This window comes from Pelophylax lessonae (assembly GCF_965119305.1).
Source record: "Pelophylax lessonae genome assembly, chromosome: 1".
Classification (NCBI taxonomy): domain Eukaryota; kingdom Metazoa; phylum Chordata; class Amphibia; order Anura; family Ranidae; genus Pelophylax; species Pelophylax lessonae.
The window spans coordinates 329,899,725-329,971,418 of NC_138768.1; the positions used below are offsets into that span (position 1 = coordinate 329,899,725).

Consider the following 71,694-nt stretch of genomic DNA (forward strand, 5'->3'; position numbering starts at 1 on the left):
TTCTACTCTGAGCTTTCTCCCCAAACTCTCCTCTGGCCATGCTATCAGACTTCTATAATGTTAGTTCCCCCTGTGACTGCTGGGACCTAAGGAGCCCTAAAGGAGTCCTCGCTACATGCACCCTGCCATTTGGAAGTACAATATTACATGCAGCTCAGCTGTGAACAGTGCTGCAGTGCAAGAGGAACCCAGCGTCAAAGCTACACCTCTCCTCTTCCTCCATAGTGGTGATTGACAGCGACATCAGAAGAAGCTCAGTGTGCCTGTATTCCACAGCCTGTTCAGCCTGAGACACAATACAGGCTGTGCTTGTGCAAGGGGCATGTTCAAGAGATGGGCTGTGATTGGAAGGGGGTGTATGCCAGAGGCAGGCTGTGATTGGTTGGGGAGTGTGGTGGCTGGACAAACTACCCAATACAAGCATGCTGTGTGTCTGCACAGTGTCCTATACCCCTTAATGGCCAGTCAAAGGATGAAAACTGACCATGCTAACACATATCAGTTTTTGTGCTTTATGTGGTCAGTTTAAAACAAAGAAGAAGGCAGCCTGCTCACCAACTCCAGCTGGCAATGAAAAAATCACATGCTAAAAATGTAGCAAATGATTAAGACCAGTGGACCTGCTGTGGCAGCAAATCACACAAGCTCACACATATGCACACGCATCAAAGGGCCCCATCCATCCACAGCCACTAACACCCAGTCCCTGTAAATGCAAAAACATATCCCAGTTTAAAACCGGATAATGAAGCTAATAGGGCATGAACTGGTGGTGCAATATGATACCTGTAACCGAATCCCTCAAATAATGCGGACCAAGGACAGTGCTGTAATGTATGCCTTGAATTGATGAGGATACTGTCCCTGGTCTGCATTATTTGAGGGATTCGTTTACAGGCATCAAATTGCACCACCAGTTCATGCCCTATTAGCTTCATTATCCGGTTTTAAACTGGGATATGTTTTTGCATTTACAGGGACTGGGTGTTAGTGGCTGTGGATGGATGGATGGATGGGGCCCTTTGATGTGTGTGCATATGTGTGAGCTTGTGTGATTTGCTGCCAAAGCAGGTCCACTGGTCTTCACCGTTTGCTACATTTTTAGCATGTGATTTTTTCATTGTCTTTGATTGCACTACCAATAAAGTTTCTTTTTGAAGTTGAATAACCAGAGTTGAGCCATTTTCTTGCAGCCAGTTCTCAGGTGATTGTCTTTAATCCCTATTTTCTCCATTGTGTGCACTGGTATTTAGGTTGCCTAGTCTCCCCGGCCCCAGGTGGCCGTTTGGTACGTTTACATTTAGGAAGTCAGATCCCCCAGTTTTTACACCTGGGGGTTCAGTATCCCTGGACAAGTTTTACATTTTTTAATTCCACCAACTCCAGCTGCCTGGGGAGATTTTCAAACTCAGAGAATAGGGAAGATCTAAAGCATTACCCCCGTATGACTCCCATGCTGACCGAATTGGAGCTCCAGTACATTTAGCTGAAATGACAGTGACATTAACTGCAGCTGGTCTAAAAAGCCTGGGACTGTTGGCAAGTATGAAGTAACATTATTTGAGGAAGCTCCATTGCCATACTAGGATAACAAGAGGAAAAGAAGAAATATTTAGAAAAGAGACAAGAGAACATTTGAATTTGTTTGTTGCAAATTCATGGGTGTAGATCAGTCAGCACTCAAGGGAGCATGTGGGTCAAGCAGCTTAAAGCACCAACAGAAGGTTCTTCCTCCATGGGGTCAAATGGATGAGTGCATAAAAGGAAGTGATTGATTTTGTAAATTGTGCCTTATTAGCTAGCTTGGCTAAGGCCATTCCCAGTGACATAGAAATGACGGTTGGTGAAGCTGGTGAAAACCGTTTAAGCAAATGAGGCAGACCAAGCTGATGTAGATATTGAGGACTGTCCTTGGGGTCTCTAAATGACTGCATGATTTCATGTTTTTGGACTATCTGTCTAAAAGGAAAGCCCCACATCTGTTGCAGACCTATTTCTATGAGTGCCACTGTACGTTGTAATGACAGGTGTTTTTTTTTGGGGGGGGGGGGGGTGCTCATTGTATATAAGTCTCTAAACATCTGCAGGCTGTTGATGGTCCATTACAGGGGCTGGAGACCAATATTATTTTCATCTCAGAACTTAAAAGTATGCTTTTTTCCCCCTGGGAGCACATTATTTGAAAAACAACACAGATCTGAAAATTCTGTCCATCAAAATGTCCCCATAGGCAGTAAGGCTAAACAAGGACAAACTTTATGTTCCCGATGACTTCTATAGCTGCTGGACTTCAGAGTGTCAGGGCCTGGCTGATACTTTCCTGTAGCTAATGTGAGACTAGAAGTGGATCACCTGACTGTGAAAGCGTCATGATTATCCATCCATACTTTTCTGTGCCACACATGTGCTCCCCTTGTTTAATTTGAAATTATGGTTGTAGTTTGATAGATAAACTATAATTGGATAAATAAAATAAATAATTTAATATATTAATGCACTTAAAAGAGGTAGTTGTGTCAGTATGATAGTATTTTCATATTCCAAGCTTTGTGTTTTTGCCTACCTTCTTTGGGAGGTTGACTAGATCTAAGTAGTTTCTTGTTCAGTCCTGAAAAGAAGCATGGTTGTTTATTAGCCACCCTGAAGAAAAAAAAAAAGGTTCATCATAAGAATGTACTTAAGGTGAACAAGATAGACTAAGTGAGATGTTGCTTGGGAAGTTGATGATGAGTATGAACACTGAGCCCAGAGCGATATGCTGTAGTTGCTTTGAGGTGCTTTAAGCCTCATTTTTTGAAGTAAGCGAGAGGACCAATGCGCTACCTGAGGGGTAGGACTAAAGGAAAGCCAATAAATAAAGTGAGAATAATGTAGAAACTGAAAATAATGACAGTGGAATAGAATATATTGGAAAAAGCAGCCAATTCTATTCGGTGTCCCCACCGTATAATATATAATAAAAATAAAGAAAAATCAACGCTAATTCATAAAGTGCAAAAGAATAATGTATCCGTAAAAATATACTGTGAAGCAGATCCTAAATAATGTATAAAAAATCAGAACAAACAAAAAGGTGCTCCAAGAACAAAATATGAAACGATCAATTACAATATAGTGAATAATGCTCCTCAAATCAGTGAATATGCTACTGAATAAAAACGTCCAAAACAATAAGGTGGATGTGAAAAGCCCAAAAAATGTCAATATAAGTGAAATAACATCACAGGATGCAAGTATCAATCCGTATAAAAAACAATCCAATAAAGTGACTTCTAAAGCAAAAACAAATCTTCAGTGATATAATTGATAAACATAAAGCGTGACTCCTATATCCAAAAAATGTGTGCAGTGGCCGCTCACCTTACTGCACATTCAAATGAGCGTGTTAGAGGATTTCCTCCGATCAGAGTACTCCAAGACTCCCTCAGATGCAACACCTTAACTTTGGGATAGATGGTAAATCTCCAACAAAGCGTCCTTGATCTCCTGGTGATGTTGGTCCTCAATTCTTACCGATAGAAAGGGATGCAATCTCATAGGGATGAAATGAAGACCATCATGGTGCAGTATGTCCAGAAAAATATCTTTAATATGTGGTAAAACACTTACATAAAAACGAGCAAAACAAATGCTGACCGCCAACAGCGGTAAAAGTACAACTTCCGGTCACGGCCGTCGATAAGAAGTGACGTCACCGGCTCCTCCCGACACATTGCGTCACTCACACGTGACTTTCTCAAGGGATAGCTACCCCTTGAGAAAGTCACGTGTGAGTGACGCAACGCGTTGGGAGGAGCCGGGTGATGTCACTTCCGTGACCGGAAGTTGTACTTTTACCGCTGTTGGCGGTCAGCGTTTGTTTTGCTCGTTTTTATGTAAGTGTTTTACCACATATTACAGATATTTTTTCTGGACATACTGCACCATGATGGTCTTCCTTTCATCCCTATGAGATCGCATCCCTGTCTATCGGTAAGACTTGAGGACCAACATCACCAGGAGATCAAGGATGCTTTGTTGGAGATTTACCATCTATCCCAAAGTTAAGGTGTTGCATCTGAGGGAGTCTTGGAGTACTCTGATCGGAGGAAATCCTCTAACACGCTCATTTGAGTGTGCAGTAAGGTGAGCGGCCCCTGAACACATTTTTTGGATATAGGAGTCACGCTTTATGTTTATCAATTATATCACTGAAGATTTGTATTTGCTTTAGAAGTCACTTTATTGGATTGTTTTTTATACGGATTGATACTTGCATCCTGTGATGTTATTTCACTTAGATTAACATTATTTGGGCTTTTCACATCCACCTTATTGTTTTGGACGTTTTTATTCAATAGCATATTCACTGATTTGAGGAGCATTATTCACTATATTGTAATTGATCGTTTCATATTTTGTTCTTGGAGCACCTTTTTGTTTGTTCTGATTATTTATACATTATTTAGGATCTGCTTCACAGTATATTTTTATGGATACATTATTCTTTTGCACTTTATGAATTAGCGCCAATTTTCTTTATTTTTATTTTATAAGCCTCATTTTTGACCTTTACTGTCATGCCCAGCACACTTTTTCAGTAAAATACCATGCACAAAAACATTGGCGTGGGCACCCACCAAACAATGTAAAAAGAAAAAAGTAAAAGTATAAAGAGAAAAACCCATATTCATTTATGTGTGTGGAAGAAATTAGCTGTTTACTTGATGGTATACTGAGTAAATGTAGTAGAAAAAAAATTGCCTAATATGTTCACTAAGACATAACACATCAGTGTGACTCATTAGCTGTCAATGTCAGAATGCAGCACTGACAAAACACATCACATTCCATGGTTTCACTACTAGAACATTTGACAAGGGACAGTTTGCAGGTAGGTGGTTGCCATCAGTGTAGGGGGAATTATATTTGCTTACAAATTTGAGAGGGAAATTGGGAGGGGTGATCATAGGTTTTTCTTCTGGTAGACGAACGTTGGGTATAGTCATTTGTCTGGGAGTGATATTGTAGTTCGTCTTCAGTCTGGAAAGGTTGTGGGTTGAAGGACTGTAATAGTTCTGGGGAAGTACTGTGTGTGGTCAGCAAATTGGGGAGGACTGGGAGGTGAAGGGTTATGATCATTCTGAGGGGTGTTGTGAGTAGTCAGTAGTTTGGAAGAGCTTCTGGATAAACATCATGCTGGAGTCAAAGGTGTTGGGACAGTTTGCAGGTAGGGGGCTGTCATCAGTTTAGGGGGAATCATCAGCGCTCATCAATTTAAGAGGGAATTTGGATTTTATGATCATAGGTTTTTCATCTGGTAGGTGTAAATTGTGAATAGTCATTTGTCTGGGGGTAATATCATGGGTGGTCTTCAGTTTGGAAGAGTTGTGAGTTGAAGGACTGTCGATATTCTGGGGGAGTACTGTATGTGGTCAGCAGTTTAAAGGGGGTTGAAGGGTTATGATCAGTCTGGGGGCTGTTGTGAGTGGTCAGCAATTTGGAGGAGATTGTGGATAATAAACATTAACCTTGAGTCACAGGGCCTGGGTAGGGGGTCTCAGGTTCCTTACTGCTTTGAAGAGTGGTGGCTGCTTACCCTGTACTTGGCAACCTATAAGGTTGAGAAAAATATAGAGCTGGAGAGAGAGGCAAATTTGTCAGACTGTCTTGTTAGAGAGTACCCTGATAAACTAAGAAATTGCAATGTGAGGGACCATCCTGCTAGAGAGATTGCTATGTTATAAGTTTCTTCATAAAAACGTACCCTTTTAGAAATGGGGAGAGACCTGTTGAAGAAAGCATGTCATGTGAGAGATTGCCCTAGGTGACATTATCAGTGCTATTATGGAGTGACAGTGTCATTATTGGTTGGTTTTGCTCTTGAAGTGATAACTTTTATAAGGAAACAGGGCCAGTTGATATATGGAAGCATTGGCAGAAGAGGATCTTTCCTGTGCACCTCTAAATGTTAAAGTCTGGGTTGTCATTAACTTGGAGAATTCACATGTACACATCAGTCCAGGAGAAAGGATATTGGATGTAGTGGGAAAAGGAAGGGTGTAGCAGGATGAGCAATGCCATATTGTAGGCACTTTTAGGGGTTTTGCTGGGCATGGAACGCTAACTGCATTTTATATTTCTAGAAAACATTTACAGTGCCTTGTGAAAGTATTCGGCCCCCTTGAACTTTTCAACCTTTTGCCACATTTCAGGCTTCAAACATAAAGATATAAAACTGTAATTTTTTGTGAAGAATCAACAACAAGTGGGACACAATCATAAAGTGGAACGAAATTTATTGGATATTTCAAACTTCTTTAACAAATAAAAAACTGAAAAATTGGGCGTGCAAAATTATTCAGCCCCCTTAAGTTAATACTTTGTAGCGCCACCGTTTGCTGCGATTACAGCTGTAAGTCGCTTGGGGTATGTCTCTATCAGTTTTGCACATCGAGAGACTGAAATTTTTGCCCATTCCTCCTTGCAACAGCTCGAGCTCAGTGTGGTTGGATGGAGAGTGTTTGTGAACAGCAGTTTTCAGTTCTTTCCACAGATTCTCGATTGGATCCAGGTCTGGACTTTGACTTGGCCATTCTAACACCTGGATATGTTTATTTGTGAACCATTCCATTGTAGATTTTGCTTTATGTTTTGGATCATTGTCTTGTTGGAAGACAAATCTCCGTCCCAGTCTCAGGTCTTTTGCAGACTCCATCAGGTTTTCTTCCAGAATGGTCCTGTATTTGGCTCCATCCATCTTCCCATACATTTTAACCATCTTCCCTGTCCCTGCTGAAGAAAAGCAGGCCCAAACCATGATGCTGCCAACACCATGTTTGACAGTGGGGATGGTGTGTTCAGGGTGATGAGCTGTGTTGCTTTTACGCCAAACATAACGTTTTGCATTGTTGCCAAAAAGTTTGATTTTGGTTTCATCTGACCAGAGCACCTTCTTCCCCAGGTGGCTTGTGGCAAACTTTAAACGACACTTTTTATGGATATCTTTAAGAAATGGCTTTCTTCTTGCCACTCTTCCATAAAGGCCAGATTTGTGCAATATGACTGATTGTTGTCCTATGGACAGAGTCTCCCACCTCAGCTGTAGATCTCTGCAGTTCATCCAGAGTGATCATGGGCCTCTGGGCTGCATCTCTGATCAGTCTTCTCCTTGTATGAGCTGAAAGTTTAGAGGGACGGCCAGGTCTTTGTAGATTTGCAGTGGTCTGATACTCCTTCCATTTCAATATTATCGCTTGCACAGTGATCCCTTGGAATGTTTAAAGCTTGGGAGATCTTTTTTTATCCAAATCTGGCTTTAAACTTCTCCACAACAGTATCTCGGACCTGCCTGGTGTGTTCCTTGTTCTTCATGATGCTCTCTGCGCTTTAAATGGACCTCTGAGACTATCACAGTGCAGGTGCATTTATACGGAGACTTGATTACACACAGGTGGATTCTATTTATCATCATTAGTCATTTAGGTCAACATTGGATCATTCAGAGATCCTCACTGAACTTCTGGAGAGAGTTTGCTGCACTGAAAGTAAAGGGGCTGAATAAGTTTGCACGCCCAATTTTTCAGTTTTTTATTTGTTAACAAAGTTTGAAATATCCAATAAATTTCGTTCCACTTTATGATTGTGTCCCACTTGTTGATTCTTCACAAAAATTACAGTTTTATATCTTTATGTTTTGAAGCCTGAATTGTGGCAAAAGGTCGAAAAGTTCAAGTGGGCCGAAATATCCAATAAATTTAGTTCCACTTTATGATTGTGTCCCACTTGTTGTTGATTCTTCACAAAAAATTACAGTTTTATATCTTTATTTTTGAAGCCTGAAATGTGGCAAAAGGTCGAAAAGTTCAAGGGGGCCGAATACTTTCGCAAGGCACTGTACCTGTTCATAGCTTAGGTCATACTTTAGTGAAAATTTAGTTTATTTTTGGAAAGGGAAAAAGTAAAACCCTGTGAGGTACAATTTGAAGGAATGTATTACATGTGTCTTTAGCAAGACTGATCAAATGGGAGAAAAGATGAATAGGTTTTGCTCCGGACATTTCCACAAGCATTCCCTATAAAGCCTCACAACAAGTGTGCACATTTTAAATGAAATAATTTTCTGATTTCAACCATTTTCATTTTTGAAAGGTTTTATTTTAGCTTTTTTAAAATCACTTTTTTTTGCATCTTTCAGGTTCATTCAAAGGCAAAATACTGCTACAAAATAGGAGTGAAGTGCATGCTTTGAAAAAAGGGGCATATAGCATGAGGCAACAGGGCACAAGGCAATTCAAGGATAAAATCAGGCAATAGATTAAAGCAAGGGTTCAGGCATCTTGACAGGAAGCAAAATGTGCAAAGTCATTAAGGGGCAGAGAACATGATAAGGCAGGGAAGCACTGGATAAGAGTTGGGAAAGGGGGTGATGCAGGAAAAGTTACAGCATATCCATGAGAGGGGCAGTTTTGAGGCTATAGGAAAGATGGATTTAGGTTGAAAATTATACTGCAATGGAAAATAAATCTTGCAAATATACTGAGCTGGATCATCACATTCTTTAAAAGCATACCCAATACTGAGAAGAAAAAGAGAGAAATATGATATGATTTAGACCATATGATAATGGAAAATGTTCAGTATAGGAATAAAAAATGGTAATGGATTTTCAACAGTCATTGTCCATTTATTTCTATATTTGGGATGATGAATCTGCTAATAATAAATCTGGCTACACAAGTAAAATTTTCAATGGCCAATTTGGCGATGTCAGTCAGAGCCCTTGCAACCTGTGCGGCCTTATCCTGCACAATGAAAATCTGCTAGAGAAGGATTGAACATTACATTGCATGATGAGCATTGGCATCTTGTGCATTCATCGGCCGATCATGCTGCATGAACTACACCACAGTCTGTTTATTTAGCCTGATCATCTAGCTCTGCACAATGTGCAACTTTATTTTAACGCCCAATTAAAAGATGGATCTAAAGGAGCAACAGAATTATGACAGACTGTAAAGTGTGCAGCCAGCAAAAAGAAGGAGATGGGGAGGGTGTGACTGTGCAAGACCAAGGGAGACAATGAGAGACAAGAGGAAGAAGGAGAGAGTAAAGCCCTTTTTATGTAAACATTAGGGGTAAAGAGGTAGAGAAGGAGAGACAGATAGAAGAGACAGTGTGAGAGAGTTAAAAAGGAACACTTTTTCATCTCATGTCAAAAAATACGAGATGAGGAATGCAAGCGAAACATCGAGAAACAGCACGGCAGCCACCACAAGAGGATCAGCATCCTGAAAGAGGAAGATAACGGATATCAAAATTAGGAATCTGGACAAAGAATCGACACAAAGGAGAAAAGATTAAACTGATTGCTTTCCAATTAAAGTCTTACCCTTTGCATACGTGATTTAAGGGGGGACTCTTGTGTCCCCCCTGCATCCACAGGTTCTTCCACGCACTCTATGCTGGGAGAAGAGTTATTTAGTCCTTTTTCCAGGGTGGATTCAATGGGCCTTTGTTCCTCTGAGTGGTCTGGCACATGTGTGGGGGTTTCCACAGAAGGAATATCCTCTTCCTGGATAGGGGGGCATGGAGTCCCATCTCGCAAATGGCAGCACGAAAGGGCTGGGGGGGTGTCAGGGTGGCTGGGAGGCAGGCTTGGGTCTGGGGTTTGGTCTAGAGGGGTCTCATCATGACACATTTCATTAGGGCACTGCCTAAGCCAGGGAATATCACTCTCAACAATTTGCTCCTCTTCTTCTTGCACACAGTTCGAGCCTGATGGGAAAAAGTAATAAAAAACTTGTTTATGAAGCAAAGAAAATGATGAGGTTATTTTCATGCTAACTGCACTGCAAAAGTAAAAGGATTTAATAATTAATTAGCAATTAAAGTGCCTCTTCTGTAACTTATATTTGTAACTAAAATTCCTTCTTTTTTAATGTGTATCTAAATCCAAGAACAAAAATGCTAGATTTTGCTTCTAGCAGTCCTTAGATGTGCTGGCTACAATAGGTTTCTTTCTTGAAGCTTTTCCTCCTTTACATTCATCTGGATATCCTGCAGGAACACACTTTCTGTCCTAGAGTGAGAACACCATACTGTATCTATGGAGTAGCAGCATTGTTACACTAGGACAGGACTACAGGGTACCTCTCCCTTTTCTCTTCTCTATACCATGGAGGGAGTTCTGTGATCCAGAGATAGCTGGAAGTAATCTTATTGGTAGTAATGCTGCAGGGACAGAAAACACAACAAGAAGTTATCAGCTCAAAAGATTTCTGGCAGGGTCAAAAGGTATTTTTTACACTTATCGAACTATAACAAAACACTTTCAATGGTATATTTACTAGACTGCAAGGATCAAATAAATGTAGTTAAATTCTATAGTGTTTATAGACAGGGCCGGCCTTTGAGGTGTGCGAGCTGTGCGGCCGCACAGGGTGCCATGGGCAACAGGGGCGCCGAGCGGCCATCACAGCTCGCAGAAGATCAGACACAGCTCAGCCTCCTATCCACGCTGACAGATCCCTCCTCCCTGCAGGGATGCCAGAGGAGAGATCATCAGCTCCTCCTCCTCCCGCCCCTTCTCTGATGTGAGACGGGGGGGTCTCTGATGTGAGACAGGCTTTGTGTGGGGGGGTATCTGATGTGAGGGGGGCTCTGTGTGGGGGGGGCTCTGTGTGGGGGGTCTCTGTGTGGGGGGGTCTCTGATGTGAGGGGGGCTCTGTGTGGGGGGTCTCTGATGTAAAGGGGGCTCTCTGATGTAAGGGGGCTCTCTGATGTAGGGGGGGCTCTAAATTAAGGGGGGTTTTGTGTGGGGGTCTCCGATGTAAGGTGGGCTCTGTGTGGGGGGTCTCTGATGTAAGGGGGGCTAAGTTAGTAGTGATCATAAAAAAGAAAAGTCAAACAAAGTGCAAAAAAGGTGCAAGAAAATGCGTGCGCGGGGTGGCGCCACAGGATTAGCTCGCACAGGGCGCCTGAACACCTAAGGCCGGCCCTGTTTATAGACCCTATAAATCATTGCTGCTTGACAAAAGTAAGTTGCTTTGCAAGGTTTGTGCTCTAATTCTTTGGATGTATTGCTATATTGGACATGAAAGGATCCCCATCGTATTATGCTGTTCGCTTGCAAAAGGCAAATACAATATGATTACTGTATATAAACACACCTAAAGCAGTAGTATAGTCAGCTTTTTAACTTTTACCTACAGGTAAGCCTATAATAAGGCTTACCTGTAGGTAAAATTAACATCTCCTAAACCTCCATGGTTTAGGAGATATTCGCCCTGCATGGTGGACCTTCAGAGCTTCTTGCCGGCTCCTTGCCTGGAAAGTGAACTCCAGCGCGCATGCCACTCACAGTGCCGAACCCGGAAGAGACGCTGAGGGAACATGACAGCTCCCTCAGCGGTGTCCGGGTGACCGTGTCGGGGCTTCGTTCTAAGGTAAGTATTTTATAATGAGCTAGTATGCGATGCATACTAGCTCATTATGCCTTTGTCCTGCAGGGGTTTTTTTTGTGAGTATCCAACCGCTTTAAAGTATTTTCAATCAGTTAATATCCCTGCAAACAAGTAAAGGTAAACTAAGAACATTTCTGTTGCGTTATACCTTTAAATCCAAATTAATTTATTTTATTTATTACAGGTACTTGTATAGCACCATCAATTTTATGCAGCACTTTACATTATACATTCAAATCAGTCCCTGCCCCCAAGGAGCATTCAATCTAAGGTCTCCAACTCACTATACTGTACATACAAATACTAGGGCCAATTTAAACAGGAGTCAATTAACCTACCAGCATGTCTTTGGAGGGTGAGAGAAAATCTAAGGACCCGGAGGAAACCCACGAAGGAACAGGGAGAATATGCAAACTCCAGGCAGGTAGTGTTGTGGCTGAGATTTGAACCAGCGACCCTATTGCTGCTAGGCAGAAGTGCTAACCACTTAGCCACTGTGGTGCCCACTTAGCCACTGTGCTGCCCATATGACAGCAATATATGGTGGGTATAGAAAAGAATTACCCCCTTTTAATATAATCTTGTTGCTTTGCAGCCTGATATGAAGACAGACAGTTTTTTTGGTTTTATCGAGCTGTATATACATCAAAGTGAAAGATACCAACATGTCAGAAAAAAATATAAAAAATTCAAAACAGAATCACTGAGTTGGAAAAAGGATCACCCCATTGTGTCAGTATTTTGTTTAACCACCTTTTGCTTTAATTACAGCCTTTATTCTGTTGGGTATTGTCTGTGCTAACTTCGCACAGACTTTGCAGTATTTGCCCACACTTCTTTGCAGAACTGCTCAAGTTCAGTTAAATTTGATGGTGACTGTTTGTGGACTGTAGTCTTCAAGTAATTATTTTTAGTTTTAAGTCTGGGCTCTGACTAGGCCATGCAAGGACATTCACCTATTTCTCCTTCAATCACTGTGTGGTCATTTTTGCCGTGTGCTTTGGGTCATTGTCATGTGGGAAAGTAAACCTTCTTCTCATCGACAACTTTCTGGCAGAGGGCAGAAGAGTTTCCTCAAGAATTTGATCCTATTTTTCCCCATCCATTTTTCTTTCTATCCTGACAAGTGCTCCAGTCCCTGCTGCAGAGAAACACATCCATAACAGGATATTACCACCTCCATGCTTTACTGTAGGAATGGTGTTATTTGGATGGTGAGCTGTATTGGATTTCAGTCAGACATAGCATTTGGTGTTGAGGCCAGATAATTCAATTTTAGCCTCATCTGACCACCTTTTTCCATGTGGTCTCAGAATCTTCAAGGTGCGTTTTGTCTAAGCCCAGTCGTGACTGCATGTGGCCTTTCTTGAGGAGTGGCTTTTTTCCTGCAACCCTCCCATACAAGCCACATTTGTGGAGAATTAGTGATATTGTTGTATCATGCACACAATGATCACTCTTTGTCATAAATTTCTGCAACTGCTTCAGAGTTGCTGTAGGCCTCTTGGTAGCCTCTCTGACCAGTGTTCTCCTATCTCATTCATGCAGTTTGGATTGACGTTCTGATCCAAGGAGGGTCTTTGTTGTACCAAATACCTTCCACTTCCTAATAATAGACTTCACTGTGCTTCTAGGTATTGGTAAAGCCTTTGAAATAGTTTTGTATCCATCTCCTGAATTGTTTCCTGTCCACAAATGTATCCCGGAGATCTTTTGACAGTGCCTTGACACCCATAGTTTAGAGTTTGCTTCAGTTGCACTACCAGGGATTGAATTGCTCCAGGATAGCTATTTTCATGCTGAGCTTATCAAAATGACCACACCTGATCACAGTTGAAAGTCAGATGGCCATACACTAGCCAAAAAATCATTCAAACTAGTTTTCGAATACCGAACACTCGGCCGTGAGAGCAAACAATTTTGCCATCATGTAGTTTTGATCGATAAATCGTTCAATGGCCATAAATTATTCAGTTTTTCGTTCGTTTTGTCACATATGCCTAGTGCAAACAGTTAGGGAGAGAAACACATTAACCTTTCAATTTATCGTTATTTCGGCAGAATTTTCCAAACTGTTCCTTTGATTTTTCAGCTCTGAAAAGTTAAAACTGGATTTCTATTTGTGCCCATTAACTGGTCGAAAAAAGAATGAACGGACCAAATGACAGATTTTCAAATCATTTTTCGGCTAGTGTATGGCCAGCATTTGTGTACCATTGAGAAGGTGATTAGCTACACCTGATTGAGTTTAAAAGTTATTTTGAGGGGTGGGGGGGTTGATCCTTTTTCCGACTCAGTGATTCTGTTTTTGCATTTTTTTTTTTAATTTCTGACATGTTGTTTTATCTTTCACTTGGATGTTATACGTTGCACTGAGTAAATACAGCTGGATAAAGCAAAAACTGTCTTCATTTCAGACTGCAAAGAAACAAAATTTGATTATTTTAAGAGGGGTGATTCTTTTCTATACCCACTGCAAGTGTGGATGAAAGCTACAGCTAGAAGTAGGTGAATAAATAAATTGGGGAATTGTTGTCAGCTATAGGGAATTCATGAGGGAAACAAGAAATATGTATAGGAAGGAGGGATATAGTTAGGGTAGTTAGTCAGGAGGAGTACAGACTGGAGTAGTATTCTTCAATCGCAAAGGGTTATGTGTGAGGTGATCATTATCTCTTTGGTAGCCTGCAGCTGGGCCTGGTAGTATTCAGTCAGGACAGGGAGGTTTAGAACAATTCTTTTTTGTGTGTCATGTTCAGACTAGAATGATAATTGGGCACGCTTCAGGGCCCATGGCATGGGGGTGTGGCTGCCCTAGAATTAATTAAAATCTTTATTTAGTTATAGTTAATGGGTAGGAAAAAAAAAAAAAAATATATATATATATATAATTTAGGTTAATGTAGCTTTAATTTTCACTGAGGAGCAGATCACGAGGATTCAGAGCGGGAAAAACGTGGACTGCTAGAAGATTAGTCACGTGTCGTGGGCTATATAAAACCCTGCGGAACTGAATTCTTCTCAGTGTTTTGGATCGGCTCGGCGAGCTCCCCTCCCCCCCAACCCTGTCGTGGCACCATTATGTGGTTTTGTCACCCTTATATCAAGGGGGAACGTTGATGAATGAATTCTTGGTTATCACTCGAGTTCTATGACTAAGTGAATTTTAATGTTTGGATTTTAAAGTTTATTATATATATTTATTCTTATTTATGTTTTTAATAAGGTTTTATGGATGAATTTATACCAATAAAGGTGCCGCGGCCATTTCAACACCATCTTGCTGTTTGTCTATTTATTTCTAATGGTTATGAATAGATAGTTTGAGCTAAGGTGCAGCCTACAATCCCATGCAGTGTTTCACTGCTTTCCAAAGCTGTGCGATATTATGCAACATGTTTGCATAATAATGCACTGCTCTGGATGGCCCTGCATATCAACACACAATAAGCGCAGCACACCTTGCTGCTGTGCAGTGAGATGAATGAAGAGTCCCTTTGTACAGCTCACATAAAATTTAGTCCAAAAAAAAAAAAGGGAGCTCTGTGATAAAATGCACATCATACCACGCCTTGACACATGGCTCTGCAGCTCAAAACACTGGTATCTCCACATGGGTTAGGTGAGCGGGCAGCAGCATTTTGGGTTGCGAGGCAGTATGAACAGACCCTAATGGTTAATTTGCATGTACACACTAATGGTTTAGATCAGTAGATCTAATAATAACCAGAGTTTCCTGAGACTTGAAAATAATTTGGAGGATTCCTCTGTGGTAAAAACCTTGAGAAAGGCTGTATTACAATCACTGTGGGAGTGGGGCTCCAGAGGCACGTGCGCCACAGAGCCGAAGAAAGGAATAACGTACAGGTACGTGATTTTGTGCTTAATGGTCGTCCTGCCGCAGTATATGTACGTGGGGCGGTCCTTAAGCGGTTAAACACGGAATTTAGGAAATGGAATGTATTAGCAATTGCAATAGCAGACAGCATAGCACTGGAGCTATAGTCTGTAGATCTTATCACAAGGCCTACAACCATAGGGGTCAATATACACTGATGCTTTTATCATTCATGTCCCCGAATGTCCACAGCTTAGTCATTGTGTTTTTTAGACATTAATAATCGGCTCAATGTGTGTTATCAAGCATCCTTTTAAGTGAGGCATGAAGAGTAAGCTGTGTACAGGCACTTGTGACCCCAGGGAAAAAAATAGTGAATGGCCAAGGTTTTCTCTCCATGCTCAATCACTTTGCTCCCTGTGAACTTTCATTAGGGGCTCATGAGGCCTCCCATAGACATTGCATTATGGATGTTGCCAAAACAGGACTAATGGAAAAGGCAGCCTTTGTCAATCCAGGGTTCTGTCAAACCCTAGGTTTCCTCCAGAGGTTGCTAGGGGTCCATTGAGCTGTTAACAATTTCTGACTCTCAGATAAGTAACTACTAATGCAAATGATCTACCTGTCAGGGGGGTATTCTCAGCGACTGACAATACGACCAAATGACCACTTATGTAACAATGCCCTTCTTTTACTTACCACCAATGTAAAAGGGTCTTTTCCTTCTGACCACCAATGTAACTGGGTACTTTTTCACTGACCGTGTGAGAGGACGCTACAGTTTTCACTGTCTCTGTTTGTTTTCTGGGCATTAATATTTTTTGTTCAATTGCAAAATGATTACTGAAAGTCATTTTCTCATATAGAACAGCTCTGTGTCTCAAATGTGTATATACATATATAGAGTATATATATATATATATATATATATAATTGCTAGTAGGGCTTTCTTAAGATCTGAAAGTTATTTTAGGCTGCATTCACACCTTACCGTAGCGTCTTTGAGTGTTTTTCTAGCGCTTTTTTTTGTGTGTTTTTATGTGTGATTTTGGTGCATTTTTATGCACGTTTTTGGGTGTTTTATACAGTGCTTTTGAGCTTTGGCGTTTTTTTAATTAACCAGTAGAGAAAACTATTATCTGTTGCATCATTTGTTGCTAGGTTTTTCAGCTTTCTTAGCTCTTCCATCAGCTTTTATTTATTTTTTTTATTATTATTCTTCACTTATCATTCTTTTTTTTTAATTGTTATCATTAAGGTAATCTGTTAGAGTTAAGGTTAGGTTAGGGTTAGGATTAGGGTTAATATTTTATTTATTGTCTTATTATTATTATTTTTTTTTTTGTTAAGGTTAGGGTGTTAACACTACTACTACTATCACTACTACTAATGCTAATTATAATTATAATAAAAATAATAATAATAATAATATTAATAAATAAAAATTATCATTAAAACATAATAAATAAATACAATAAATGAATACTATGTAAAAATAAATAAATATTTAACCCCTAACCTTAAAGCATAGCTCCACACAAAAGGGGAAGCTCCCCTTGTTTGCACCCTCCACTGCCAAATTTGGCACTTTTTTGGGGGAAGAGGGGGAGCGGATACCTGATTTTGACAGGTACCCACTCCCACTTCCTGATAAGATCGTCGCATGGCGATCTACATCAAGTCCGGCCCCTTCTCCTTCCCCCCCCCCCTGCCTTCTGGGACCTGTGTGTGTCCCAGAAGATGGCGGGATCTTTCAGAAAATGCAGCGTGACTCGCGCATGCACAGTAGAAAAAACTGCCTGTGAAGCCTGAAGGCTTCACTGCCAGTTTCCCTTACTTGCAATGCCGCTGCCTGCACCCAAAGTAGATAAACGTATCCACTTAGGGTGCGGACATCGCTGGATCCCTGGATAGGTAAGTGTCCTTATGTTAAAAGTTAGCAGCTACAGTATTTGTAGCTGCTGACTTTTATTAATTTTTTTTCCCCAGACTGGAAATCAGCTTTAGAGCCCATTCACACTGACGCGACTTGTCAGGCGACTTGTCAGCCTGACAAGTCGCGGTCCATTGAGTAGTACAGGACCCGTTCTAATAGGAGCGACACAAGTCGCTCTGACTTAAAAAAAGGGTCCTGTACTACTTTGGGGCGACCTCGGAGCGACTTGCATAGACTTCCATTATGTGAAGTCCCTGCAAGTCGCGCCGAAGTCGCGGTGCACAGCGGTGCACGCGACTTCACAGGTCGCCCCCAAAGTCGTGCCGCTTCAGTGTGAACCGGCACTTGACCTCCAACCTTTAAAAAATAATAATAATAAATAAACACACTAACCTTATCACAAAATAAAGAAATACATTATTTTTAATAATATTAATAATAACATTTATTATTATTATTATCATTATTATTTATATTATTATTTTTTTGTTTGGATTTAGGTGTTTATTATTATTATTATTATTTTTATTATTCATTTAATATTTTTTAAGGTTATGGGGTTATTATTTATTTATTTATTTATTAATAAAATATTGTATTTATTTATTATTTCTTTATGATGATTTTAGTTATTTGTGTTATTTGTTATGTTTATTTATTCATGTATTATTACTATTTATTTATTTATTTTTTTTCATTTTAGCATTTGAGCAGAAATCTCACAAAAACCCGCAAATCACTCGTTTTTATTCATTTCTATGGGAAGAAAAAGATGCAAAAAATGCACAAATCTGCCCAATTTCAGCTAGAAAAAAACTCCAGAACTTTTTTGAGCTGCAGGTGTTTGGCTTCAGGCGACTTGGAGTGGAGATGTGAACCCACTCCATAGAGGAGAACAGATTTTTTTCTCCTCCAGCTTTTGGAGCTCCGGGCTTCAAGCTGAGATGTGAATGGGGTTCTTTCTTAATAAGAAATTTAAGTAAGGCTGGTTTACCTTTTAGTATTGTTGTTGGCACTTCTGTCTGGTATACAATGCTGTGACTGGTTTACAATTATAAGCAGAAGTCAATGCCAGAGACTTCTAAACAGACATACAAGTACCTCTACTAAGGGCTGATTTGCAAATGTGATAATATAGTTGAAGTTGCATTTTAATAAATATACTCACTTGGTGTCTCCAGCAGTTCTTCCAGGTCATTTGAGAGGATCCGAGCAGCTCGAGATGCCTCCAGTGCCTGCTGGGCAGCTACAGAGGCAGCTTCAGCTTGAAGACGGGCATCAGCGGCACTAAAGAGAGAAAGAGATCTCATTTCACTTACTTGCATGTAACAATTAAAGTTTATCCTCAAAGTAACTTTCAAATAACTGACAAAAGATGCAAAGAATAGTTCTATAAACATACAATGTACTGCAGATGTTTCAGGTAACAAAGATGAAAAAACTAACAATTATCGACGCAAAGGGATATTTAAGTATCAACACTTTATTGTACAGATTTTTTTATATCTGAATATCTAAAACATATTTTTAAGTATTTCATATCTATTCATACATTTGATGTAGTACACACACCTATACAAATCCATAATAAATATTCATTCACTGGATTTTCACTTTTCCTGTTGGGGGCAACTAAGAATTTTTCTTGTCGCTTATATTACAATATCTTTGATATTTCTGGGTTTGCCTAATGGCAAATTATGTTTTGATAGTAGTATTGCAATTCCGCTATTTAATTGTAAGTGTATACTGTATTTGATTTGATGGGCACAGCAGAAATACAGATTGGTTTTGACAATTTGGTCAAACATTTGGTGGTACATAGTTAGTAAGGCTGAACAAAAGACACAGGTAAATCCAGGTCAATCTGTGTGTGTGTGATTTTTATTCTCTAAGAACAACTCTAACAGCTCTGTATGTTCTGCTTCCAGAGGAAGACATCCAAGGCCTCAGTGCCGTTTCACACATATGCAACACCCATGCGATCCCATTCTGGTGTGGACCAAAAAAGGACCCTGTGCAACTTTGGTCCAAATGCGATGCGAATTCAGCCATACAGTCTGTATAGCTGAATTAGCAATGCACAGACATCACATGTGATTTGTAGAGCGGTGCGCCTGCGAATCACATGCAATGTCTGACATCGCATATGTGTGAACCAGCACTCATGCACACTGTAAGCTTAACCAATTCAGCTCCAGAAGGTTTACCCCCCTTCATGACCAGGCCATTTTTTGCAATAAGGCACTGCGTTATTTTAACTGACAATTGCGCAGTCATGCAATGCTGTAGCTAAACAAAATTTATGTCCTTTTTCCCCACATATAGAGCTCTCTTTTGGTGGTATTTGATCACCTCTGCACTTTTTTTTTTTTTGGCGCTATAAACAAAAAAAGAGAGACAAATTGGAAAAAAATATATATATATATTTTACTTTCTGCTATAAAACATATCCAATAAAACAAAAAATGGAAAATTCTAATTTCTTAATAAATTTATACCAATATGTATTCTGCCACATATGATTCTGCTTATGGTTTGCACAAAAGTTATAGCGTCTACGAACTATGGGATATTTTTATTTATTTATTTATTTGTTTACTAGTAATGGCGGTGATCAGCGATTTATAGCGAGACAGCAGTATTACGGCGGACAGTCGGGACACTAACTGACACTTTTTGGGGACCAGTGACACTAAAACAGTGCTAAAAAACAAAAATGCACTGTCCCTGTGCTAATGACACCGGCATGAAAGAGGTTAACATCAGGTGCGTTCAAAGGGTGTGCCTGACCAGTGCTTTACTACTGTGGGGGAGGCGCTTGGAGAAAGTATGGATCAGTGCCACTGTTTAGCAGAGACACAGGATCCATGTCTTCTGTAGTAACAGAACGACAATCTGCCTTATTTACATAGGCAGACCACCTGTGTTTTTCTCTTACAGGAGTTTAGCAGCGTTTTTAGGAAAGTTTTTTTTTTTTTTTTAAGAAGTTGACATCCTCAGCTAATACCACATACTGGGGAGGGACTGGTTAGATCAGTTGTATTCACTGCAGGCATTAAAGCAACAATCTTTTGCTGTACTGAACAGCAGTAAAGTGGTTGTAACTCTTAGTTTTTTTTTTTCAAATTAAAATAACAAACATGTCTATACTTACCTGCTCTGTGCAGTAGTTTTGCACTGAGCAGCCCTGATCGTCTTCTTCTGAGAAGATCGTCTCCTCTTCGGCAGGTGCCCCCATCGAAAGCTGCTTTCCATGGGGGCACCCGTGCGTGCTTACTCACGGGTCCCGCTGCTACGTCCATTGACATGGACAGCGGGACTCTGCCCCACCCCCCTGCTCCAGTGTCACAGCATTTAATTGACAGCACTGGGAGCCAATGCTCTCACTGCTATTAGGCTATTGAGGGAGACAGCAGCAGGAGCTGGATTTTATCATGCTAGGGTAAGTAAAAGAGGGGGGGGGGGCTAGGGGAGAGCTCCAGCACCAAAGGTTTTTTACCTTGAAGAGGTTGGGGATAAAACCTGTAAGACAAAGGAATAAATAGGCTGTATACATCGCATACTAGCTCATTATGAAATACCTACCTTAGAAGGAAGCCCTCCAGCGGCGCCCGCACACCGCTGAGACAGCTGAGATCTTCCCCGGTGTTTCTTCTGGATTCGCGGGCTCTGGAGCTGTGAGTGGCCGGAGCAACAATGACGTCACTCCCGTGCAGGTGCACGGGAGCCGCCATTTACGGCACGGCTCTGAAGGTCCGGCACAGTAAGCTAGACCTTCAAAGCGCATGGCATGACATCATCGGCTGCATGCACTCTGAATATCTCCTAAACAAGTTTGTACACTCTGAATATCTCCTAATGCAAGTTTAGGAGATATTCACAGTACCTACAGGTAAGCCTTATTATAGGCTTTACCTGTAGGTAAAAGTGAAAAAAGAGAGTTTACTTCCTCTTTAATGCATTGAATGCATTAAGATGAAAAACCTTCAGGTTAGAATCACACTAACTCTATATGACAGCATAGATTTGTCCTGACATAGCAAATATTTAGCATTAAATGAAAATTGGAATTAGGATTATAACTATGGTAAAGTTATGTTTAGTGTTGAGATTATAGCTGAACTCCCTGCAAATAGCAAAATCCATGCGTCAAAGCGATGTATGTGCCAACATATATGTATTTCTGGCCATACTTTTCTAAACGTACACAACCCTGCCGCCTTCACAACCAAGCAGATTACACCACTTTCTCTTGTGCTGTCCTCACTCTACCCAACTCTGCTAACTGGAGACATAAAGAGCAGCAAGAACTGCTTTTGCTTCCTACTGGCATTTTCTTGTCCGAGCGTTTGCATGCAACACACTTGATTGGTTTACACTCCTACCCCCCCCCCCCCCCCCTCCCCGAGTGCTACTGCATGGGGGATTGCAAGTAGCTGATATAAAATCAAATTTAACAGTTTACACTAGTTGCTTTCACAAAAAAAAAAAAAAAAATCATATTACATGATCTCTTATTGAATACCTAGCTGCATTTGTGTTTGTTACTCCAACACTTCATATTCCTGATATGTGCTTGCTGTACCACGTACTTGTATGAGAGCATATCTTGTTCTCTTTGTATTGCTTCCTTTGTGTGAAATCCCTGGTGTTCCTGCTAGTCCCTCTACTGTACTAATAAACCTGACCACACTAAGCAGAAGAGCACGTCATGGTCAGTTCTCTAGCTATGCTGGGAACTCAGGCTGCTCTCCTCTAATGATCAGACTTGTCCTGACCCCCCCCCCCTCCCAGTTCACTGGCAAGCTCAGTGTGCTGCTGCTTCTCCTTCCCCCAGGTCTTATGCAGCTGAGAATGTGATCACAAAAAGGGAAAAGAGATATTTATAATGTTTTTTTTTTTTATATCTATACAAAAATGTTTTGCCTTTCATTTCTATATTAAACTAAATAAGTTGTTTTACAAGGTGATCGTTTACAATCAATTTAATTTGTGCATCATTTTTATCTGCCTGGAGTTCAACTTTAAAGAGGTTGTAAACCTCAGAAAAAAAAAAAAACTGACAAAGGCATAATGAGCTAGTATGCACTAGCACTAGCTCATTATGAAATACTTAGCCTTAGAACAAAGCCCCCGCAGCGCTGCCCGCTCATCTGTGACACGACCGACATGTCCAGCCGCCTTACTTCTGAGTTCGCATCCTCCGGCCATCTGATTGGCTGGAGCTGCAATGACGTCACTCCCACGCATGCGCACAGGAGCCGCCGTTCACGGTACAGGGCTCTGAAGGATGTCACTGGCTGCATGCAAAGTAAATATCTCCTAAACTGTGGATGTTTAGGAGATATTTACACTACCTAAAGGTAAGCCTTATCATAGGCTTACCTATAGGTACAAGTTACAGAGGAAGCTTTACTTCCTCTTTAAGAGTTTATGGGTAACTTTAGGGGTTTTTTAATGGTTAGGGCCCACAGATTGTCTGAGAAATAAACTAAGGTTTTAAAATGACAGTTAGGAATTAGGTTAAGAGTTGGCCACACTGACCAAAACTCAGTTAAGTTTCGCAGTTAAGCAGGAACCAGACAGATTTTGATCCGTGTGTAGCCATCCCTGCTAAGGAACATGCTGGAAAACTACTCTCAGTTAGTGGATGTGGCTGCAGTCATTCCAGCCTCTGACCAGTGGATTTTGACAGCGGCGGTTCACGCTTTCAGAATACAATATCCGGGTGAGAGGGATTCCACCATCCACCTCGTTTTTGTGGGTGGTGGAATCTGTTAGTTTTTTTTTTTTACATTCAGCCCACTGGCCAAATGAAAAAAAAAAAATAAAAATTTATGGCCAGCTTTAAGAATTATGTATAACAGGCAAACTGATCTATTAATTTTACTTTCCCAGGTATTATTATTAAAGCTCCAAAACATCAATAATACACTATGTAAGAAATTACCGTATTTTCCGGCGTATAAGACGACTGGGCGTATAAGACGACCCCCCTAATTTTCATCTACCGGTAATACTTATACTTAGGTTACCTTGGAGATATTATACTCGGCGTATAAGACGACCCCCCATTTTTGGGGGATTTTTTTGAGGTTCAAAAGTAGTCTTATACGCCAGAAAATACAGTACCTTTCTCAATAAAATATCTACGGTATATTTATAGGAAATATATGCAATTAATATATGTATATATGAGTGTATAGGTGCAACACCACGCTAATTTGAATATAGAATAGAGCTGCTTGCACTACAATGGACAGAACATTGCAACAAAAATTGTGATAAAAAAGTGCAGCGCTGAGAAAATATCAATACATGAAAAGATAAAAATTAATTATAAAGTGCAAGGTGACCAAGTTACATATAAATAACATTAAAGTTCGCACTGCATCCCCCAACTGTTTCCGGGGATGCAGACAGGCGGGCGCTGTGTTCCACACTTGGTGGACTTGCTCGAAGGTTAGACGCTTTTGGATCCGTGTCTATAACTTTGTTTATTCCCTGACACAGGTCAACCTGGTAAAAGATCCACAACATGCCCTCTTGGGTAAACCGGTTGAGGGGGCATCCAAACCCGCCAAACGCCTTATAGCCTTTGTGTTCACGGCCGCTAAGATAGCTATAGCCCGTTCCTGGCGCACCCCTGTAGTGCCTTTAGAGCTATTAAAAGCCAAACTGACCTGGATCATGATAAACGAACGGATGGTGGCGCTATTGAATGATAAGATGCGCATGTTTGACAAGACATGGGACCCCTGGATCAGGTATCTGGCCGGCCCCCCTTAGGGGGGATCGGGCACCTTGGTCTCCTTGGACGGGGAGTTCAGGGGACCTACCCCACTGGGAAGTGCTGGACCTGGATGTCGACCCTTTCCTTTATTACCAGCCGCTGATGTTCCTTTCCTCCTTTCCCTCATTCCATTCCTGCTACCTTTTTCTAATTTTTCTCATCTTTGTCTTCGGTCTTGTCTTCTTTCCTTCTTTCTTTATTTCCTTTTTTTCTTTCTCTCCCTGACAGTGCACGGATAGTGGGATGCTGCCTCCTCTAGCCGAGTGCTCGGTATTGGGGTCGGGGGTTGGGGGCCGCCTCCTCCCAAGGGCGCAGTGTGTTCCCGCAGGGGCGCCGGGGGGGGGGTCGGACCCGGACCGCCTGACCTTTAGTGTTGTAGTGCGGGGGCACCGTCTCTACCTTGTTTAGCAGATGCCTAGCTACATTCTACTGTTAATGTTTTTTGTTTTTACTGATTCCTGATCTATGATATAGCAGTTAACTGAATATGCATCTTTGTATTTCATGTATTCTATGTGATGTACCGTTTTCTAACGGCATGGTCGAGTCATGTTGGCTCATTTTGCACTGTTATGCCTTTTTTTTTAAAAACTCAATAAAAACCATTGAAACATAAATAACATTAAAGTCCGTAAGTATAAGTCCACAATAATCAATAATGTAGAATGAAATGGAAGGAAGATCCCAGTGTAAACTTCGTGGTATAAATTAATCTTGCCACCATACGTGTATAAATCACCCCCAGTCATATAGAATCACTGCTTACCAGAGAATGTGGACTCAGATACCATGAGCTCTGAGTCAACACCATTTAAGGTATAGCTGGAAATGGTGCATACAGAGAACTCTGGAAATATCACAACATCATTCCACGGTAGGACCGCTACTCAAGGAACGGTCTTGTTACACTCCACATAGTGTAACACTGTATCTCAAAATGTATTAACAAAAAGGTAGAAAACGTACACCACACCCAAATCACAAACGCTTGTATCATCATCCAACATGTGAAATCGAAGTGCAATGGCCTAAATTATTAAAAACCAATGCTTTTCGTCTTCTAAGACATCATCTGGGGTCCATAAAAGATGTATATGGATTTAATATGAGATATGGGCCAAAGTATGTACAGTATGTATGCAAGGAACTTGTTGGTAATTTAGAAGAGTGTGTACTGTCTCCCAAGAGAACTGGTCTTCCTGTTGTCACCTTTCCTAGTATACTAAAGCCAAATGTTACGTATTACGTATTACACATTATAATTAGAATCGGACAAGCGCGTTCCTGTGGGAACATATGGCTTTGGTATGCTGAACTGCTCAATTGATTGCCAAAAGGTCCATGTGTAATGCCAGGAGATTACAAATAGTAAGGAGAGAACCTAATATTGGATAGGCTGTATATCAAAGGGGCTTGAGTTCCATCTGAACACTTTCATGAAAAAGATATGATTGTGCTGTTTGGACCAATCTAAGTCTCAATGATAGTAAATTGAAAAAAATAGATTAAGAATGTGAGAGAGAGGCACATTGAGGGAGGCCTGGACTGGAAGGGACCTGACTGGGAAGACCTGCCGAGGAGTCACTTTGAGGGAACATTTGGAGGTTTGGCACATTTGGAAGGGGGCCTGACAGATTAGCTATTGTTTAATACCCTGGGAATGGTAATGTTGAATAAGCTTGTTGGCTAGTAATCTATCCAGTTTATGAAGGTTTGAGTTAATTGTATTTTGTTTCTTTAGGTAGGTCTTCCATTGTGCGGTTTTATTGCTTTATGGTTTTTGGTATTTTTGCTACTCATCTTTTTTTGTGATTTTTATCCCACTTGTTCATTTTGTTGTGATAATTCCTTAACAGTATCTAAGCTGCCCATTTTTTTATTCTTCATACAGTATACAACATTTTCATTTACAGTTTATGATATATATTTTATTGCTGGACCTACCCCTATAGACCAGAGAGAAGTGGATGTTTTTTAATAATATTAATATTATTTATTAAATGGCAATATTATCATTTGTTTAGTCACAGCCATAAACTTTTGCTATACAGTAGCTTTAAACAACAGGCTAATTCTATGTCTGCATGTAACCGAGGATATAATGCAGGTGATGCCATTTTTAATCTTATCCTTCTAGGGGCCTGTGTCAATGGGCTTTTCCTAGTGTGTGACAGGTTTGGCATTGCTACGGGAATACATGTACATGAAGATACATGTTGGTTATTAAAATTATTTTAGTGAGAGATAGAACAAAGTAGTCCCCAACTTTTTAAATTAGGTAACAGACACGTTCAATACAGTTGTGGGTTTTAATGCAACTAGTGAAAATACCTAAATTTGACTTTAAATTAGCATCATGTAATCCCCTATACTGTAATGCTCAGCACTTAGGGCCAATCAAGTGTACTGAATTCTCATGTGAAGACAAGAAAATAATGAATAAAGGGGAGAGAGCAGAAGAGGTGACCTCAGCAGACTGTTGCTGCTCCTTTACTGTAACAGGTTGGAGGCAGGGAGATGACCTACCTATATTGCTTAAAGCTTTTGTTACCCTAACACCTTATATTCCTGATATGTGCCTGCTGTATCATGTACTTGTGTGAAAAAGTATCCTGTTCTCTGTGTTTTGCTTCCTTTGTGTGAAATCCCTGGTGATCGCGCTAGTCTCCTTGCTTTCCTATTAAAAACTGACCACTCTAAGCAGGAGAGCACACCATGGTCAGCTCTCTAGCTATGCTGGGAACTCAGTGTACTCTCCTCCAGTGATCAGACTTGTTCTGACACCCCCCGCTGCATAGCCATTCACTGGGAAGCTCAGTGTACTGCTGCTTTTCCTCTCCCAGCTCTTATGCAGCTGAGAACAGAGCGAATGCGATCACTTATAAAAAACAAAAATGTTTTGCATTTCATTTGTATTTTAAACTGAATGGGTTGTTTTACAAGGTGATCGTTTAAAATCACTTTAACTGCAAAAGAAGAAGGCCAGGTCTGTGTGGTAATGCTGTGAAAATCTCTGGACTGTAAGGGTAGAAATACATGCCTCTGAAAGTAACAGTTCCTACATATGTACAGTGCTCAGTATAAATGAGTACACCCCTATTGAAAAGTTAGATTTTAATCAATATTTCAATGAACACAAGAACAATTTCCAAAACTTTGACAAAAACTGAGCTTTATAGAACATTTGTTTTGCTCATTACACGTTTAGCTCATTACAAAATCTTCAGTTTTACTCAAATTAGTTGATGCAAAAATGAATAGACCCTACAACAAAAACTACTCAATCTAGTATTTTGTATGACCACCATGATTTGTAAGGACAGCACCAAGTCTTCTAGGCATAGAATAAACACGTTGGTGACATATTCCAACATCTATCTTTTTCCATTCTTCAAGAATGACCTCTTTTAGAGCCTGGATCCTGGATGGACAGTGATGCTCAACTTGTCCCTTCAGAATTCCCCCATAGGTGTTCAATTGGGTTCAGATCAGGAGACATTCTTGGCCACTGAATCACTTTCACCCTGTTCTTCTTGAGAAATGCAACAGTGGCCTTAGATGTGTTTTGGATCATTGTCATGTTGGAAAAGTGCACGACGACCAAGGGCAAGTGATGGTAGCATCTTCTCTTTCAATATAGAGCAGTGCATCTGTGAATTCATGATTCCATTAATGAAATGCAACCCCCTGACACCAGCAGCCCCACAGAAGGACACTGCCCCCACCATGTTTCACTGTAGGTACCATGCATTTTTCTTTGTACTCCTCACCTTTGTGGCGCCATACAGTTTTTTTTTTTTTTTTTTATAAACACCATACAGTTTTGAAGCCATCAGTTCCAAAAACATTTATCACTCCAAAGTACAGAGTCCTAGTAGTCTTCTTCTTTTTCAGCATGGGCCCTGGCAAATTCTAGGTGGGCTTTTTTTGTGCATGGGCTTTAAGAGAAGCTTCCTTAGTGGACGACACCCATGCATGCCATTCCTCTGCAGTGTATGCAGTGGCGTACCAATAGGGGGGGCGGGGGGGTGGTCCGCCCCGGGTGCCACACATTAGGGGGGTGTCAGTGTGTCAGGGAAGATCAGGGTGACACCCGGGGCCGGCCGTCAGACTGCTTCCACCGCGGAGGAGGAGGAACTGTTTAAAGCAGAGAGGATGTGAGAGACTCACTGTCACTCCCGAGCCCTGAATACACAGCGATCGGCGCTGCCGCAGTTTACTATGCTGGTTAATGAAAAGGCGATTGGTTGCTAGGACCGCCTATCAACCAATCACCTGCTCATTAACCAGCATAGTAACTTCTGCAGTTCCCGCCGAGGCGCCGATCGCTGTGTATTCAGGGCTCGGGAGTGACAGTGAGTCTCTCACATCCTCTCTGCTTTAAACAGTTCCTCCTCCTCCGCTCTCCTCCTAAAAAGGTAGGGGGGGGGCTTTGTATTATAAAGGGGTTATTTTGAGGGGGGGGCTTTGTATTGTAAAGGGGTTATTTTGAGGGGGGGCGGGGGGGCTTTGTATTGTAAAGGGGTTATTTTGAGGGGGGGGGGCTTTGTATTGTAAAGGGGTTATTTTGAGGGGGGGGGGCTTTGTATTGTAAAGGGGTTATTTTGAGGGGGGCGGGGGGGCTTTGTATTGTATAGGGGTTATTTTGAGGGGGGGGCGGGGGGGGCTTTGTATTGTAAAGGGGTTATTTTGAGGGGGGGCAGGGGGGGCTTTGTATTGTAAAGGGGTTATTTTGAGGGGGGGCTTTGTATTGTAAAGGGGTTATTTTGAGGGGGGGTGACTTTGTATTGTAAAGGGTTTTTTTTTTTGGGGGGGGGGTGGCTTTGTATTGTATAGGGGTTGTATGGGGGGGGGCTTTGTATTGAATAGGGGTTCTATGGGGGGGCTTTGTATTGTATAGGGGTTCTATGGGGGGGCTTTGTATTGTATAGGGGTTCTATGGGGGGATTTATTGTAGAGGGGTTCTATTGGTGGGGGCTTTGTATTGTAAAGGGGTTATATTGAGGGGCTGTGTAATGTAAAGGGTTGTATGGGGGATGGGGCTGTGTAATGTAAAGGGTTCCAATGGGGGGCTGTGTAATGTAAAGGGGTCCAGGGGTAAGGGGGCAGTGTAATGTAAAGGGGTCCAGGGGTACAGGGGCTGTGTAATGTAAAGGGGTCCAGGGGTAAGGGGCTGTGTAATGTAAAGGGGTCCAGGGGTAAGGGGGCTGTGTAATGTACAGGGGCTGTGTAATGTAAAGGGGTCCAGAGGTAAGGGGGCTGTGTAATGTAAAGGGGTCCAGGGGTAAGGGGGCTGTGTAATGTAAAGGGGTCCAGGGGCTGTGTAATGTAAAGGGGTCCAGGGGTAAGGGGGCTGTGTAATGTAAAGGGGTCCAGGGGTACAGGGGCTGTGTAATGTAAAGGGGTCCAGGGGTACGGGGGCTGTGTAATGTAAAGGGGTCCAGGGGTAAGGGTTCTGTGTAATGTAAAAGGGGGTCTCCATACATTTTACACATGACACGTCAATGTTCGTTGCCTGGGGGGGGAGGGGTGCCAGATATAGGATCCGCCCCGGGTGCCAAATGCTCTAGGTACGCCCCTGAGTGTATGCCATATTATGTCACGGGAAACAGTCACCCCAGTTTGGCTTTCTACTTCTTTAGCTAACTGCAGTAATCTTGCATGGCAATTTTCTTCAACCCTTCTCCTCAGGAGATGCTCCTGTCGAGGTGCTACCTTCCGTGAGTGGCCTGGACGTCTCTGTGAGATGGTTGCAGTTCCATGTTTGTTACATTTTTGTATCACTTTTGCTACAGTATTCTGACTGATAAGTAAAGCTTTGCTGATCTTCTTGTAGCCTTCACATTTCTTGTGTAAAGAAATAATTTTCTTTCTCAGGCCTTGTGACTTTTCTCTTCCATGCGGTGCCATTGCTGACAGCATGAAATGGGAAGGGGTTTTCTTTACAAAGTTATGCCCTTTTATAAGCAACTGTCTGCTGAACTCCTGTTTAATGACTAATTGGACTCACCTGTAGTCAAATTATTGTTAATTAGGATTTTGTTGTCTAATGCCCCATACACACGTGCAGATTATCTGCAGACTTTTGTCTGCAGACTTACCAAAACCATATAATATGAGGTCAAACCTAAACACTTTCAATTTGTATGCAATCCGGCAGGCCCTTGCACTACATAGAAAAGGTAAGTCTGCAGACAAAAGTCTGCAGATAATCTGCATGTGTGTATGGGGCATAAGATTCAGCTTTGCTCCTAAAGGGCCATACACACTATAAGATTTTCTGAAGACTTTTTCCTTCAGATTTACCTTTTCTATGTAGTACAAGGGCCTGCCAGATTGCATACAAATTGAAAGTGTTTAGGTTTGACCTCATATTATATGGTTTTGGTAAATCTAAAGGAAAAAGTCTTCAGAAAATCTTATAGTGTGTATGGCCCATAAGACTTTCATTGGGGTGTATTTATTTTTGCAACATGGTCTTGAATGAAATTGTTAGGAAAAAAAATTTTTTGTGTGTGTAAATTTAACAAATCTTGATTGCAATCAAAGGCCCGCATTTGTGGGAGTATTTTGTAGTATAGTGTCCCATAGAAAATGTTGATTCTGAAAGGAAAGTAAAGGTTTTCTGGTAAATCTGTTGGAGTGTACTCATTTATGCTGAGCACTGTATATCAGCTGTGCCTTTAGTTGTTTGCCTGGAGTTCAACTTTAAAGTACATCCCTAATGACTAAAAGATCTTTTCACTGCAAGAATGAAGAAATAGGAGTTAGATGCTATTTAATACAATATGCATAAACTGTAAAGTACATTGTGTGACAACTAATAAGTAACCGCTGCAAAACATACATCATGTGACAAATAATGGCCAAGCATCTGAAGTGTGAGTCTCTGCATTTGCCATCTAAGCTAATTTGCTTTTGATGTGTAATTTATCCTAATGTACTCTTTAGTCTGTAGCTGAAGAATTATACCTCAGTCCATCTGACTATATTGTGCTTTTCTAGCCAGCATTTGTATTGATCATCATTTTAGCCTTGCAGAAAAGCACTTACTGCAACAGCAAATTATTCCTGCAATTTAGCCTGGCACACTTACAGTTGTAGACGTCCTGAGTTTACAGATATTATTGTGACAATGATAATAATGATGATGGTGATAAAGTACGAAAAATACAGACATGGCCTTTGTTTACATCAATAGCCACCATATTGGGAGCAAGCACTACCAATTTCATGTAGTGTAAATGCTAAAAAAGTTGTTGGTGAGAAGCAAAAAAAATTAATTTGTGTGAATAGGAACAAATCCTATAATTACAATACCATTGTCCATGGGTTTAGGCCAAAGAGTAGGAAAACAAAATGTCTGCATTTGGAGCCAAAGTGGGGGTGGATGTAATCAAAAAGACTGTCAGATGGAGCCCATACAGGGCCCGATCCTGGGCGGGTGCACAGGCACCGTTAGCTGAGTCAGAGGGGGGCACCAAAGCTCAAGTGCCAGAGTCCTCCCCTCCCTCCCTCCCTCCTCCTCTCCTTGTGTGTGTCACACACAGTGGGCATCTCCCGCTGTGACACAGAGCTTGGGTTTGATATGCCGGGCAGCCGCTGTAAGTCCCACCTCCTAGACCAACTCCTGTGATAGGCAGCACACTGATCCAATGCCGGGAAATTGGATCAGTGTGGCGTGTATCATAGGAGCCTGTCTAGGAGGCGAGACTTTGTTACAGTGGCCGCCCTGGCAATTCAAAAGCTCTATGACACAGCAGGAGATCGCCACTCTGTGATTCAGGCACTGATAAGGCTGCGTTTGATGGGCACTAGTAGGCTGCATTTAGTGAGCACTGGTAGGCTGCATTTTGTGGGCACTGGTAGGCTGCGTTTGGTGGGCACTGGTAGGCTTCATTTGATGGACACCAATAAGGCTGCATTTTGTGGGCACTGGTAGGCTGCATTTGGTTGGCATTGGTAGGCTGCATTTGATGGGCACTGATAAGGTTGCTTTGGTGGGCATTGGTAGGCTGCATTTGGTGGGCATTGGTAGGCTGCATTTGATGGGCACTGATAAGGTTGCTTTGGTGGGCATTGGTAGGCTGCATTTGATGGGCACTGGCAGGCTGCATTTGATGGGCATTGATAAGGCTGCATTTGATGGACACTAATTGGGCTGCATTTGGTGGGCACTGATGGAGCTGCATTTTATGGGCACTGATGAGGCTGCATTTGATGGGCACTGACGAGGCTGCATTTGGTGGGCACTGATGGAGCTGCATTTTATGAGCACCGATCAGGCTGCATTTGATGGGCACTAATGAGGCTGCATTTGATGGGCACTAATGATGCTGCATTTGGTGGGCACTGATGAGGCTGCATTTGATGGGCATTGTTGAGGCTGCATTTGGTGGGCATTGGTAGACTGCATTTGGTTGGCATTGGTAGGCTGCATTTGGTGGGCATTGGTAGGCTGCATTTGATGGGCACTGGTAGGCTGCATTTGGTGGGCACTGGTAGACTGCATTTGATGGGCACTGTTGAGGATGCATTTGATGGGCACTGGTAGGCTGCATTTGATGGGCACTGAGGCTGCACTGAGGCTGCATCGATGCCCTGATCTCTTGTATCATGACCGCAGTCTCGAAACGCGTCAGCGGTCCAACGATAGTGACAACTACCTCCCCATGTGGTGGACTCATTCCATGCGATAAATGTCCTTCTTGTCTGTGAGTATGTTTTTGGCTCTTTAATAAAAGTTTTAAGGTGTCCAAGGTTGTTTGCGGCTCCTTTTCTTTCTTTTGTATGCACTTCTGACCACCTCTTGTATCATATTCGGAGTCTCTGAACATCTCTTGTATCATGTCTGCAGTCTCTGACCATCTCCTATAGTATGTCTGCAGTATGATTGGGGGCTCTTTCTAACAGACTCTCTTACAGAGGCCCTCTCTGTATCCATTAGGGGCGCCCATTAGCCTACTCTGTTGTATTTTGTTTATTGTTAAGAGATCGTGGGAGGATCCAAGGGTAACGAAGACTCCTTAGGGGAGCATCTCTATGTTTGAGTCGTTGCCATAGAAACATTTGTAAAGGGGAGGAATTAGTAAGATGACCACACCCATGTAGGGGCGCCAGAAATATTTCTGCGTCCAGGCATCTGTGACCCTAGGATTGGCCCTGAGCCGGTACACGCCATAAGAAAATAAGAAGTAAAATTTCGTACAACGAATGACCGGCCGATTATCTGATCCTTAGTATAGAGCTTTCGACAGCCGATTCTGACTTTTTAGACGACAAAAACGTCCGATTTTGGTTTAATTAGTACAATTTTTGTCTGAAAAAAATTGTAAAAGCAAGACTACGCATGCTCAGAAATGAAAGAATAAATTACAAATCAATTCAACACATTACATCACTTCCAAAATTGTATTCTGTCATCTGAGAATTTTCGTACGTTGAGTAACCTCTTTATTTTCGAAATGAGACAAACAACAAAAAAAAAAAAAAACGGATGATTATTCATCCGATAATCTCATCGTGTTTACCAGGCTTTAGTCTTTATGCTTAGAATGCACTATTAATGTAGGTGCTTTTCTTACCATATAAGCTTGTGCAGTTCAACTAAGGCCTCATCTAGCAAAAGCTATAGAAATATGTCAAAAGTGAAAAGTTGCTTGCATTTGAGATCCATTTACATTGTCTTATATAAAGAAATCAAGTACAATAGGAAAGCAACAAAAACCCAAGTGAACGCTGCTTCATAAGACCCAATTTAAAATAGAAGAACTGCATTCCATGTCCGTCATATAAAGTACATGCAAACATCAGAAGCAAAACAGAAGTGCTGGGTAAGAAGTAACAATTAACAATTGGCCTCATCCAATCCAATATGGGAATCAAAAGAATTAAGGAATTGATTGAATAAATGTAAGTAAGCTACTCACTTTGCCCCAGAGCTTAATGAATGTGATCTAATTTTAGGTTTTAAAGAATATCCAACTTTGTGCAAGGCAAATTTAAAAAAATAATAATTTTTGTTGGGTGTTGGAAGTCAGCAGAGCTTCACTTTATTTACTCAGCTCTGGGGGAAATTCCCCTGCAAAATACAATCTCCCTTGCAAAGTGAACAGTCCATTTGCCTTTAGTAAATCAACCCCATTGTGTGCATATCAGAATGCACTCCTGTTTCAGGTCTAGCAAAGATCCAATCGTCCAAGGATCAGGAGAGCAGTGTTGTGTACTGACCTTTCTGCACTTGTCCCAGCATTGATCAGACCAATAGACAATAAATATGTGCGGCATAAAGCAAACCTGCGACCATCCTTTGGAATCCAAGGACTGTACTTCAAAGTGTGACTAAACCCAGGACCCTGCATTCACTATATCTGGTTTCCCACAGTACACAGAACATGGAAATGCAATTATTGTAGTAAATATAAACTGCTAAATACCTTTTTTTCATCAGCAGTATATAGCAGTCTTGTGACTTTTATCAATGTCTGGTTAAAGCTTGTAGGAGGAGTTTTAATTCTCCTCTGACTGTCCCATGAGGCTGCATGACCCCCTGACCCTCTGTCTGCACAGTGCTGATTGGCTCTGTGCTGATCACATGCACCCTCCCAAAAAAAAAAAAAAAAAACTCTCTAGCGATACTTACCAAACTGAGCATGTGCAGAGTACTTCCAAGGCTCTGTACTATCAGCAGATGAATAAAAGAAGGGGAGGATTAAAGAAAAAAGTATCAAACAGCCTTTTTTTTTACACAATGCAGAGGATTAACCCCTTAGGCCTAGCACACACGGGCCAAATGTCACATGGCTTCGGCCGGTTCAATAGAAACCAGCCGACATTTGGCCTGTGTGTACTTGCAGTCAGTCCAAGAGAAGTGGCATGACCGAAAAAGGCCAATGGCTGAGAGCACTGATCGAAGTGTTCTGGTGGGGGGCCGATCCCCTGTCAGAACACAATAGAACAGCAGGGAAGATCGCTGTACTAACGTTTAATAGTTAGTACAGCGGCTCCTCCTGAGCTGTCAAAAAAACAACTAGTGTGCACTAGATTTTAGGTTCCCCAGTAAGTATAACAAGCATTGCTTTACTGCATATACAGACTGATTTTACTGTTGTGGGTTTAGTAACACTTTAATGCAGGCACCTTGGATACCTTCAAACACTCTTTGATTCAAAAAGTGCCCCAAAGACCATGTTTCATGACTTGTATGTGCTCTTTTGTGCTCTTCTGTTGGCCATTATGGAGAGCAGGAAAGCAGGAAATAGCTGTTACCATCAGAGATGTGGTTCATGTTTCCTATAGGGTATATGCATAAAGCCACAAGAGGGTTGTACCACGTACATTTGGGTATAATTCTCTGTTTGGGAGTCACAGGCGCAGCGTACACGTGGCCACTCACTAAAACTAGAGGAAAAACGGTTTAACCTTAAAATACGTAAGGGGTTCTTCACTGTAAGAGCAGTAAGGATGTGGAATTCTCTTCCGCAAGCAGTCATATCAGCAGGGAGCATCGATAGTTTCAAAAAAACTATTAGATAGGCACCTTAAAGACCACAACATACAGGGGTATACAATGTACGGTTAACAGCAAACACACACGCGCATTATAGGTTGAACTGGATGGACTGATGTCTTTTTTAAGCCTCACAAACTATGTACTGTACTATACTTTGCACACTGTTTGCGTTCGGGGCAGTCAAACGTCCCTGTACGCAAGTCATGCTTGGATGTATGCATACTGTGCATACACAGGTGTAATTTACCCACATGCCGACCGCCAGCAGTAGATATACTGCGGCAGGTCGGCTCCGTCCCGCGTAATGACGTAACCTTACTGCGAGTAGGGGCCTGTGTGCGCACCCATTCTCCACAGGGGAAGCTGTTCTGCGGGTCCGGCGGCCACGATTGTCGCCGGTGTAACGTGAGATTTACCTACCCCGTGAGAAAAACCTACCTTCGTCACTTCCGGGCAGGAACAGCTGAGCAGCGCAGCACTGCGCATGCTCAGAGCCCCGGAAACCGAATGAAAAAGATAAGGAGCTGACTACTGGGCATGTGCAGTAGTATGACAGTATTAGGGTGTCCGTGAAAAAAAGCTACCCACGCGGCGGTGACATTAAAACAGCTGCCCTACAATATGAATCAACTCCGCTCCTTCCCCTGTCACTTCACTGATGTCGGCGAGTAAATATAAAAGCGGCTGGCGGGTCCGTTATGTATCTTCTCATACACCCGGCGGCGCTTTTATATTTACTAGCCGACATCAGTGAAGTGTCAGGGGAAGGAGCGGAGATGATTCATATTGTCGGGCAGCTGTTTTAATGTCACCGCCGCGTTACAGACAATGAGGGTGCACCGGAAGTGACGAGGGTAGGTTTTTCTCACGGGTAGGTAATTCTCACGGAACACCGGCACCTGCGATCACTTCCCGTGGAGACAGAACGGCGGTCTGCCGTTGTAAACACAGCAGACCGCTGTTCTGTCAGCAATGAACACAGGGCTCCTCCTATTTAGGAACACAGCTCCCTGTGTTCATTCCATAAGAACATCCCCCACACAGTTAGAAAGCACCCCCTAGGGACACATTTAACCCTTTGGTGGTAGACCCTTCCCTGTCACTGTCATTAGTACAATAACAGTGAATATTTTTAGCACTGATTGCTGTAGTAATGTCACTGGTCCCCCCAAAAAGTGTAAAAAATGTCAGTTAGGTGTCCGATCTGTCCACCGCAATGTCGCAGTCCCGCTATAAATCGCTGATCGCTGCCATTACTAGTAAAACATAAATAAATAAATAAAAATGACATAAATCTTTCCCCTAGTTTTGTAGACACGATAACTTTTGTGCAAACCAATCAATATACTCTTTCACACATACGGACCATTCATTTCATCAGTTCAGTCACGTCAAAATGGATGAAGTATTCATACGTTTTTCATCAGTTTTTTTTTACATCCACTACCAATGCAAAAACGAATGAAAAACTGACAGTTTGTCAGTTTACATCCGTTTTTCGTCCGATCCTTTTTTTTTTTTTAACGGAAGAAAAATAGAGCTATGATCAGTTTAAAAAAACTGATGATGACGGAAGTAAATGGATGATCATCTATTTACATTCGTTTTTCCATAGAGATGCATTGATGTCCGTTTTTCATCCGTCAACGGATTGATGAAAAACGGACAAACGGACAGCATGTGTGAAAGGGGCCTAATTGTGATTTTTTTTTTTTTTACCAAAAATATGTAGTAGAATACAAGTTGGCCTAAAATTATGAAAAAATTTGATTTTTACATTTGTTTTTATTGGCAATGTTATATAGCAGTAAGTAAAAAATATTATTGTTTTTTTTTTTTCAGAATTGTTGCTCTTTTTCTGTTTATAGCGCAAAAGATAAAAATCGCAGATGTGATCAAATACCGCCAAAAGAAAAGCTCTATTTATGGGAAAAAAAGGACATCAATTGTATTTGGGTACAGCGTTGCACAACCGCGCAGTTGTCAGTTAAAGTAACACAAAAGATGGCCTGGTCATTAAGGGAGAAAACCTTCCGGTCCAGAAGTGGTTAAAGTAAATATACACATTATTATTTACTTAAAGCGGAGTTCCACCCATTTTAATAAGTTGAGATGTACGTAATCCCCTTTAAAAATGCTTATACCAATGGAAACTATTTTTTTTTTGCAAGGAAATACCTTTTTTTCTTCTTTATTCATCCGCACTTCCGGGTCCAGCCACCTATAGGCGATTCCGTCACTCGGCGATTCGCAAGGGCTCCTGGGATAGCGGCGTCATGTATCCCAGCATACCTTGCGAATCGCCTAGTGACGAAATCTCGCATTATTACACCGGCACCAGCTGTACTCAGGGATCTATTGCTTTGAGTCCACGCTCTGCTCTGCCTCCACCCCGCCTCCTCTCAGTGAGCTCTACGGGATGTATTGCTTTAAGTCCGCGCTCCGCTCCGCCTTCGCCCCGCCTCCTCTCAGTGGACTGAAAGCAATACATCCCGTAGAGCTCAATGAGAGGAGGCGGGGCAGAGGAGGAGCGGAGCGTGGACTCAAAGCAATACAATCCCTGAGTACAGCTGATGCCGGTGTAATAATGCGAGATTTCGTCACAAGGCGATTCGCAAGGTATGCTGGGATACATTACGCCGCTATCCCAGGAGCCCTTGCGAATCGCCGAGTGACGTAATCGCCTATAGGCGGCTGGACCCGGAAGTGCAGATGAATAAAGAAGAAAAAAAGGTATTTCCTTGAAAAAAAAAAAATAGTTTCCATTGGTAAAAGCATTTTTAAAGGGGATTACGTACATCTAAACTTATTAAAATGGGCGGAACTCCACTTTAAAGAGTACCGTATTTTCCGGCGTATAAGACGACCCCCCTAATTTTCATCTACCAGTAATACTTATACTTAGGGTACATTGGAGATATTATACTCGGCATATAAGACGACCCCCTGTTTTTGGGCGATTTTTTTGAGGTTCAAAAGTAGTCTTATACGCCAGAAAATACAGTAATTGCTGTTTTAGGACCAAGCATAAAATACAGTATGTATGGGACTTTGTATTCAGCACAGGTTTTTTTCATAAAATAACTTAAAATAACTTATTAATTTTTTTTAATTAACACCAAAAATATTGAAAACATATAAATAAAATTCCATTGCTGTAAAAAAAATATGAATATTTAGCACTTTCTACAGAGGCAGTCAACATTTGAATACATCCATATCACAAAAAAGGCTGGTCATTATATAAATGCATGTTGTGTATTGTATATTTATGAACAGACCAGCCTTACTGATGATTTGGTATATATACAGTACTTTTATATTCTTTTGAGCTATACCTGTTATATGTGTTTCATACAACATCCCATACATACAGTATTTTATGCTTGTTTTCTGCTGATTTTCTATATTTTGTGTCATCTCCACCCTTTTCGTTCTATTATATTTAATTCAAATGTGCTGAGCAAAGAGATGGATTATCCAGCACATATACCGTATGTCCACTGCTGCTGAAGTATTCAAGCTCCAAGGTAGCGTTAGCTTGTACACACAGCAGGATAAGGTGGAAAGAGATGGATCAGTACGGCACCCACTGCTTAACAATTTATTCTGTAGATATGGATAGCAGGGCATCTGGAGAGCAATGGACAATTTTTATGCAAATACATAATTAACTGGAGTATTTGCTGCCTAAAGCTCCCTCCAGTCCTGCTCACATATCCAAAAGCCCAAGCATTTACTTGTCTAATCACTGTTAAAGGGGGGACTCATCATCTCATGCAAAGATCATGCAAACATAAGCCTAGGCTTTTGGACACGTGACCAACACCGATATGAGTCTGGTATAACATTTTCTCCAGGAAAATGGTTTATATTGTTTTTATTAGTCTAAGGTCTAATTGAATAAAATCATCTAAATATATATCAGGGGCATCAAAACAAAAGGTGTGTAAAGTCGGCTCAGTTCACATCCATCTATGCAGTTTGCAAATAATGTGTTCTATAGTGCATTTTGCTGGGTGTTTTTTTTGCACCTGCGATTTTGCAGCGATTTGCGGTTTTAATGCTTTTTTTTTTCTTTTGAGCCAATTTGTTGTTGGGCAGATAAAAAAGTGCAAAACAAAATTACACTACATGCTTTTCTGCAGCTTCTCCATTGAAGTCTATGGAACAAAAAAAAAAACAAGGTTTTGCATTTTAAAAAAAGTCCCTGACCCTTTCAAAAATGCAGCAGCTGAAAAAAGCATAGATGTGAATGTGCCCCATAGGAAACCATGCTAAATGGACTGTAATGCGTTTCTGCAAAAAAAAAAAAAAACGCATAGGTGTGAACCAGTTTTTTTTTTTTTTTCATTCTAAGGCTGGATTCACACTAATGCGTTATTTCGTGCTTTTTTCAGGAATGCATTTCACTTTTTTTTAACATGGGTTCTTATGGAACACGTTCACATCTTTTTGTGCCTCTGCATTTTTGGAAAGGGTCAGGGACTTTTTTCCTGCAAAATGCAGCGTTTTGCATGTAATAGATTTCAATGGACCTACATCCAAAACACAAGTATTGTGTTTTTACCACGATTTTACTGCGATTTTATCGCGATTTGCGTTTTTAAATCTGACCAACAACAAATAAAAAAAAACGCAAATTGCGGTAAAATCGTGGCAAAATCACGGTAAAAAACGTGAAAAGCACTACAGAAATGCTCAAAAGCAACATGCATAGGTGAGAATCAACCCTCTTGGCTCATTCACGTATGCACTAGGCCCTGTGCAGATTGCAGAACCGTTTATTTTTTTTTACTGCTGAGCTACATGCAGGCAGCCCATACAAAGTGAATGGGTGTGCATCAGCTGTACAGTCGAGTTTAGCAGGAATGCAAGCACAGGTGCATCATGCATGGACAGGGATGCTGAGCCGGTATGCCTGGGTCCATGCACCTATCCCTGCATATCTGTCAAACTCGACTGTGCACATAAATCCAAAGTCTGTAGAGCCGATGCATACCCATTCACTTCATATGGGCTGCCTGCATGCAGAGCAGTGGTAATACACAAAAAGTCAACAAATGGCTCTGCATAATGTATGGGGGACAGCACCTATGGGAATGAACCCTAAAGATGCTAAAGCCTGAGTAGAAAAGCCAGTCCCCTGACTGGAAGCAGCATTCTCTCTGCTGAGTTCTAACAAACCTCCTACTGATTTAAACCTGTAGCTCTGTAAAAAAAGTTAATTCTCCTGGTAACTGGAGAGCTCTGGTTATGACTCAAGTGTGCATGTGTTGGACCTCTGCAGAGAGACCTCTACTTCCCCACAGAAATAAAGTGTCCTTCTCTACAGCATGCTGGCAGCACACAGGCCTTTCTACTTGGGCTTGACTGTTTTTTACTAATTTCTGGAAATCTTCACCCCCTTCCTTCCCAGGGCAATTTTCCGTTTCCAGCGGTGTTGAACTTTGAATGGCAATTACTCAGTTATGTAACACTGTACCAAAATGAAATTATTATCATTGTTTGCACAGATAGAGCTTTCTTTTGGTGGTATTTAATCACCACTAGTTTTTTTATTTTTCGCTATATAAACGAAAAATTATAAAAAAAAAGATTTTTGTTTTTTAGTTTCTTTTATACAATTTTGTAAATAAAGGGTTATTAAATATAGGTTGCAGGGTTCAGGTGTGTGTGCTATGTACGGAGTGCAGGGTTCAAGTGTGCGCTACATACAGAGTGCAGGATTCAAGTGTATGCTACATACATAGTGCAAGGTTCAAGTGTGCCCTACATACAGAGTGCAGGGTTCAAATGTGCGCTACTTACAGAGAGCAGGATTCAAGTGTATGCTACATACATAGTGCAAGGTTCAAGTGTGCCCTACATACACAGTGCAGGGTTCAAATGTGCGCTACTTACAGAGAGCAGGATTCAAGTGTATGCTACATACATAGTGCAAGGTTCAAGTGTGCCCTACATACAGAGTGCAGGGTTCAAATGTGCGCTACTTACAGAGAGCAGGATTCAAGTGTATGCTACATACATAGTGCAAGGTTCAAGTGTGCCCTACATACAGAGTGCAGGGTTCAAGTGTGCACTACATACAGAGAGCAGAATTTAAGTGTTCGCTACATACATAGTGCAGGGTTCAAGTGTGCGCTACATACAGAGTGCAGGGTTCAAGTGTGCGCTACATACAGAGTACAGGGTTCAAGTGTGTGCTACATACATAGCGCAGGGTTCAAGTGTGCGCTACATACATAGTGCAAGGTTCAAGTGTGCCCTACATACAGAGTGCAGGGTTCAAGTGTGCGCTACATACAGAGTGCAGAATTCAAGTGTGCGCTACATACATAGTGCAGGGTTCAAGTGTGCGCTACATACAAAGTGCAGGCTTCAAGTGTGCGCTACATACAGAGTACAGGGTTCAAGTGTGTGCTACATACAGAGTACAGGGTTCAAGTGTGTGCTACATACAGAGTACAGGGTTCAAGTGTGTGCTACATACATAGTGCAGGGTTCAAATGTGTGCTACATACAGAGTGCAGGGTTCAAGTGAGAACTACATACAGAATGCAAGGTTCAAGGACATGCAGCATACAAAGTGCAGGGTTTAGGGGTGTGCTGTGCACAGAGTGCATCGTACAGGGGTACCCCCTTTTTCCCCAAATCACCCCTCCCCAAGTAAAGTGCTCTACTCCCACCCTTAAATCCCCCTCCTTTACAGTATCTGATAGAGAACAGCAGCTGCAGAAGAGCAGATAGGTTACTCAGGAGGAGAGTGTAGTGTAGCTGCGGGGCACGTGGGGCCGTGGGCACAGGTTTCAGGAGCTGTTCCTGCCAGACAAGCACCGGGTTCCAACTACCCATCTATGCAGAGAGGCAGCAGGCAAAGCATAGTTAAGATGACTCCGCAGCCGTAACTAGAGGAACAAGATCAGCAAATGCGGCCACCTACTTCTTCTACCACCAGCTCCAGCTTGCTTCTATTTTCAAAATAACCCAAACTGGCTTTAAAGCTCTGCCTGGATAAGTGGCTGCTGGTGCTGCATCAAGCTGTCAAGGGATTCTTTCTTACACTTTCCAAGCCAACATTAACCTGCCTGAAAAAAGGGACTGATTTTTACTGACATGAAATTTCTCTAACGGATATTAACTGACAGCTGTAAAAATCACTGATTTATACAAACTTTCAGTAAATTTACTGACGATTGGCAACCCTGAGTCCATCTCAGAATCGACTTCTTTCAAATGGGAACGTTGGAAAACTTTTCTCCATCAGCAGCTGCAGCCAAGTAAGGCTTTATACAGTACATTTAAAGACCAGGGACAGAAGAAGTTACACCACTCATTTCCATTGCTGGGCTCTGACTAATGACATCATTTATAATGGACAGAGCCCATTAGAGCAATTGCATAGTGTAAAGCCTAGTATACACAGGCAGAATGTCGAGCGACATCAGCTGGTTCAATAAAAACTGACCGACATTCGTCCCGTGTGTATGAAAGCCAGTCCGACAGGCGACGGCCGGATTCTGTCGAAGGTTCATGACCGAAAACAGTCTTCCAATCGTTCTGCCAATGGCTGAGTGCGCTGACCAGAGTGTTTTGGTGGGGCTGTCCCCTTGTTAGAACACAATATCACAGCAGGGGAAATCGCTGTACTAAAATCAGATAGTTTGTACAGAGGCTTCCGACCTGAGCTGTGAGGTTTCTTTTTTTTTTTCGATCGGCCCGGTTTGTATGTACTGGGCTTTAGTTTTCCACTGCCCTGACTGCTTGTTTACATGTGAGTGCAGTGCTGTATGTGATCAGCTGAGCTGTCTGTTACTGCAATCACTGCAGGTCCTTGCTTCCAGTTCCAAATATGACTAGCTTATCTAAAAGGGTAACAAACCTCCTCATTTAGGGGGACCGACACATTAGGCCATCACTGCAATCAATGGCAGGTCTGCACTGATGGAAGTCTAAATGGGCCAGCCCAGGATCATTCTATTCATATTTTCTAGTACACACCATATTCTATGCCATATGTTCCCTGTGCCACACTGCCTTATTCCATATGCCATGCCGTGTGTTCTCTTTTCTGCATCATCTCATTCCATATTCCATGCTGTACATTCCTATTCCGCACCACCACATTCCATATGCCATGCTCTACATTCCTATTCTGCACCACCTCATTCCATATGCCATGCTCTACATTCCTATTCTGCACCACCTCATTCCATATGCCATGCTCTACATTCCTATTCTGCACCACCTCATTCCATATGCCATGCTCTACATTCCTATTCTGCACCACCTCATTCCATATGGTATGCTGTACATTCCCTATTCCACACCACCTCATTCCATATGGTATGCTGTACATTCCCTATTCCACACCACCTCATTCCATATGCTATGCTCTACATTCCTATTCTGCAACACCACATTCCATATGACGCGCTGTACATTCCCTATTATGCACCTCCTTGTTCCATATGCCATGCTTTACATTCCCTAATATGCACCAACTTGTTCCATATGTCGTGCTGTATGTTCCCTATTCTGCACCACCTTGTTCCATATGCCATGCTGTACGTTCCCTAATATGCACCACCTTGTTCCATATGCCGTGCTGTATGTTCCCTGTTCTGCAACACCTTGTTTCATATGCCAAGCTGTACGTTCCCTAATATGCACCACCTTGTTCCAAATGCCGTGCTGTATGTTCCCTGTTCTGCACCACCTCATTCCATATGCCATGCTGTACGTTCCCTAATATGCACCACCTTGTTCCATATGCCGTGCTGTATATTCCCTATTCTGCACCACCTCATTCCATATGCCATACTGTACATTCCCTATTCTGCACCACCTCATTCCATATGCCATGCTGTATGTTCCCTATTATGCACCACCTTGTTCCATATGCTGTGCTATTCTGCACCATGTTGTTCCATATGCCGTGCTGTATGTTCCCTAATATGCACCACCTTGTTCCATATGCCAAGCTGTATGTTCCCTATTCTGCAACACCTCATTCCATATGCCATGATGTACGTTCTCTAATATGCACCACCTTGTTCCATATGCCATGGTGTATGTTCCCTAATATGCACCACCTTGTTCCATATGCCATGGTGTATGTTCCCTAATATGCACCACCTTGTTCCATATGCCATGCTGTATGTTCCCTAATATGCACCACCTCAATCTGTATGTTATGCTGTACGTTCCCTATTTTGCAACCCCCTAATCCATATGCCTTGCTAAACATTCCTTAATCTGCATCGCCTCATTCCATATGCTATACTATATGTTTCCTATTCCACATCACCTCATTCTTTATGCCATGCTGTACATTTTGCATCAACTTGTTCTGTATACCTTGCTGTAGGTTCATTTAGTCACACCTACGTATTCTGTATTGTTGCTGCTGGGGGACTGATTAATGCTAAATGGGGGGTTTATTGTTGCTGCTGTTGAGTTAATATTGCTGTTGGGGGATTTATTGATGCTGCTGGGGAATTTATTGATGCTGCATGGGTTATTATGTTGCTGTTGGGGGAGTTTATATTGCTGCTGGGGTATTTACTGATGTTGCTGAGGAATTTATTCTTTAAAAAGGGGTGGTATTGGGAGGTGGGTGGGGGGCGGAGACACGGGATAATGCTGGACAAGGGTGACCTTTGAAAAAAAAGCCATGCTTAGTACATATATAGTATAACTATGGGGAATGGTTTGACAAATTGGTGTTAAATCTTGGGCCTAAATCCTTTCCAAAGTAACTCTTTAAAAAACAATTTGTCCCTTAGAATGTGTAAAACTATTGCTTTACACCACAGGTGTCAAACACAAGGCCCGGGGGCCGAATGCGGCCCCCCAGGCCATTTCATGTGGCCCCCGCACCTTTCCTGCAGCTGCTTCCCCCCCCCCCTTGTCTCTGCCCCCACCTTGTCTCAGTAGTCGACAGCAGAGAGGACAGAACTCCTTTGCCAGATCCTGTGCATCTCTGTGCTGCTGTAGAAAGGCTCATCTTTGCAGTATGCAGCAGAGAGGAGGGCAGAACTCCTCCTACAGATCCTACACCTCTCTGTGCAGCTACAATGCCACCTTGTCTAAGCCTCCCCTGGTCTCAGCATTCAGCAGACTCTGTAAGCTGACTCCAGCCCTTCTCTAGTCTTCGTCCAGACCTTGCAATTTCTTCTTCCCAGATCCACCTGCATCTTCTTCCTGGCACAAGGTAAGGGGGTGCATTGTGATGTAAGGAAGGGTGGGTGGCTCTTGACTTCTGATGGTGGGGGGACTCTTGACTTCTCATGTAAGGGTGTAAAGGGGGGGTGGGGTGCTCTGGACATCTAATCTTACAGATATAACCGGCCCTTTGAGGGCAACCATAATGCTGATGCGGCCCGTGATTAAATTGAGTTTGACACCCCTGCTTTACACTGACCTCTCTTTTCCTTCTTTAGAACAAGCCTGGTAGTAGGAGGGTTTATCCAGTGTCTATAAAAAAAATATGCAGGCAGCTGAGCAGACTACAACTCCAATGACTTCATTAAGCAACCTAATTTTTACCAGTGGTGACAGCTGGCAGGCTATATACTGTCAGAAGGAAACCTGTAAGCATTGCCATTACAGGTCTTAGATGTAAACAATTTCTAGATTATTTTACTCCTCCTATTTCTGACACCCTGCCAGAACTATAGCAGTAGTATGTGGAGCCAACACTAGAAGAAACATACAACAGGAGTGGTGCCAGATACAAGCTGGATATCAGTGGTGACAATGCTGCTTGTCATGCCACCTGCATTGTCGGCACTGACTAGCCGATGTGAAGGTGACAACACTGCCCAGGTTTAAAGTGTTTGTTACCCCAACATTTCATAATCCTGATATGTGCCTGTGAAATCCCTGGCATTCCTAATCCCTCTGCTTTCCTAATAAAAACTGACCATACTAAGCAACAGAACACACTGTGGTCAGTCCTGACACCCCCCCCCCCCAACTACACAGCCTATAACTAGGAAGATCAGTGTCCTGTTGTTTCTCCTTTCCCAGCTCTTATGCAGCTTAAAACAGAGGGCACACGGGAAAAATTTATTTATATTGTTTTTTATATGTACAAATGTTTTGTCTTTAATTTCAATTATAAACTGAATGGGTTGTTTGATCTTTTACAATCACTTAAAGAAGAGGTGTGATAGCGCTGTCACCCCATTACAGAAAACAAATAACTTGTCACTGGTCTGGTAAGATCCACAGGAAATTTTTGGTTTTGCAAGGGGGCTAGAGGAAAACAAAGCACGCATAGCAACACTACACTTAAAGCGGCACCATATATTTATCTTTTTCAATTTTTAACTTTAGTTCTTTAAGCAGACTGTAATAACTCAGTCCATGCCATTAGGAACAACTCCAATTTTAATCATTTTCATCCAGGATAAAAATGTGGGGTAATCTGAATATTTTTATGAGCCCATTTCTACTGGCAGGAGTTATTCTACAGGTCCTGCAACAAGCATCTCAGATGACAGCAGTCACTGCCAGTATATAGAGTATATAGAGGCACTGCCAGTATATAGAGTATATAGAGGCACTGCCAGTATATAGAGTATATAGAGGCACTGCCAGTATATAGAGGCACTGCCAGTATATAGAGTATATAGAGGCACTGCCAGTATATAGAGGCACTGCCAGTATATAGAGTATATAGAGGCACTGCCAGTATATATAGTATATAGAGGCACTGCCAGTATATAGAGTATATAGAGGCACTGCCAGTATATAGAATATATAGAGGAACTGCCAGTATATAGAGGCACTGCCAGTATATAGAATATATAGAGGCACTGCCAGTATATAGAGGCACTGCCAGTATATAGAGTATATAGAGGCACTGCCAGTATATACTGTATGTAGAGGCACTGCCACTATATAGAGTATATAGAGGCACTGCCAGTATATAGAGGCACTGCCAGTATATAGAGTATATAGAGGCACTGCCAGTATATAGAGGCACTGCCAGTATATAGAGTATATAGAGGCACTGCCAGAATATATAGTATATAGAGGCACTGCCAGTATATAGAGTATATAGAGTATATAGAGGCACTGCCAGTATATATAGTATATAGAGGCACTGCCACTATATAGAGTATATAGAGGCACTGCCAGTATATAGAGGCACTGCCAGTATATAGAGTATATAGAGGCACTGCCAGAATATATAGTATATAGAGGCACTGCCAGTATATAGAGGCACTGCCAGTATATAGAGTATATAAAGACACTGCCAGTATATAGAGTATATAGAGGCACTACCAGTATATAGAGGCACAAGGAGAATTTCCTATACATCTGAGCAATCTTCAGTTCATGTATTTATTCTGAGTTTTAAGATTCTGGAATGGGTTAGATGTTTATGCCAACATAAAATTGGAGCTCTGTGAAATGGGCCAAAGAAAATATACTGTAACACTGCACTCTGATGTGGCTTACATGTGTCAGCTTCCCTATAATTGTCAATACAGATCAGGTATATTTCAAGCAGAGTTCCACTCAAAAGTGGATCTTCCACTTTAAGGCCTCCTGACCCCCTGACATGCCACATTTGGCATGTCATTTTTTTTGGGGGGGAACGGGTACATCGTTTTGACAGGTACCTGCTCCCACTTCTGCTTGGGCTGCCTAGACGGCTGGAGTGGAAGTTTTCTTCCCCTCCCTCCCTGCAATCTTCTGGGACACGTCACAGGTCCCAGAAGATTGCCCGTCCATTTAGGACGCGCAGCGTGACTCGCGCATGCGCAGTGCGCACTCGGCTGTAAAGCCGCAAGCTGCCGCAGCCGGGTGCTCTCACTAGTGATGCCGGAGCTGCAGGGAGAAGAGGGAGAGAACCGAGGCTCCCGCCGGCCGCATCGCTGGACCATGGGACCATTAAAAGTCAGCAACTACACTTTTTGTAGCTACTGACTTTTATTAAACACAAAAAGCAGTGGAACTCCACTTTAATGTGCACACCAGTACCCAGACCTTTTGTAAACAGATTGAGACCACACTTTTCTAAGTGCCTTCATCATAGACAAACTTTTTTTGTGGTCACCTAAAGAACATATGACGAACTAATCCATGACTACAGAATTAGAGACATGACCTCTTTACTGAAGTTATGACATGTTGAATGATGTTCTATTGCCTCACAAGTGATTAAAGCCCCCTAAAGCCTGAAGGACAGTAAACTGGCCCTTTGTTTAGAAAGTTCGGAGACCCCTGTTCCAATACATAGCAAACAAGTGCTATTGATAGACAAGTAATCCAGGTATGAATTTTATATCCAATAAAAGATGTTTTTATGTCTTCATTGAAATATTAATGCAGATTTTTACAATTACAAAGTACCTTTTTTTTTTTTTGATAATATGCATGCGAGAATTTAACAGGCAGGCAGACAAAAATAAATACCCTAACAAATAACGCAAGGTGAGGCTTCATGGTAAGTAGGTTTGTTTGCTTGCTCTTACCTGGCTATTGCCATCTCCTGTTTCTGTCTGGCAGTTGCTTCTGCTCTTCTCGCAGCCTCCACTGCTCTCTCCACCTTCTCCCTCCCTTTACCCCTGCGCAATGGGAACAGACTCTTCACTTTACCACTGGCCAACATGTTCATCTTGTACTTGCCTTCTTCTCGTGACCCATCAGGATAGGTGGTTCTGCCATAACCATGCCGTCGATTTCTCAGCCATTCCCCTTCATAACTAAGCCCATTCGATCTACGGCTTACCCCATACCCACTGCGGCGATCACTCTTCCACTCGCCAGCATAAGTCTCTGTTTCCCAGGCAGCAATTGGCAGCTCAGACTCTGTTTCTGCTACACTAGCACTGGATCCATCTTGACTGGCACTAGATCCTAGAGAGCCACCAGCCCCCCGAGTTTCACTTCTCAAAGAACTGCGCTGGCTGTCCCGGCCACTAATGGGGGCTTTGGTATCTGATCCACGATGTAATCGGAACCCACTTAGTATAAGTGAACGTGGGAAGAAAAAGCCTCTTTTTTTGGGCTTGCCACTGCTACCAGGACCAGTGGATTCTGATCCAACTCCTCGAACTTTCAAAACAAAACCCCCACGGGATCCAGAGGCAGGGCTTCCTGGAAGTAGTCCTGGGGCTGTATTGGTGTGGGCATCAGGGGAGTTAGGCAAAGAAGTGAGGGTTGGTGTTCGGGGAGAACGGAGAAGTGCAGCTTGATGATATGGGACGCTCTGACGTACCCCATATCCATGACGCTTACCGGTTTGCCACTGGCCTTGATATGTACCTGCAGAGATGGAATGGGATGTAGGCAGGGTGGGTAAACACAGAGTGCAAATATGAAGAGAGAGAAGGAGGTTGGTCACTAAATGGTTACATCACACAGACTGTTTTTAATAATAAAAAAATCAGCTATGTTATAATTTTTGGATGAACCTGTCAATTAATTGTATACATCAGGGGTCTTCAAACTTTGGCCCTCCAGCTGTTCAGGAACTACAATTCCCATCATGCCTAGTCATGTCTGTGAATGTCAGAGTGTTACAATGCCTCATGGGATGTGTAGTTCTGCAACAGCTGGAGGGCCGTAGTTTGGGGATCCCTGGTATACATCATCTTACATATTATATAGTACAATTCTTTATCTATAACTGTATTGCTTAGCTTCTCACCTCCATCTGAGTATGTCTCTATGCCATAACCATCTTGCTGGCCATCTGTCCACAGTCCCTCATATCGTGCTCCAGAAAGGCTCTCTCTCACGCCTAGCCTTCCCTTTAGTCCATGTGTCCATTCGCCCCGATACAGCCACCGTCCTTTATGTTCTTCTCCCAAGCCATTCTTCTTGCCTTGGTCCCAGTAGCCACGATATGTGTTTCCACTGGGCCAGGTGTAGACTCCCAGAGACTCAAACCCATGGCTCCACAGTCCACTGTATTCGCCTTGCCTCGTCGGACCCTTGCATACACCATATCCATGTGCTCGGCCATCCTGCCAGTCTCCCATGTAACACCCACCATCTGAAAATCCAAATGTCCCTCCGCTGAACATGCAAGAGCCGGTTTCACATCGATTTTTTCCAAGCCCCAGTTTGCCTGTTTGGTTATTTGCTCCACACAGAAAGCATCACGTGCTTTTACGTTTCCACTAGAATTCACAACTTCAGGATGTATCAGCTAAAATAAAAAAATGTAGGGGGCAAATCACATCATATACCCCTCCAGTAAGTCCTGTTACTGTGTACTGTAGAATTCACAACTTCAGGATGTATCAGCTAAAATAAAAAATGTAGGGGGCAAATCACATCATATACCCCCCCAGTAAGTCCTGTTACTGTGTTCTGTAGAATTCACAACTTCAGGATGTATCAGCTAAAATAAAAAATGTAGGGGGCAAATCACATCATATACCCCTCCAGTAAGTTCTGTTACTGTGTTCTGTAGCATTCACAACTTCAGATTGTATCAGCGAAAATAAAAAAATGTAGGGGGCAAATCACATCATATACCCCCCCAGTAAGTCCTGTTACTGTGTTCTGTAGAATTCACAACTTCAGAATGTATCAGCGAAAAATAAAAAAATGTAGGGGGCAAATCACATCATATACCCCCCCAGTAAGTTCTGTTACTGTGTTCTGTAGAATTCACAACTTCAGGATGTATCAGCTAAAATAAAAACATGTAGGGGGCAAATCACATCATATACCCCCCCAGTAAGTCCTGTTACTGTGTTCTGTAGAATTCACAACTTCAGGATGTATCAGCTAAAATAAAAAATGTAGGGGGCAAATCACATCATATACCCCTCCAGTAAGTCCTGTTACTGTGTTCTGTAGAATTCACAACTTCAGGATGTATCAGCTGAAATAAAAAAATATAGGGGGCAAATCATATCATATACCCCCCCAGTAAGTCCTGTTACTGTGTTCTGTTGTTTTTGTATCAAAGAGGGTGATCAGTTCAGTGACAGAAAGAAACCTTCCAAGATCCTCCAATTTCTTTTTATCTTGGATCCAATTTTCATATAATATATCCTTATAAATGGCAATCCATGATTCAAAGCGAAGACTTATAATTGAAATAGTCTGTAAAAGTGTTTCCCGCTGGATCCCAGTTAGCATACGCGCCTGCTAGGATCACCTGGGGAGAAAAAAAAAAAAAAAACATGACAATTACAACAAATACTATGTACGGTTCAGTGACTTTACACACTCTCTACCCAATGCAGTTGATGCGTTTAGTCACTAAAGGGAAAGCGTTCCGTCCGTCTGCTGATTTGCTGCTATGTTACAACCATTTGTGCTTTGCTTGCACATTTTACCAATACATACATGGCTTAAGAAAAGAACATTAGCATCTTACATGACTTGACCGAGTTCCTGTAAACTGCACTAGCCCCCAGCATTCATACATACGATGCACAAAAAATAGCTTACAGTGCACATAGTAAATAAAAAGAAAATAAGATCAATGGGGAAAATGGAACACAGTCACACTTTAGTAATAAAATCAATACACACCTTAAAAAAAAAATAGGAAATGAAAAAATTGGCGTATAAAATGAGTGAACGGACATATAGAAAAACAGATCGCATTTATTACTTGCAATAAATAAATGCAGGCCAAACACATGGGTTAAACACTAACACATTTGTTTTTTAATTGCCATTTACAGAACGGCAAAGCATAAATGACAGCCTTGTTTATGCATGACACACACATAGGATTGATGGAGGTGGGGGGATGATGGGGGTTTGTGTTCACCCCAATTATAAGAAAGCATTGCATGTATGGTAACCCCACCACCACCACCACCCCCTGAATCCATATGGAGACATAGACCGGAGAGCAGCTCGTTACTCACCTCGCAGTGCCCATAGATGCAGCTTGGAGACGGCTGATGGGGGGTGGAGGATGGAGAGGAGGAGGAGGAGAGCTAAAAGTGGAGAGGCTTCTGCCAGGTTGTAAGGAGGGCGCTGGGGTGGGAAGAGGATGGCAGCCTACATCGGGTGGGAGGAAAGCCAGCTTCGGGGGCTACACAGGCAGCCAGGTGTCTTCTTCTATCGGGATGCCCAGGAGGGAGGGATCGGTGTGGGTGGAGGACAGATGGATGCTGGCATAACTTGGGCACAGATCGCCAGCTCCTGGGGCATGGCTGGGATGGTGTGGGCAGATGGATGCAATAAAGGGGAGCGTGTGAACACACACACACACACACACACACAGATCAGCTGTCACTTTGTGTCAATGTATACAATGTATCATCATCAGACAGCACACGGTGTACACAGGCACAGGGCTGTGCATGGATCTCTCTCCCTCTCTCTCTCTCTCTCTCCGCTCATTAGCACACAGTCTTCTTTTTCTCCCTAGCAACATCCAGCAGCTGGGCCATGACTACCGTGACCATGACAGCAGGAGGAAGAGAGAGGCGGCTCCATGGAAACCGTTACCTTGGTGAAGAAGGTTGCAGCATCCTCGGCTATCCTGTTACATGCAGACATAAACACAGAGACAGCTAGCTCCATGCTCTCCACATTTATCACATGCAGGGCTCAGCCACTCTATGCATTCTATTTTATTTAAGGGAGACTGGCAGATCTGTATATAGTAAATGGAAAAGTCTTCTGGTAACATGGAAAAGGTTGCTTTGCCCCCTCAATAAAAAAAAATGTCCTTTAACCACTTCTATATTGGAACTGTTCTAGCAGGGCTGCTGTTAGAAATCATGGGGCCCTGTACAACCTACCTGGCAGGCCCCCCCCCCTGAATATATCAAGGCAACATTTTCACTAAAATCATTATTAGCGGACACAAACATAACATAGAACCTGTGTGAATTAGCCCTTTTTAATTGTTTTTTACATTTTTTAAAAAAAAAATGATATATATTTATTAAAATTAAAAATGTTTGCAGTTATTTTATTTTACAATTATTATTTATTATTTTATTATCATTATCATTATTATTATTATTTTGGAATTTGTTATTTTTTTACAGGACAGGGAAGCCTGCAGTGCTCTGGGAGAGAACATTTAAAAAAAAATATATATCTATTTATTAAAATTAAAAATGTTTGCAGTTATTTTATTTTACAATTATTATTTTATTATCATTATTATTATTTTTTTCTGAATTTTTTTTTTTTTTTTTTTTTTTACAGGACAGGGAAGCCTGCAGTGCTCTGGGAGAGAACCTGTGTGAATTAGCCCTTTTTAATTGTTTTTTACATTTAAAAAAAATTATATATATTTATTAAAATTAAAAATGTTTGCAGTTATTTTATTTTACAATTATTATTTTATTATCATTATTATTATTTTTTTTTTAGAATTTGTTATTTTTTTTTTTTTTTACAGGGCAGGGAAGCCTGCAGTGCTCTGGGAGAGAACCTGTGTGAATTAGCCCTTTTTAATTGTTTTTTACATTTAAAAAAAAATGATATATATTTATTAAAATTAAAAATGTTTGCAGTTATTTTTTTTTTTACAATTATTATTTTATTATAATTATTATTATTATTATTTTGGAATTTGTTATTTTATTACAGGGCAGGAAAGCCTGCAGTGCTCTGGGAGAGAACCTGTGTGAATTAGGCCTTTTTAATTGTTTTTTACATTTAAAAAAATTATATATATATATTTATTAAAATTAAAAATGCTTGCAGTTATTTTATTTTACAATTATTATTTTATTATCATTATTATTATTATTTTTTTAGAATTTGTTATTTTTTTTTACAGGACAGGGAAGCCTGCAGTGGTCTGGGGGAGAACCTGTGTGAATTAGCCCTTTTTAATTGTTTTTTTTTTACATTTAAAAACAATTATAAATATTTTTTAAAATTAAAAATGTTTGCAGTTATTTTATTTTACAATTATTATTTTATTATCATTATTATTATTTTAGAAGTTGTTATTTTTTTTACAGGACAGGGAAGCATGCAGTGCTCTGGGAGAGAACCTGTGTGAATTAGCCCTTTTTAATTGTTTTTTTACATTTAAAAAAAAAATATAAATATTTTTTTAAATTAAAAATGTTTACAGTTTTTTTATTTTACAAATATTATTTTATTATCATTATTATTTTTTGGAATTTGTTATTTTTTTTTTTTACAGGACAGGGAAGCCTGCAGTGCTCTGGGAGAGGGGGGCACAGTGAAAGGGGGCATACAGCGAGGGGGAGATCAGAAGCAGACAGAACAAGGAGGAGGTCCGGTGTCGGAGAAGCAATTACAGGAACGATGCTCCAGTGTCTGTGTTTCTCCTGGCAGCAGCTGAAAGCTGGCAGGAGGGGGAGAAATTGGTTTTCAGCTGCTGCAGAGAGCCACACAGGGCTTCCTTCTGTAATTGTCCCTCCACCCGACCGCACTGATTTCCAGAGCTGTTGGGGCCCCCCTGTGTGCCCGGGCCCCCTACAGGAGGACTGGTGGTCCCCCCTATCACAGCTGCACTGTGTTCTGGCAATCCTCTCCTACATGTAAAAATCATATTTTTTTGCTAGAAAATTACTCAGAAACCCCAAACATTATATATGTTTTTTTTTAGCAGAGACCCTAGGGAATAAAATGGCGGTCGTTGCAACTTTTTATGTCACGGTATTTGCGCAGCAATTTTTCAAACGCATTTTTTGTAGAAAAAAAAAACAGTTTCATGAATTAAAAAAATAAACAAAACACTAAAGTTAGCCCATGCTCTAAACATGTATCACATGCAGGGCTCAGCCACTACTATTTTCTATTTTACCTAAGGAAGACTCTCATGGTTTTATGACATGTACATAGTAAAGGATGTATGGAAATGTCTTCTGGTAACATGGAAAATGTTGCTTTGCCCCCTCAATAAAAATTCCTTCCAACCACTTCTAAACCGAGCCTGTTATGGCAATCCTCTCCTACATGTAAAAATCGTCATCTTTTTGCTAGAAAATTACTCAGAACCCCCAAACATTGTATATGTTTTTTTTTTAGCAGAGAACCTAGGGAATAAAATGGTGGTGATTGCCATTTTTTATGTGACACGGTATTTGCACAGCAATTTTCTAAATGCGTTTTTCTTTTAGAAAAAAAAACTGATGAATTTAAAAAAATAAACAAAACACTAAAGTTAGCCCACATTTATCACATCCAACACTATTTTCTATGCATTCTATTTTACCTAAGGGATACTTTCATGGTTTTGTGATATGTATATAGTAAAGAATGTATAGAAAAGTCTTCTGGTAACGTGGAAAATGTTACTTTGCCCCCTCAATAACAAAAATTCCTTTCAACCACTTCCATACCAAGCCTATTCTGGCACTCCTTTCCTACGTGTAAAAATCATCATTGCTTTGCTAGAAAATTAATCAGAACCCCCAAACATTATATATGTTTTTTAGCAGAGACCCTGGGGAATAAAATGGCAGTCATTGCAACCTGTCACATGGTATTTGTGCTTTTCAAAACTTTTCAAATGTGTGTTTTTGTTTTTTTTAGAAAAAAAAAAGTTTATGAATAAAAACAATAAACAAAACAGTAAAGTTAGCCCAATTTTTTGTATAATGTGAAAGAAGATGTTACAGAGAGTAAATAGATACCTAACGTGTCATACTTTAAAATTGCGCACACGTGGAATGGCACCAAACTTCGGTACCTAAAAATCTCCATAGGCGACATTTTAAAAATGTTTACAAGTTACCAGTTTAGAGTTACAGAAGAGGTCTTGGGCTAGAATTGTTGCTCTTGCTCTAATGTTCGTGGTTTGAATGCCATATACATACAGTGCCTTGCGAAAGTATTCGGCCCCCTTGAACTTTGCGACCTTTTGCCACATTTCAGGCTTCAAACATAAAGATATAAAACTGTAATTTTTTGTGAAGAATCAACAACAAGTGGGACACAATCATGAAGTGGAACGAAATGTATTGGATATTTCAAACTTTGTTAACAAATAAAAAAATGAAAAATTGGGCGTGCAAAATTATTCAGCCCCCTTAAGTTAATACTTTGTAGTGCCACCTTTTGCTGCGATTACAGCTGTAAGTTGCTTGGGGTATGTCTCTATCAGTTTTGCACATCGAGAGACTGAAATTTTTGCCCATTCCTCCTTGCAAAACAGTTCGAGCTCAGTGAGGTTGGATGGAGAGCGTTTGTGAACAGCAGTTTTCAGTTCTTTCCACAGATTCTCAATTGGATTCAGGTCTGGACTTTGACTTGGCCATTCTAACACTTGGATATCTTTATTTGTGAACCATTCCATTGTAGATTTTGCTTTATGTTTTGGATCATTGTCTTGTTGGAAGACAAATCTCCGTCCCAGTCTCAGGTCTTTTGCAGACTCCATCCATCGATATAGTGTACGGTGTAGGCCATTTACATACCTTAGGAAGCCTGACTGGAATATCCCTAGGATGTTGCTAAGTGAGGCCTAGTCATTACTGCTTACCTCCACCATCACACAAGTGAGCTCTTTCTCTAATTCAGCCCTCAGTCACACCAGTACAACTTTAGGCACGACATACGATCTATAAATCTTACCTGAAGTAACATCTAATGTGTTTCTACGGCAGTGTCTTAATAGATGCGATTGCAAGTAGTACAATTTGAGAAGTAGTTCATGTATTACTTTTTCGGGACTTCAGCACGATTTTCACTGCCATAGACTATATTGTAAATCGTACCTGTGTCTATTTCAGTGCTACCCAAGCCCTGAAAGAAGTTACATATTAGGAAATGACTAAGGCCTTTCAGGCTGAAACGCGTCAACTGATCTTATTAGCAGTTGTGTTTTGTGGGTCCTGAATAAAGATGACGATTTTTTAAGAGCAACTACTGGTGTGCGGATCATCTTTCTACATATCTACTCAGTTAAATGACTGTGGATTGGGCATCCGGGAGCTCGTTTATTGGTGAGCTGCGTGAGTAGTAGCACTGCTCCTTGTGTTTGCAAGTTACATATCAACCCTTTGCTGGTTAAACTTTTGTGCAATTTCTGGCATCCCCTGCAACAAATATTTCTAAAGCGAAGCATGCCCAGCAGTTTCCCTCATTAAAGCCCTGCAGCTGCCACAGCTGATAGATAATTATGAAACCACTCCCATTAGACCCACTGAGCACAGAGGCACAGAGGAACAAACAGGGATTTCTTCAGAATAACAAAAGGTAGGAATCTGTAACAAAGTTTGTTAAAATCCCTCCAATGTACAAAGATCACCCAGAGGGGAATGTTTTTTTTTACGCTTTAAGCGACCAATAGACCTATAATGTCTCCATAAAAAGTACCTGTCATCTGCCCAATGCTTTTACATAGAGGGCTTGTTAGCCCCCTTGTGATAGCAATAAAGTTGAATAAAGAAAAAAAATGAAATATTAAAAAAAAATAAAACAATAATAACATTAAATAAAAATAATTAAAACAAAATAAATAAAAGCAACTCCTTCACCCTGTGCACACCTGCAAATGCAAACATGTGCACAAAACAAATCTCTGTCCCAGTCTCAGGTCTTTTGCAGACTCCATCAGGTTTTCTTCCAGAATGGTCCTGTATTTGGCTCCATCCATCTTCCCATCAATTTTAACCACCTTCCCTGTCCCTGCTGAAGAAAAGCAGGCCCAAACCATGATTCTGCCACCACCATGTTTGACAGTGTGGATGGTGTGTTCAGGGTGATGAGCTGTGTTGCTTTTACGCCAAACATAACGTTTTGCATTGTTGCCAAAAAGTTGGATTTTGGTTTCATCTGACCAGAGCACCTTCTTCCACATGTTTGGTGTGTCTCCCAGGTGGCTTGTGGCAAACTTTAAACGACACTTTTTATGGATATCTTTAAGAAATGGCTTTCTTCTTGCCACTCTTCCATAAAGGCCAGATTTGTGCAGTATACGACTGATTGTTGTCCTATGGACAGAGTCTCCCACCTCAGCTGTAGATCTCTGCAGTTCATCCAGAGTGATCATGGGCCTCTTGGCTGCATCTCTGATCAGTCTTCTCCTTGTATGAGCTGAAAGTTTAGAGGGACGGCCAGGTCTTCGTAGATTTGCAGTGGTCTGATACTCCTTCCATTTCAATATTATCGCTTGCACAGTGCTCCTTGTTTAAAGCTTGGGAAATCTTTTTGTATCCAAATCCGGCTTTAAACTTCTACACAACAGTATCTCGGACCTGCCTGGTGTGTTCCTTGTTCTTCATGATGCTCTCTGCGCTTTAAACGGACCTCTGAGACTATCGCAGTGCAGGTGCATTTATACGGAGACTTGATTACACACAGGTGGATTCTATTTATCATCATTAGTCATTTAGGTCAACATTGGATCATTCAGAAATCCTCGCTGAACTTCTGGAGAGAGTTTGCTGCACTGAAAGTAAAGGGGCTGAATAATTTTGCACATCCAATTTTTCAGTTTTTTACTTGTTAACAAAGTTTGAAATATCCAATAAATTTCGTTCCACTTCATGATTGTGTCCCACTTGTTGTTGATTCTTCACAAAAAATTACAGTTTTATATCTTTATGTTTGAAGCCTGAAATGTGGCAAAAGGTTGCAAAGTTTAAGGGGGCCGAATACTTTCGCAAGGCACTGTATGTAAGCAGACTGAGCCTCCTCAGGCACCAGCTCATCCAAAAGGGAAAGGTTAGATTCCTTGTCATCCTCAGCAGTATGTATAGAAGCAGCAACTGCATTAATTTTAGAGACAGAATCTGGAAGAGAAGGAAAACAGTAAGCATGCAGCTCCTGTTTTCTGAGTCAGCAATAATGACAGTAATTCTTGGTATAAATTTAAGTTATTTGTGGAAAATCCACTTTTGTATAATTCAGTTGAGGGAGCCATGCCGGACAGGGCTAGGGATGATGCCAAGAAACATTTGGACTCAAGCAGACTGAGAACAATCCAAGCTGTTGGCATCAGGTCCAAAAGGAAGAACACTGCAAGTTAGTGTACCAAGAGCAGGAAAGACACATAGGACTTGTTCCCTTGCGCTTAAGATTTACATGAGCTATGCCAATAAGGATACTCACAAAAACCCAGCTACAGAAGCAAGTGGGGTTAGGTGACCTTCTGTGACCAAGTTACTGCAAGTAGGCTGCAGTGCTTCTACTCAGGCCAAAGGAGGAAGAGGCAGAGTAAACACGCAGTAATGCTTTGCGGGGACACCAATGTGGCAAGCTCGGCAACATTTTTTACAGCTCTGTTCCTTAAAGTGCTTGTTATGCATTTTGTTGCAGCAGTTAACCGACTGTAAGCTTTAGCCGCAAACAGGAAAACACCAGCGACTAATGGCGCTTTTCCACTGCATGGAACGGATTGGTTTGGCTCGGTTTGGCGCTTTTCCACTGCATGGTACATGTTAGAACAGTTCGGTACAGTTTGGTACAGCGGCGCTTTTCCACTACATGGTACGGCTCCTTTAACCACTTTACCACCGGAGGATTTTGCTGTCTTACGTCTGGGCCACTTTTTGTGATTCAGCACTGTGCGAATTTAACTGACAATTGCGCGGTCGTGGGACGCCGTACCCAAATGAAATTGACGTCCTTTTTTCCCCACAAATAGAGCTTTCTTTTGGTGGTATTTGATCACCTGTGCGATTTTTACTTTTTGCGCTATAAACAAAAAAAGAGCGTAAATTTTGAAAAAATAACAATATTTTTCACATTTTTTTATATGAAATTCCCCCCCAAAAAATGTAAAAATCAAAATTTTTTAAAATTTTTGGCCAATTTGTTTTCTGCTACCTATGTTTGGTAAAAAAAATCGCAATAAGCATATTTTGATTGGTTTGCACAAAAGTTATTGCATTTACTAACTAAGGGAAAGATTTCTGTCATTTTTGGTGTTTTTTTTTTTTCAACGGGTAATGGCGGCGATCTGCGATTTTTTTGCGGGACTGCGACATTGTGGCGGACAGATCGGACCCCTGACTGATATTTTTGACACTTTTGGGGGTACCAGTGACATTACTACAGTAATCAGTGCTATAAATATGCTCTGTTACTGTAAAAATGACAATGGCAGGGAAGGGGGTTAATTTTTATTGGTGATCAAGGGGTTAATGTATGCCTGGTGCTTACTGACATGTGTTGGGGGAGGGGACTATGTGACAAAAGGACAGATCGAGGGTTCAGCTATGCTGAACCCTGCAATCTGACCCTGCCTGTCACTTAGGAGATCCGCCCGCTTGTGTTTACACAAGCAGGCGGATCTCCACACTCAATTCCCGACGATCGGGGAAGAGCAGCAGCGATCGCCGCCGCTCCTCCCCTGGCCCGACTCCCGCTGTGACTGAATACAGCGGGAGCGCGCCGCCGAGAGAGGGGAATGTCTGGTGACGTAGTACTACGTCGCCAGATGTTATCGAGCCACTTTGCCGCAGTACAGCTCTAGTGAGCAGTGCGGAAGTGGTTAAACAGTACCACCTCGGTTGAGGTTCCAAGCGGGCCTTACCTATACCATATCCCACAATCCTTTGCATGCAGCCTTGATTGTTTGTCACTACTAGCCAATGATTGGTCAGAGAATTGTTGTAATCCCACCCACTTACTATTTTAGTGGAAAAGCAAACCGAGCCGAGTAGGGCCTATACAGTGCTGAAACGTGCCGACTCGTACCACACAGCGGAAAAGCAAACTGAGCCAAGCAGGGCCAAGCAGTGCCGAGTGGAGCCAAGCCGGTACTTGCAGTGGAAAGGTACCATAACACTACACTCCTAGGTGGTTGCAACAGAGTAATGACTGTCACAGCAGTAGTGCTTAGAGTACTTGTGACACAGAAGTGTTATATAAAGGGCAAGAACAGTCTGTAAAATCTGTAAAAGGGCAGAGTACACATGCCTGGCCCCTTATGAAAAATGCAGTGGTGGTCTGGAGAGCATCCAGCTAACAGTCACATTCCAAACAATTTTCCCCCTCCAGTGATTCTTTTCCAAAGATATCTTCAGGGACAGAATTATAGTGGCGGATGTGTCATGGTCCTGGACCTGTAATGGACTCTGCAGCCACCTAGCACAGGCCTCTAGATACTACCTTAAAGTATAACTAAATGCAAAACTTTTTTTTTTTTAGTTTTAGAGTGGAGATGGATTAGAACACCTAGGAGATTCACTCTCTATTAGTCCTGTTTACTATTATCATTGAAAGTGTAATGTGAAAGTAAAAGAAAACCCCAAATTTTGGGTTGTCCCCAGAAAATAATAGAGGAGAATCTTCCAATAGGGACACTAGTTCTGGTGACCTGGGGGTCTCCAAGGGATTCCCTTTATTTGCAGGGATATCCTCTCACTTCCTGTTTTGGCTATGGGACAGGAAGTGATGGGAAATCTCTGCAATGGGACATAGATGGCAAAAAAATAAAAAATCTGACAGTGCTTATAACTCTTCCTTACTCTATCCAAAATTAACAAAAACCTTTTGTCTATAGTTCTACCTTAAGAGCACCACAAGTAGTGCCCAGTGTCCTAGACCACATTACAGAGTAGCCCGCATATTCCTCATGGTATGGTCTGGGTATGGCCTCAGCTGATCCAGAGAACTGCAAAGGGAGGTCTACTTGTTTCAGAAGAAAAAAATGTTTGATTTAAAAAAAAAAACTGTCTTCATAAAATATATTATAAAAAAAATGTTAGCTTTTTCTCCGAGCAGAAAAGACATCCTAATATTCATATTGATTATGAAATGCAGAGTGCACTTCCACTGTGGCTCTTTACCTCATATCTTTACTTATTTTCTTTTTGTGCTACTCATAAATCCTAATCGCGGTTTATTTTAGAACCAATATATGCGGAATATAGGGGATGCTATGTCTCCCTGCAGAGCAGGGGCGTAACTACAGGGGTTGCAGGGGTTGCAATCGCAACCGGGCCCCATGCTCAAGGGGGCCCATGTGGCTCCCCTATACACCTGAATAGGAGGGGCGGTGGGGGCAGCATGTAGAGAAATCAATGTCCTCCTTTTTCCTTCTGTAGCTGCAGGAGGAAAATGGAGGAGATTGGTTCCTCTGTACGCTGCCCCCCGCCACTTCTCCTATCCAGTATACTTGTGTTCTGCTGTCTCTGGGCCCCTGTGTGCTCCCCTGGCCCCCCCTTCTGTGCTGCCCCCCCCCTTCAGAATTCTCCCTTCCCTCACCGTAATAAAGGGCCCCGCAACTAGAGTAAAGGGCGCCAGGGGTCCAGGGGGCCCTTCATGGTTTCTTGCCCTGAAGGTTCTAGTTACGCCTCTGCTGCAGAGGGTTGGTGGGCTGCCTGCATTTAACATCTCATTAGTCTGCCCCTAATATTTTGCAAGTTATTTTTTCTAGCAGCCACTTCTTTCTTTGGTGATGTTTGATTTAGGTTTAATTTTTTAAATCTAATTATACATGACATCATGCGCCTATTATTAATTTGTTTATGCATTTTTTTCCATTTTTGTTGGACAGTACTTTGATTCTTTTGCACTTTGTAAATTATGTTGTGTCTATCATGTCTGTCAGGATGATCTCACTTGACCCTCTGCTTTGATTGCAGAATATTTGGAATCATAATCACTGTGCTGATAAAACAAGCGTACTAGGTCCTGAAGAAGCGGGGTGATCCGTGAAACACGTAGACCAACTTAGCGATTTTGGATAGTTGTATTATTTACTGCGCTTGGCAAACAATAAGTAAAAAAGAGGAAAATTAGCAGCTGGCACTATATTGCATATCAACAACAAGATACAAAGTAAAGGGAAAAAAATGCATTTTTTTCCCCTTTACTATTGATTTTGGATGCCCTCTCTCAGCTCTTTTAGTTTTAATTATAAATGTACATGTATAGTATGATTTTAATTCCTTTCTGGATAATAAAAATAATGTGATTTTGACTCTGTTTTTTTGAAAAGTGGTTTAAGGTTCCTTTTCATTTGATAATTTTCTGTTTTTTTTTATCACTGTCACCAGGTTTCATGGTTGAGCATGTGGAAGAAATGCAACCCCCCACAATGCAACAGATAGGGAAACCTGCCAACATGAAAGATCAACCTAATGCTCCAGACCAGGATGGGAAGGTTACCACCACAGAGGAATACAAAACCTGAACCAGCAAGAACCTGATTAATCAGAACCCACCAAAAACAGGTGGAACAATACCAAAACTAAAGAAAAAAGGCTAGCAAAATACTGGTTAGACTTTTTGTCAATCCCCCAGGACACTAGCAATCAACTGAGACATGTTGGGTAGATGAGGGATTACACTGAGGGCTTATTTATAATGTCCTAGTTTGCCAGTGTTCAATCCTTCTGTAGGTGGCGGTATAACTTGACTGATTCTGAATTCCTATCACGGCCAGCTGTCAAAACACCCAATCAGTGAACAGATTTGTATGGATCCAATATTTATTTACATTTTAAAAGTTCTCTACTAGATATTTTAATTGCATTCTCTGATTGGACAAGGTGGAGGGGCAGGACTGTGATGTCACACTCTCCACCTCGTCCAATCAGATAATGCTTTTCATTAATTAAGAAAATGCAAAGCATTCATTGAATTGCACTGTGCCGAGTGGCTAGCCTCCTGTGTTCAAACTACAGCTGACAGCTGCTCAACACAGGACTTGGAAGCTAGTGGAGATCACTGGTGTAGCGGTGTCCTGCTACAGTGATTTCCAGCTTCTAGTGATCCCACAGGTATGAAAATAAGTGTTTAGCTGCTTCTTTTACAGAGTGCCTACAGCTTAGTGCTGTTGCTGAGGCATCAGGTTCACTTTAATGTAATTTGAAATGTAGCATTCACTAAAATAATTCTACCATAAAGATTCAGGCAGTTCCTGTAATAGGCTGTCCCTGGCTTCCAGTTCTGCCTCCGTATTATTTGCCACCCTGACACATGTGCTTCCTATGGAGACTACAAATGACCATTTCAGCACATACTACATATTATAGGTATTGTACACTGTTATCATCATCGGGAAACCTGCCCTAAGAAATATCATGCAGTCATCACTGAAGCAGATTTATGTAGCCAGAAAATGGCTGCAAATAGGCTGAAGGAGATCAGCAGTACCAAGATGCAACAAAGGATGAAAAAAAAAGTAATTTATTATAAAAAAAAATGTAACTGTTTATTATACACTTTGCTTTAGGAAACTGTCATTCCATCTGAACTTCAGGCAGATATAAGACAGATATTATTTTTTTTAACGGGTAGAGTAAAAGGTAAAGTAAAGTTTACTATACCGAGCAGGGCCCTCTGATTCCCAACGTATTAAAGTGGATTGTATTTGTACGGTCTACCCTCAAGTTGTAAAGCGCTGCGTAAACTGTTGGCGCTATATAAATACTGTAGGGTACAGTTTTACCACATAGTCAAAGTGTACAAACAACAGTGTCCTCCAGCACAAATCAAACATTCTGACCAGTAAGGAGACAGCAAGGTGTCTAATCATTCCCCCCAATGTGACATCCAAAATCTGGAATCAATGGAATTGGAGAAAAACAAGAGAGAGGGAAGAGAGGGGGAATGACCAAAATCCAAGCTGACCAGACCCTGTCAAATTTGTTGGGACAATTCCTACTCTCAAAGGTTAACTTTCCAAAAGCAATAAAGTGTTAATACTGTTTCTCCAGGTAGATAAAATAGGAAGAGTGGGGAGTTCCCAGTGCAGCAAGATTTCTTGACTTGCATAGAAAGTTGCATAGGCAAGAAACAATGTAACATGTCTGCCTGCCACTACATTTTTTAATATTCCCAGTAGGAAGAGTAATGGATCAGGTTTCAAAACCAAACCACATACAGATTATCATTAAAAGCATCAACCAACTATTTCCAGAATGGGTAAATCAAAGGGCAGGTGTGTATGAAAGTACCAGTAGAGGACCTACATCTCATGCATAGGGAGTTTGAGAGAGGGTAAATATTGGCCAGGTGTTGAGGGGTTCAATAGGCCCTGTGGAGAAATTTTAACTGTATGAACTGGTCCTTGGTAGATATCATAGAGGTAACATAGGTGGAAATACAGTCATCTGCAGAAAGCTCAGGAATATCCCCCCTTCACCGCTCATAGGTCTGAGTCAATTTGGTGACATGGACTACTGAAAGACAAAGGTAGAGGGAGGACAGTGGCTTCCCCATCACACTCGAGGTGAGCAGGCGTTCAACAGGATCAGACTTCAGGACAATGGGCTCAGGGAATTGGGCAGTGACCGTATGTCGCAGCTCCAGATAACGGAAATACATAATTTCCCACAATGGTTTATATGGGATCTGATGGAGGTGGGGAAGTGAGGGATTTGTAACAGACTGGTGGGCTTAGATTTTCCCAAACACCAGGTTGCTAAGGGACTCAAAGGAGCCCAGCAAAGCTTCCTCAAGGGTCACTGCTAGGTTCCTCCAAGGAGGTCATTAACATTGAATGAAAGTGTGGGGCCAATTCCTCAGCATACGTTTTATAAAATTCCACTAGTTCTGGGAGTCCTCCCAGATTGGAGGGTCTAGATGGCTTTTCGGACCTCCTCGAGTGTGATAGGGGAGTCTAAACTATCTCAATAGAGGGACGTAAAAACGGAGAAATCTACAGCAGCTAGGGAGCTCTGGAGGTCGCTGGTAGTATAAGCCAACTGGTAACTATAGATTTCCCAATAATAATAGGCAAATCATAACTGATCACCATGTAGTTGTTATACCAGTGGGACTGTGGGCACACTCACCGACACCGAATGTTTCTTGGCCAGCCAAGCTAACCGCTGCCTTGGTGTTCAAAAATTCTCTGGGATTGGTGTAATAGACAGGTATTATTTTCTGATCGGAGTTCTCTCGGCCCCTTTACTTATCAGGGATTGATATTGCCTTCTATTGAATGCTTTTAAAGCTCCCCACACTGCCGAATCTGATGCAGAATCAGGGTTGATGCTCTAATAGAGTTGTTCTCTGAAACTCAGTTCCACCTTAGTATCAAGTAATACAATATCTGGAAAGCTGCCATAGTCTGTCCAAGGGGTTTTCTGAGATAGTAATCTGCAGCAAACGTGGGGCATATTTAGAGGTCCCTCTCGGGTGGATAGAAATATTATGGATTCTAGGCAGGACAGACCCCCCCTACAATTGCTAGATCTATATGTGCAAATGTTTTGTTCAATGCCGTGGCATGTGTATGCTGTAGTTGCAGGGTTCTTTCATGTCCAGACATCGGTATATATTACAGCCCATGTGGAAAGGTCAGAATGCAATTTGTTATGCATAGTCAGTCTGTCCATCCTCAGATCAGGAATCATATTGAAGTCGCCCCTAATAATAATAATATCAGTGGAGTAGGCGGCCACAATAGCTATCAGTTTATGAGGTAACTTAAATATAGCAGGAGTTAGTAGGTAGAGACCTACCACGACAGTGTCCATGTATTCAATCTGTGTATGTATAACTATGTACCTTCAACCCTGGTCCAGTACAAGGTCTATCAACTTAAAGGGTATGGACTTTCTCAGCAAATACTCACTCCCCTGGCAAAATTAGAATAGCTGGAGTGGTGGTGATATCCGACCCAGGTTATATGAAGACTCAAGATTTTGATACCTGTTAGATGTGTCTCTTGTAATATAAACATTTAAGCATTATAGGCCTTCAAAAATTGGAAGACTAGGGAAGGCTTGATGGGGAACTTCAGGCCTCTCGTATTCCGAGAGATAATACTATAATGAGCCATTGTATCATCATAGTAATAGGTACGCAGAGCACTAGAGGTAGAACGGATCCAGATGGAATGGCATGGCACATACCATAGTAAATGTAAAGGAGAGAGCAGTGCACCAAATATGCCTTAGCCCAAACATACTGAATTGCAGCACATAAAAATTAAAAAACAAAACAGGAAAAAACACTATAACCAGGTTCTCCTCCCCACCCCGCTAATCCCATTAAAACTGAGGCTAGCTTGCATCCCAGGTCCAAACATGGCTCGCAGCCACCTACAGGGGGTGGAATGTACAAAAAGCATTGAGAGGGGTAAAAACAACAGGCAGGTTCCGCCTGGATGATAAATGTGGTGCAGATTACCCAGTAAAAACTTGGGGTGCAAAAACGTAGTTGTTTTTGTAGTTAAAGATAAACAATAACTGAGTGAATCTTCCAACAGTGAAAAGGATTCTGTGGGCCCAACACACCCCCCCCCCTCTTCACACAGAATGGGCTCAGGGAAGGGAAAATATTGCTGATAAAGAGTATTGAAAACCCGTCAGATTTCTTCATAACGCTGAGGAAATTTGGCAGGCTCAAAATATGGAATATTTTTAATTTTGGCATTTGTAGTTTTCAGCATCTTCCACCCTGGTCTCAAAGTATTTCAATATAATCTCCAGGATATGGAGGTTTGCTGTGTAGTCACATTGAACATCCTCCACAGAGGAAACCATGTGTTCCACCTCAGTAATGCACTCCTGGAACTTATCTAGGGCCTTATGAAATTAGGAGAGTAAAGTGAGGTGGACTCCAGCCCATCATGTGGCCATGCTGCATGTAATGGAGGAGTGATCTCCCTCCGGACCTTCAGCACTTACTGGATTGCCGGTGAGGTGGGTCAGGCTGGCAATTCTGCCCCTTGTCATATTCTTCAAGACCACGGGAGGAAGGAGGGCCAGACAGGATCAATGGGAATGCACCCTGCATCAACAGAGCAGCTGAGAAGCCAAATTCCAGAACTTCACAACTAGACGTCTGCTCCTGATACGAATTATTGTACTTCTGCGTTTTTTTTAATATGTCAATTAAACACGTTTTATTAACTATTCTGCTACTGGAGCCATTTATTTTTCATTTTTTGCACATGCTACAGTACTACACCCCAAACTCGTTCATCTATATCTTTCCTCCACCCCAAACTCGCTCATCCATGACTTTATGGACCTTGCTTTGCGCACTGGTCCAAACCATTTGGTGGAGGGGGGGATTATGATGTGGGGTTGTTTCACAGGGGTTGGTCTTGGCCCCATAGTTCCAGTGAAGGGAATTCAAAGCTAAACTCCAGCTTTCTTTTCACTAGAACTGATAGGAATGAACTGTCTCAGCATAGATTATACCTTGGTACCACGTTGCTCGGTTTAGTGTTGTCTTTGTACCATGTGACAGTCTGTATATTTTGGATGTAGACTGAGGGCTTTGCAGCCACTTAATGCTTCATCTCTAGCCTAGAGCTAGAGCACACCCCTTTGTAGTCTGCAAATGATGGGACTTCCTTCACAGCTCTGATGGTGGGTGGGAATGAATACATTCAGTCCCGCCCCATCACACCTACAGGAAGGGTCCAAACCTCCCAAGTCCCTCCTCACAGCATCATTCAAAAAAAAGGAAAGCCCTCCATATAATATACACAGTCTGCTGGGAAAGCTAGTTGTACTGATGCTGAGAGGAATGAATAGACAGCCCTGGTACACACAGCACCACATGAAAGTCACGTGATTTCTAGCATAACTATCACTATCACACAGAAAATGTATGCATTTTCTTGCATATGCTTTTTCTTGCATGAAGGCCCAGAAACACCCATAGTAATCTTTAGGCCGGCCTACATCAACTACCACAGCTGCTCCAAGTGACTCCCATAGCCTGCCTGAAACTACAGAGGCTCAAAGCATGATGGGACATGTAGTATCAGAACTGGTAAAGAAAGGAAACAGGAAGTCGGAGAACTTTTAAATTCAGCCAGGAGGAGGAGTGACATCACAGACACAGAAGCCTGCTGTATTCTGCTAAAGTAGGTAAGTTACACACACACGGATGTGGGTGTTGCAGTGTGCATGTAATGAATCACATCTGTTGTTTTGGAGAGGAAAAGGTGGAGTTCTTCTTTAAGGCGTCACCATACCAAGACATTTTGGACAACTTCATGCTCCCAACTTTGTGGGAACAGTTTGGGGTTGGCCAGAGTCCTGACCTCAACCTGACAGAACACCTTTGGGATTAATTCGAGTGCAGACTGCGAGCCAGGCTTTCTCATCCAACATTAGTGCCTGACCTCACAAATGCGATTCTGGAAGAATGGTCAAACATTCCCATAGACACACTCCTAAACCTTGTGGACAGCCTTCCCAGAAGAGTTGAAGCTGTTATAGCTGCAAAGGGTGGGCCAACTCAATATTGAACCCTACGGACTAAGACTGGGATGCCATTAAAGTTCATGTGAGTGTAAAGGCAGGCGTCCCAATACTTTTGGTAATATAGTGTTTGTCAAGTTTTAAAAATGGTGAAAATACTACGGTACCCCAAATTGTCCATTGGCAACGCTTTAAAAGATTTACAGCTCATCAACTTAGAATTAACAGTGAATGATGGTCCTGCTGCTATTTTCTTCACTCTAGCATGCAAGGTGATAGCCAATATGTGTGATGGAATCATTGTTTTTATTTGCGCACACATCATAGTTGGTAACAGCAAAGGGCTTAAATGCAAGCAGTGTAAGTACCTGAATTTCACTTGGTATAAGCCTATTCCAGTCTCTGGACAGCACAGCTAGAATGGGAAAGGAAGAAATAGCAGAAGTAGCTAGCAAGACAAGCTTATCACTGTGCTTACTTCACTGTCCATTGACAGGCTGGGGGCTGATCTATAACAGCCTGGGCTCAGAGGAAGTGGACTTAATGATGCTGGGTCTTCATACAACCTGGAAGGCAGTACTGAGGTCAAACTGAAGGCGAGCATTGCAGCAAAAGCTTATTATTTTTATTGAGCCATTGATTTTGCTGGAGTTCAGCTTAAAGGTATAGCTAAAGCCAAGACTTTTTTGTTTAGTTTTGGATAGTTTAGAAAGGGTAAAATATCAAAACAGCCACCAGAATTCTAAACATTTGTATGCCAAATCCAATGAGCAGCAAACTGCAGGAAAGTTTATCCATAGGCAACAGTCTCTGAATGGAGTTTGCTGATGGCAGATAAAGATGACAAATGCTTAACCTATTTAAGAAGCAGCCCACATTAGGATAAGGACATCACAAGGGATCTGTATGATATCTAACAGTTACCATTTTCACTGTATAAAGAATAGTGGGCCTGACCTGTCAATTCTGTAATGGATACAACCGGTAACACTATATTATATAAAACACTATATTATATAAAAAAAAACATTATATCACTGCACTGTAAAGGCAAACTGTTCCTATAGTAATCAAACTGAGAAAGGGTGGAGAAAAGTAGGACAAACGCTATTGTTTTCCTGGTCCTTCCTTAATATCAGTTATGTACCCAGGGGCCCTAAAGGATAGAGTGCACTACAGCACTGGAGGCAATGCCCTACTTGCTTTGCAACTCCATCTTTTGTTCCAATTTTACCAAAAATAGCTGGCCTGTTAGTACAAGCTTAAAGAGTAACTCCCGACAGGGTGTGGACGCGTTGGCTTGAGGAGTCTTCCTCCGCTCTGCTGTCCTAGCTGCTCATGGGCCCCTGTCTCACGGTCTCTCTGGCTGGCCGCCCCGGCCTGAATGGCATTGCAATGTATATTTTTTCCTGTTGCTGCACCTCAACTGTAATATGTTTTGTTGCAAGTTATGTACGGTATAATCCTGCTCGCTTCTTGTGATGGACCTGCCCTGGGTGGGCAGCACGACAGTACATGTTATTCTACAGAATCTCCGTGCTGTGTATTGCTCGCACCTTGTTTTGTTTTGCTTCTGTTTTGTTGAAATTGTGTTTGTGTATTTCAATAAAAAGATTTAAAAAAAAAAAAAAAAAGTAACTCCACTTTTGTTGAGAAAAAAACATTCCCCTCTGGGTGATCTATGTACATTGCTATGATTATAAGAAACTTTGCTGCAGATTCCTACCTTTTATTATTCTGAAGAAATCCCTGTGTGTTCATCTGTGTCCATGTGGAAAGTGTATCTAATGACAGTGGTTTTATAATTATCAACCAGCTGCTGCACCTGTAGGGCTTTAATGAGGAAAATTGCAGGGACTGTATCCCTTTGGATGTGATTTCCTATTGGGAGTATTTCACCAAAAATGACATTTTTGTTGCAGGGGATGCCTGAAATCTTACTTGTATCTTAGTGCAGGCTTCTGGGAAAATTGGTGAGCCAATAACACAAGCAGGAAATTATGTTTCTGGGGTGTGGTCAGCACACATTTTGTGTACAGAACATTTCCAGGTAGCCATATTGCATTGCATTTCACAGAAAATTACAAAGCAGCAGACTGAAAAGGAAAGGTCATTTTTAAAAACATTTAATTACAATATGACTTGTGTTGCAATT

At 41.7% G+C, this 71,694-nt stretch overlaps 1 protein-coding gene across 1 annotated transcript; it reads right to left on the reverse strand.

The window, feature by feature from the left end:
• Window positions 1–8,114: 8,114 nt before the first annotated feature.
• JPH4 (junctophilin 4) lies at window positions 8,115–50,766 on the reverse strand. The gene is made up of 5 exons (XM_082270447.1): window positions 50,198–50,766; window positions 49,020–49,812; window positions 18,387–18,505; window positions 9,371–9,756; window positions 8,115–9,269 (listed from the first exon to the last, which is right to left on the reverse strand). The coding sequence occupies exons 1-5, from the start codon at window positions 50,574–50,576 to the stop codon at window positions 9,189–9,191; spliced, it is 1,758 nt and encodes a 585-aa protein (XP_082126573.1). The 5' UTR covers window positions 50,577–50,766; the 3' UTR covers window positions 8,115–9,188.
• Between the last annotated feature and the right edge of the window lie 20,928 nt (window positions 50,767–71,694).

What these genes read in the sequence shown, in the direction of transcription:
- JPH4 (XM_082270447.1), bottom strand. Translation starts at nt 50,576, where the DNA reads ATGTTCAGCGGAGGGACATTTGGATTTTCAGATGGTGGGTGTTACATG. An exon ending in CAGGAGATGGCAATAGCCAG is followed by an intron (nt 18,506 to 49,019) that starts GTAAGAGCAAGC and finishes TTCTCTCTTTAG; the next exon opens with TGCCGCTGATGCCCGTCTTC. An exon ending in AGAACTGCTGGAGACACCAA is followed by an intron (nt 9,757 to 18,386) that starts GTGAGTATATTT and finishes TTTTCCCATCAG; the next exon opens with GCTCGAACTGTGTGCAAGAA.